Source organism: Heterocephalus glaber, unplaced genomic scaffold (assembly GCF_053883595.1).
Source record: "Heterocephalus glaber isolate CG9 unplaced genomic scaffold, H.glaber_assembly_v1.0 deba00001577, whole genome shotgun sequence".
Lineage (NCBI taxonomy): Eukaryota > Metazoa > Chordata > Mammalia > Rodentia > Bathyergidae > Heterocephalus > Heterocephalus glaber.
Window position 1 is genome coordinate 3,904,918 of NW_028258358.1, and position 72,089 is coordinate 3,977,006.

The window sequence follows — 72,089 nt, forward strand, 5'->3', positions numbered from 1 at the left end:
TGAGTATGAAGTAAGTATTTTGCCCCAGTGACAGGGAAGTGGCTAATACAACTGTAATATATATTTAATTGTGTAAACTTTTTTAGATGGAGGAAATACTAGGGGGTCCTTAGTAAACAATGGCAAAACTGAGAAAGATTTCTGGCCTAAGTGGTCCTTTTTCATTTTCCAACTTTGCACATCATTTCTGGTGCAAACATCTCCTGGTAATTACAGCTTTTCATTTTGTAATAAAAGAGCACTCACTGGACTTTGTGATAAGAAAGGTTTCAAAGAAAATGGAATGGATTAATTTTCTTACCAGTCCACTGAGGATCCTGTGTATTATTCTTTCTTTTCATGTGAAAAGTACTGATTGTAGGGAATACTCAGTCTGTGAAATTTGATCAGCTTTAGAGTTTGAGGGCTCAGGAACTTTCAGGGGTCAAAAGGCTTTTGAAACTATACATACGTTTTCTTCAATAATACAATTTCCCAATTAACATAATTGATTTTTGGTATATTTGCCACTAATCTCTTAGTCATGACTTTGTATATCATTGTATTGTAATTAACTTAATGGAGGCTACCTTTGAGCCTAAATATGACTGTTGGCTTTCCAGGAAGCTTGTACCTTTAATCCTGTTTCTGCAATCTATGAACCTTTTGTATAGCCAATCAAAAGTTTAGTTTCTATTAATAGTGCTGCTTCAAAGCTATTTCTGATGACTAATTTATCAAGAAGAAAAAAATCTGTTTTTATCAGATGTTCCTCAGAAAAGGGCCTGCTATCTAGAATATATAAACAACCAAAAAATAATCAGACCTCCCAAATTTAAAGACCCAAACCAAAAATGGGCATCTGAAATGAACAGACATTTCAAGACAAAGAAATAGAAATAACAAATAAACATAGGAAAAATGTTTGACATCACTGGTCACTTGAGAGATGCAAATAAAAACAACACTTACATTCCACCTCACTCCAGAAAGAATGGCTGCTATCAAGAAATTAATCAATAACAGATGCAGGTGGGGTTTGGGGGGAAAAAGGAGCCCTGCTCCACTCCTGGTGGGAGTGTAGACTTGTGCAACCACTGTGGAAATCAGTGTGGAGACACCGTAAAGAACTGAGATTGGAAGTCCCATTTTACCCAGTTATTCCCCTGCTGGCTATCTTCCCCAAAGAATTAAAAGAATCATACCACAGTGATATATGCATACTCATGTTCATACTGGCACAGTTTGTAATAGGTAAATCTTGGAAATGACCCAATGCCATCAACTTATGGTTGGATAAAGAAGATGTGTTTTATGTTTTGTTTTGCTTTGTTTTGTTTTGTTTTATAAAATGGAGTACTACTCTGCAATAAAAAATGAGAAACTGGAGACATTTATAGCTAAATGGCTGCACATTGAGGACATACACTTAAGTGAAATAAATAGGACACACGTGTAAATACTGAATTGTCTCTCTGGTGTGAGAAACTGAAAGTGTAAATGAAGATCTAAATATATAACAGATAATGCAAAATAGAAAGAAAAGGTCCAAAGTGGAAGGGGAAGTGGGAGAGGTAGGGGAAAGGAAAGAACAGAAAGGAAAAAATATGAGAAAATGAAAAAAATGATAACAAAGTCTTTGTAAATAGGGAGGGGTGGAGGGGTTGAAGGGAGGGCAGGAGAATGGAGGAAAGAATAAGAACCAAGATATATCATGTACAGGTACAAATTTCCAATGATGAACATCATCATATTGTATACCTGAAATAAACTTAATGAATAAAAAAAAATCTCTTGGGAGTTTTTTAAGATTGTAAAACTGAAATTTATAGTATTTTGAATCACTTTAGTTTTCAGACCTCAGGCAGATATTGTCATTGTCTGAAGAAATTTATTTTCTTTTATTGTTATTTTTCCAATGGTTAATTCTCAAGTAAATTTGTCTCTTTTACACAATCCTGCTGAATTCATCAAGAAGTAACAAATGCACATCAATATTCTGAAACTTTTATTATTTTCATTGTTAAAACTTTATTGACTTCCATTTGCTTTGAACACTGAATCAATTTCAGAAAGTCCTCTCTCTACTTAATAAGAATAATTGTCTTTCTTGATTTCCCTACTGAATTATTGTCCCTTAATATTCAACCATTCAGCTAGTACCATTTTGTACACATATAGTCATGCACATATTTTAGGTTTTTGCTATATTCAGACTATTTTTCAGGGTAATTAGTAAATATATTTGGCAGCATAGAATCAAGTACCAGCATATATTACTTTACAAAAAACTCTTTCAAAACTATAAAATTTCTTTACTCGTTAGAATAAATTTTTGTAATTGAAAGTGAAAACAATAATATGAGAAAGTAAAATACAGACCAATTAATTAAAGAACTCAAATACCAAAATGATAAACAAAACATTAACACACACATAACAATCATTTATTGAGTCTTTTAACTTAAAAATATTTCCTCAATATGAAAGAGAATTTTTCTTAATATAAAGTACTATTTTAATAGAGAAAAAATATGTGATTATTTCCATAGATAGAAAAAATTAACAAAATTATAGTAAATATTTAATATGTCTTTAAGTCAACATCTATAAATTAGAGTCCTACTTTGATTAAGCAGTCACATTTTTTTAAATGCAGATAAGTGGAAAAATTAAAAGAAAATCTCTGATGTCATTAAGCTTTCATTTTTTAAAACACATCTCTGAGAAAACAATAATAAAGTAAATTGTTTAATCTAAAAAGAAGTGCCTATCAAAAGAAGGCTAATTGTAATAACCAATGGTGGTATTTTATAAACTTTCTTATCAAAATCATGAAAAAGTACAGCTGTCTCATAAAAAGCTATTTTACACACAATTTGAAAGATCTTGGTAGGCACAAGAAAATAAAATGACTTGGAAGACTAACTTACAAAGAAGATTAGAACTTCTTTTCTTTTTATACAATTGAGACTGAGCCAAGACTGGTGACATGGGCCTATTATCCTGAACTTTGGGAGTCTGAAACAAAAGAATTGAAAATTCAAGCCCAGCATAGCCAACTTAATGACTTAGTAAGACTCCAAGTCTAAACAAAAACTTGAAAAATGGGGTGTGGAAATAGGTCAGTGTGAATGTCCTGGGTCCAATCTGCAGTAATGAAAAATATTGAGAACAAAGATTTGTGAAAAGACTAAAATAAATTAACCTTTACAAATGTTATTCAGTACAATCTACTATAAATCATGAACCAGTAACTGCATTAAAGAATCTTTTCAAGTTAGAATAAAAAAGCAAGAAAAAGAGACAGTACTTATACAATGGCATAAGATCAAATTTTAATGTGAAAATTCTTTAAATATGTGTCTTATACAAATTAAAATTAATAATCCTAAACACAAAGTTTGTACCTCTGAACCTGGGAATGTTTCTCAGTACCTGAGCATTTGTTGAAAATGCATAAGCCCCTGGGTTTCATCCCAGTACTGGGGGAAAAAATAATCACATCTCTGAAGTGAAGATTACTATATTATGTCCTCAATTAAAAGTTAGAGAAAAATATACCCTCTTAAATTGAGAACTGATTAATTTGAGTGAACTAATCAGAAAACTAATTTAAAATTTTCAGCAAAAAATTAAGCAAAATTAGTGAAATAAGAAGCCTCAGATCAGAACAATTTTTTTACACATACTAATAACAAAAAGGATACCAAAAAAGTCAAAGTATTCAAGATATTAATGAACAAAAAAAGGAATTAAATAATTAACTTAAAAAATAAATATTTATATAGAAAGCATTCAATAAGATAAATACAAAAATACCAATAAAAATCAACTTAAATTATTCACATACTTCAGATTAACTATTTTAAAAATTGTTAATGAATGTAACTGTGAAAGTTATGCATAAGTAGTCCTTATAGAACACAGAATTTGGACCTATTTGTTGGATAGGGGACTGAAAGTTAATAATGTAGAGGAGAATGCTCAATATGTCTAATTCTCTCCAAGCAAAACTCTCTCACATAAATTCTCATTCAGCTTCCCAGACCAATACATATTCCAGTGATCATTGGAGGATCATTGGAGTATTATTTGACACAATGAAAGTTGTGAATAATTTAGTTAGTATTAAAAAATTAGTGAGTAGATATTTTTTACTTAACAATATTCAGAATTTAGGTGATATGCAAAATATTTTATAATAATAAAATATTCTGAAAGAAAAATTGTATTTTTGTAACTTTAAGTATTCTGTAATACAGTATGTTCATGTGAAAATATTAATAAGTAGAAATAGTATAAATGCATGGAAGGAAATGCAAAATATCAAATTGCCTCATGATTAGATAAAGAAAAAGGAGTGTAATGTTTGATTGAATTTATTATCCTGTAATTTTAAAAGCTAGAAAGAGAAATATTGGATATCCTACTTATATTTCTCTTTTGAAGGTTATTTTAATGACGATGATTTCAGCAGAAAACAATAATTACAATTTTAAGAAAGCCAATTAGTTACTATGCATTTGCTGTAATGTAAGTCTCTAACAGCAATAAATGCTTCCAGTTAATTTTAAAGACCCTTGCTTCATTGTTGCTATTTAATTTCCAAAGTAATTTCCATGGTAATTAAAACCTTTAGTACCTACACTGAATGATACGATCAGAAGCAATTTAAATTTTTATGAATCTGGAAAAAATATCTACCCTTTAGAAAATTTTAAATAACATTATCTGATATTGGAGGAAGCATCAGATGCCAGGTGTGTAAGTGGTTCTTTCAATAACCCACTTTCTCATTCTAACCTTTCTTTAGGGTGAAATTAACTTCCAAGAATTCATTAAACAAATAAATGAATTTAGAAGAGTAAATATTTGAAAAAATGTTTCCATTCTCTTTCCTTGCTTTCCCCTGGAAAAAAAAAATTGAATCCTTTTTCATAGGAGGTATTTATGATTGGTCACAATTTCTACTTTTCAAATGTCTAAATAAGTTTATCTAAAATATATTCATTAAATAGTTTTGCACATCTAATAAATGTATACATTGTAGTAGATTTGAAGGTAAAAATGGGCAAAAATGTTGTTGCTTTTGAATTCAGGGATTCAAATAAGTTTAATTTGATTGATGATTTTAGAACATTTAAGGAAATGAATACACTAAAAAATTAATCTCTTACAACTCTAAAAGAACATTGAATATAGCTCAATGTAATACTATGATGAAAATCATCAGATTTGGGTTCTGCCACACACTAGCTATGCTACTTGCAAATTTATTTAACTTCTTTAAGCCTATATAATCTCATTAGTAAATTGAAACTAATACTATATCATAGAATTGTTGGTAGCATGAAATGATATTAATGTATAGAGTAAATCATTTGAAATAATATTACTAATTATTGCTAAAGGTACCAATTTCAAAATTTTATAATGCATGCAAAATTATTTAGTAATTTGATTATTTTTGTGCAATATATGATAGGTTGACTATTGAAATGAAAACTTCATTAAGGAATAAATAATATGAATTATGAGAAAACTCCATTAAAATATGCAGCTCATCCATACAGTGTGAATCTTAAAAATGAATTGCATTTTGCATTAAAAAGTCATCTCTGAAATGTTTTTTAACATATTGCACAATATGTGATGTGAATGAGACTATAGTCAGTCTTGTTGCTTACATTGAAATAAAAGACCAAATATAATAAATACCATAGAGGAATGGTCCTGTAAGGTGTAAAAAAGAATCTAGGTAAATTTTCATGAAAATGATGTTAGCTGTAAGGACAAATAGTTACATATTGATAAACATCTTGTCTTGAGTTGATATTTCTGTGAGTACTTATTTAAATTTACTTATGTAAATGCCTTAATGAAGAAAGAAGTTATGAATCACAGCAAGGCTAGCATGAGTCTCAAAACTGATATAGCCTATTCACTTCAAAGAATGTCATGAATTTTAGAGGGGAAGATGATTAAATTATCTATTACTATATCCCACACATTCCTTTGTCTAGTAATTTTAGCTGCTTTTTCCAGAAAAAAAAAAAAATAGATATGGGGAACATATTAATATTTAGTCATTTTTAATTCAATTAGTATATGTTAAATGTTTACTTTTTGCCTGAAACTGTGAGAGATTATTTAATGTGTTCTTGGATTTTTAAAAATCTTATAATAACCTCCAAATATCTAACTGACATCTAGAAATTACTATTACTGCGCAACAAGTGAATGAAGGTGGTGCATTCTACTAGGTGAAACTAGAAGATTAAAACTATCCAGTCTCTAAGCCGGACCGGCTAGGTGAGAGGAGCATCTTGAAGCTATGCGGCCATCCGGGCCCTGCAAAGCCACGGTGAGGTCTGGGGCCTTCTTGCACCCCAACCCCCATCCAACGCTCTCTAAATTGGACCCGCTAGGTGAGAGGAGCAGCTTAAAGCTTCATGGCCCCGTCCAGGGCCCCGCCTACACCACAGTGAGGTCTGCTTAGCTGCTTGGGTGCCTTTCATTCCCAATCCCCACCCCACCCCCACTCCACCCCACCCCCCTGCCCCTCTGGTCTTCTGGCTTTTCTGCTACCTGGTCCCACACTACAGAGGCACAGGAGATTATAAAGACCCTTGCCCTGAGCGTCACAAGATAGAGCAGAAGTTAGTAACAGAAAGAGGGCTTCTCAGGCTCCTCCATGAAAACTGAAGCTCAGCGGAAAAGTAAGGAGAATCTCTACAATAAAGGCACTGTACTTGGTCTGCTGCTGGCTTGCTGCGACTCATTGACACGTATATGCATGTGAGACCTAAGTGACTCCATTCTAAAATTTGGCTCCATCTTAAGAGAAAGGTGGCATAAATTCCAATTCTAAGAAAAACCACAAGATGTATTTTGACCACCTGCATGTGATAGTGATCAGCCGTCCCCTAGCAACAGCTAATCAGTAGTTAGCAACCATTTGTAGCTTGGGTGAGCAAGGCACAACCAATCAAGTTTAATTGCCAATCTAGGACCTTGCTGTAACCACTATAAAAACCCCTGCTGATTTGGAGTCGGGGCTCTCAGTCTTGACCCGCTGCAGCTGTGATGGCTGGGAGTACCTGCTCGAGCTTGAATAAACGACCCTCGTGTGTTTACATCAGAATCGGCTCCTTGGTAGTCTTTGGTGACCTTGAAATCTGGGCACAACATGCACATGGATTCCTACGTTGCCTACTGTGACAGCAGAGACATACCCTGAAGGAAGCCCGTAATTTCTAGTGCTATTTACAAAAAAGAAAAAAAAAATTTTTTTCTCTTATTTTCAATTCTTAATTTTTACTTTCTCTCTACTCTTCAAAGTTTTACTTTTCTTTCTTTTCTTCTTTTATCTTTTTTTCCCCTCTCACACATTCTCTTGCTGTCTCACATTGCTCCTCATCTCCCCATTTGTTCTTTTCTGCACTGAATTCAGATTTCTCCTTTATTGTTTTTTTCTTCTCTTTTTCCTTCTCTTGGTTATCATTAGTTTTAGAGGAAAGTAAATTTGATATCTGGCCTCCCTGTTGTTGTTAGGTGATTCTGTTCACATCTTTGTTCTTTCATTCTGCCATTTTCTCTTGTCTTTAACAACTTCTTAGAGTTTGTGTGATCTTTCTGTGTCTTCAGGCCTCACCGCTAATCTTACCTATTCTTTCTACCTGTCCCTCCCTCCCCAACTCCTTTGAACTCCTCACCCCGAAGGGGAAAGATGCTATATTGAAGAGCTTATTCATTATAAACTTATGTTAGGTTGGTCCTTGGTTTTAATTTAACTCACATAGTTAAAATTGATAGATTAATAACTACCACAAATTGTCATTTTCTAAGCTGTGCTTGATGCTATGGTACTGCTGACTATGTCTTTTGGGCTAACATGTTGTGATTGATCTAATCAGTTTTCCTTCCTGGTATAAGGAAAATAAAATAGCCTCAGAGTCATTTTCTTACCTGGTATAAGGAAAATAAAATAGCCAAACACAAGCTGTATCTAGAAGATACCTCTGAAAAGCAATCATTCCACAAGGGTTCTAAACACAAGCAATAAAGATACCTACATTAAGCAATTTTGAAATATCAACCTAGGAATTAAACCAAGAACAGTACCAAAAACAAAAATGAGAAGACACTTAAGCAAGGCAAAACACAGGCTTCCATGCCACAAAAAGGAAATTCTGGGGGAAATGAGGTGGAAAAGTCTGACAAGCAACCACTTGGATACCCTGAACTGATAGCACAGGAAGTAACAAAGCAGATGCATGAGGCTCTAGAAAAATTCAAAGCAGAAATAATCTCTCAGGTAAATAAAGACATGGTGAACAGAATGAAAGACATGATTAGAAGCTCTAGAGCAGAAACAGATAAGAAAATAGATGAGATCAGAAACATGCTGGAAGCCATGAATGCCCAGCATAAGAAAGAAATGGAAAACATGATCACCCAACATAAGAAAGAAATGAAATCCATGAAAAAGATTCAAACAGATATTCAAGAGATTAAAAACGCCATTGAAAGCATGCAGAGCAGACTAAGAGAATGTGAAGACAGAATCTCAGATGTAGAAGACAGGATCACAGTTAAGGACCATGAAAACAGAGATTTCTTAAAGATAATAAGGGACCATGAGAAATCAATATAAAAGCTGCTAGATGATGCAAAGAAGAATAACATAAGACTCATAGGAGTCCACGAAAAAACAGGAGAAAGTACAATTGACATAAAAAAACTGTTCACAGAAGTAAGAGTAGAAAACTTCCCAGACAGAGGTAGAGAATTGGATGTACAGATAAGTGAGACATATAGAACTCCAACCAGCCATGACCAAAAAAATATCTACACCTAGACATATAATAAAGATCCCAGAAACCCAACAGAAGAACAAAATTTGGCAGGCAGTTAGAGAAAAGAAACAAATCACCTATAAAGGAAAGCTCATCAGAATCATGCCAGATTTCTCATCACAAACCTTCAAATCAAGGACAGACTGGAGTGAAGTATTTCAAGCCCTAAAATAAAATAACTTCCAACCTAGATTGTTGTATCTGGCAAAATTATCTTTCAAAATTGATGGGAAAATTAGATACTATCATGACAAAAAACACCTGAGAAACTTTATGAGCACCAAACCAGCACTCCAAACAATTTTAAGCAATATCCTAGAAGAAGAAAATGGTCACAACTCCATGAGGCCCAGCATAGAGAAGGCACCACGCAAGGTAAGACACTAAAGTGAAAGGGGGGGAAATAAGAAATACAAGAGCCAACAACAGTAAAACATCATGACAAGGATGGGTCAATATCTATCAATTATAACTATCAATGTTAATGGCCTCAATTCACCAATCAAAAGAAATAGACTGGCAGAATGGATTAAGAAGCAAAACCCAGCAATATTCTGTATACAAGAAACACACCTAACTTAAAAAGAAATCCATAGACTGAAAGTAAAAGGATGGAAAACAGTTCTCCACATGACAGGACCCCAGAAAAAAGCAGGCGTAGCAATCTTATTTGCAGACAAAGTAGACTTCAAACCAAAACTAATTAAGAGAGACAAAGATGGTCAGTACATTCTTGTGAAAGGAACAATCCAAGAGGAAGAGAAGACAATCCTAAATAAATATATATGCACCAAATACAAATGCCCCCAACTGTACAAAACAAATATTAATGGACATGAAAAACCAAATAAGCACTAATATAATTGTAGTGGGGACCTCAACACCGCTCTATCACAAATAGACAGATCAACTAGAAAAAAAAATCAACAATGAAATTCTATAACTGAACCAAGCTATTGAACAAATGGACTTAATAGATGTTTACAGAGTGTTGCACACCACAAAATCAGAGTACACATTCTTTTCAGCTGCACATGGGTCATTCTCCAAAATAGATCACATGCTAGCTCATAGGACATATCTAAGTAAATGTAAAAGAATCAAAGTTATCCCCTGTATATTATCAGGCCATAGTGCAATGAAATTGGAGATCAATAACATAAGAAACTTCAAAACACCCACAAACACATGGAAATTGAATAACATTCTCCTGATCAACCAATGGGTCACAGAGGAAATTAGAGAAGAAATTAGACAGTTTCTACAAGTAAATGATAATCCCAGTACAACATACAGGAATCTGTGGGACAGAATGAAAGGAGTTCTGCACAGGAAATTCATAGCAGTGAATGCCCATATTAGAACAACAGAGAGAACTCAGTTAAATAACCTAATGCAGAACCACAAGCTCCTTGAAAAAGAAGAGCATAACAAACCCAAAGCTCATACAAGAAAGGAAATTATAAAGATCTGGGCAGAAATCAATGCAATGGAGACTAAGAGAATGATACCAAAAAATCAATGAATCAAAGAGTTAGTTTTTTGAAAGAATAAATAAAATTGATAAACCTTTAGCCAACCTTATCAAAAAAAAAAAGGAAAGAAAAGTCTCAAATCAATGCAATTAAGAATCAAAAAGGTGAAGCCACAACAAATCTAGCAGAAATTCAGAGAATCATCAATACAGACTTTGAGAACCTGTACTCTAATAAAATGGAAAACACAGAAATGGACAGATGCCTAGATACATATGAATTGCCAAAATTAAATGAAGAAGATATAGAAATTCTAAACACCCCAATTACAATGAGTGAAATTGAAAATGTAATAAAATATTTACCAACAAAGAAAAGCCCAGGTCCTGATGGCTTCACTGCTGAATTCTACAAGACATTTAAAGGAGAACTAATGCCATTACTCTAAACTCATCAAGGAAATTTAAAGGGAAGCAAGGCTTCCAAACTCATTTCTGGAAGCAAGTGTTACTTTGATCCCAAAACCAGGGAAAGACCCAACCCAAAAAGAGAACTAGAGACCAATCTTCCTAATGAACATAGATGCAAAAATCCTCAACAAGATACTGACAAACAGAATACAGATGGTCATCAAGATGATCATACACCATGACCAAGTCAGATTTATCCCAGGGGTGCAAGGATGGTTCAACATCCATAAATTGATAAATGTAATACACTATATTAACAGAGTCAAGGACAAAAACCACAAGATCATCTCAATAGATGCAGAAAAAACATTTGACAAAATCCAACACCCATTCATGATAAAAATGCTACAGAAAATTGGAATAGAAGGGCTTTATCTCAACCTGATTAAGGCTATCTATGAAAAACCAACAGCCAACATCATACTAAATCGTCAAAAACTGAAAACTTTCATGCTAAAATCAGAAACAAGACAAGGAGGCCCACTATCACCACCCCTGTTCAATATAGTTCTGGAAACATTAGCCACAGCAATTAGAAAAGAGAAAGTAATAAAAGGAATAAAGATAGGAAAGGAAGAAGTTAAACTGTCATTATTTGCTGATGATATATGATACTTTACATAGAAGATCCAAAAAACGCAGTCAAAAATCTGCTAGACCTAATTGACAGATTCAGTAGAGTAGCTGGATACAAGGTCAACGCTCAAAAAAAAAAAAAAAATAGCCTTCTTATATGCAAATAGCAGACCCATTGAGAGAGAAATTCAGAAAATAATTCCTTTTACAATAGCATCTAAAAAAATGAAATATCTAGGAATCAACGTAACAAAGGGAACAAAAGACCTCTACACTGAAAACTACAGCTCTCTGAAAAATGAGATCGAAGAGGATATAAGAAAATGGAAAGATTTCCCTTGTTCCTGGGTAGGAAGAACCAATATAGTGAAAATGGTTATACTTCCAAAACTACCATATAGATTCAATGCAATGCCAATTGAAATTCCAACAATATACTTCACAGAACTAGAGAAAACAATCCAAAAATTCATTTGGAAGCAGAAGAAATCTAGAATAGCAAAAGCAATTCTAGGCAACAGAGACATGGATGGGGGTATCACAACCTCCAACTTGAAACTATACTACAACGCTACTGTGATAAAATAAAAAGCATGGTACTGGCAAAGAAACAGACCCGAAGATCAGTGGAATAGATTAGAAGATGCAGAAACAACTACAGACATACTCAGTCACCTCATCTTTGACAAAGGAGGCAACCACCCTCATTGGAGGAAAGATAGACTATTTAATAAATGGTGTTGGAAAAACTGGATTTCAACCTGCCAAAGATTAAAACTAGACCCATACCTATCACCATGCACTAAACTAAGATCAAAGTGGATTAAAGATCTAAATATTAAGCCAGAAACACTAAACTTGCTGGAAGATAATTTAGGTAGAGCTCTTGATGACACTGGCATAAGAAAAGACTTTATGAACAAATCTTCAGTAGCACGGGAGCTAGCACAAAGAATAAACAACTGGGATCTCATCATATTAAAAAGCTTCTGCACTGCAAGAGAAACTACCAACAGAGCTAAGAGACAACCTACAATGTGGGAAGAAATATTTAGCAGCTGTACCTCAGATAAAGGCCTACTATCGAGAATATACAAAGAAATGAAAAAAATCAGACCCCCCCCCCAAATTCAAAGACCCAATTCAAAAATGGGCATCCGAAATGAACAGACATTTCTCAGACAAAGAAATAAAAACAGCAATTAAATATATGAAAAAATGTTCAACATCAGTGGTCATTTGAGAAATGCAGATGAAAACAACACTGAGATTCCACCTCTCCCCACAAAGAATGGCTGCTATCAAGAAATCAACAAATAACAAATGCTAGCAGAGGTGGGGAGGGAAAGGAACCCTTCTCCATTGTTGTTGGGAATGTAGATTGGTGTAACCACTATGGAAATCAGTATGGAGATACCTTAAAGAACTAGGACTACAAGTCCCATTTGACCCAGCTATTCTTCTACTGGGAATCTTCCCCAAAGAATTAAAAGAATCATACCACAGCAATATATGTACACCTATGTTTATAGCAGCACAGTTTGTAATAGCTAAAGCTTGGAAATAGCCCAAGTGCCCATCGACTGTAAACTGGATAAAGAAGATGTGGTTTTTCTATAAAATAGAGTACTACTCAGCCATAAAAAATGAGAAACTAGAGACATATAGCTAAGTGGATGCATATTGAGGCCATACTCTTAAGTGCAATAAATAGGACACACACGTGTAAATACCAAATAGTTTCTCTAATGTGAGAAATTGAAAGTGTAAATAAGAATGAAAATGATTAAAATGAATAATTGATAATTTGAAATAAGAAAAGGTCCAAGGGTTAGAGGATGGTGGGAGGGGAAGGGGAAAGGGAAGAAGAGAAAGGAAAAATTGTGAGAAAGAAAAAAAAATGGAATCAAACTCTGTGTAAATAGGGAAGGGTGGAGGGGGTAAAAGGTGCACAGGTAATGGGAGAAAAAATAAAAACTAAGATACATCGTGTTCTGGTACAAACACCCAATGATAAATGTAAATGTATTTTATACCTAAAATGTACCAATAAATATATATATGTATATATATATATAAAATTTTAAAAAGATTAAAACTATCCAGCAATAAGCCATTAGATAAATTATTAGTAAAAATCAGTTTAGTATTAAAACAAAATAATAAATCTTTGTTACTATTCCAAGCAAAACATAAAGATCTAAACAAATGCATCGAATTTATACATATTAAAAAGAACAAATAGTTGTTTTTATTTCTGTTTATTTTACATAGTGCTTAGTGAATATGTGTGTATAAGTTTGCGTTGACATGTTCATTCTTGTTTGATAGATACTGGAAGTAAAACAGACTAGAAGAGGCAGAAACAACACCAAGGACATTCAGCCACCTTATCCTTGACAAAGGGGACAAGCATGTTCATTGGAGGAAAGGTAGGCTCTTTAATAAGTGATGCTGGAAATAACTTCTTGACTTTGATCTGCACAGATATTTTTTGATAACATCCCAAAAGTTTAAAAATAATAACAAAAACTAGGTGTAGTGATGCATGTCTGTAATCCCAGCACTCAGGGAAGGGGGTAAGGCAAGTTGATTGTAATCTGAGCAAGCCTGGGCAACTTAGTGACATTGGTAGCTCCTTTATCTAAGTTTAAAAGAATATTTTTTTTTAGTACCAGGGATCAAACTCAGGACCTTGTGCTTGTGAGGCAGGCAGCCCCACCACTGAGCTAAATCCCTGGCCCCCAAAAAAACTTTTTTAAGGGGCTGGGGAAGGGGTAGTGTGAAAGCCCTGAGTTTAATCACCAGTAGAACAGAAACAGCACAAATAGCCAAATGATATTGTATCAAACTAAGAAGCTTCCATCTAGCAAAGGCCCAATAAGCAGAATGGACAACCTTAATGACACAGATACTCAAGGTATAGAATCAGTGTAAATGTTCCCTGACAGATGAGTGAATAAAGAAAATTTGGTAAACACACAATAGAATATTATTCCACATTGTAAAAGGATGCAATATTGACATTTTACAAAGTATCCATGAACCATGAACCTAGAGAATTTTATGCTAAATGAAATATCCCAGAGACAGAGAAACGATGCTTAATCTCATTTATAAGTGGCATCTAAATATGTTGAACTCATACAGGCAAACTGTAAAATGTCAGTTGACAAGGACAGGTCTGGCATTGAGGTACAGTGGTGCAGAAAAGAGAAGAATATTGGTTGAAAGGTACAAAGATTCAATTAGAAGGGTAAGTCTGGACATCCATTCCGGACATCTATAGTAGAGAAAACCTAAAAATACCCTATTATGTATTTGAAAATTGCCAAGAAAGATCCTAAATGGTCTCATCACATACAACAATAAATATGTGAGATGATTCTTATGGATATATATATAAACATTTTATACACTCTTAATTTATAATTTTTATCAGTTATAAAGATAAGGGAGGGGAGAGAAATATTGTAGTTGTCAACCCAGGTATTTGGTGGTAGATTTCATAAGGCTTTGAAGAAAAAAGAAAACAAACTTTCATATGTGTTTGCCTTAAGAAAAAGGAAATTACTCAGCTGATAGAGGAGAAAGGGAAAGGAAAGGCCAACAGTTTGAAATGAGCAACTTTAGTAGTATAATGTGATATTGAAAAATATTGTAAATGAATAAGGTAAATTTGTTAAATATATGAAATATAAGAATGAATTTAATAGCATATTGGTTGCAAGTGAAATCAAATAAAAACTAATGAATTAAAATGGGTAAATAGATGTACTTCTCTATGCAGGAAAAAAATGGAAAATTAGAAAAAATAATGAGGCAGTAAAAAGATAATGGATAATTGAAGCTGGACATGGTGGCTCACCCCTATTATCCCAGCATTTGGGAAGTTGAGGCAGGAAATTTGTAGCAAGTTCCAGGTCAGTTTAGGCTATATAGTGAGCTCAAGACCAGTCTGAACTAGATGAGTCCTTACCCACAAAAATCAAAACCAAACAGAAAGATGAATATAATTGAATTACAGAAGATTTTTTAATTAAAAATGTTTATAATGTGTTTTAACTTCTCAAAACAGTAAACGAGGCATGTTTAATGATAATTTTGTTACCTTGTTTTGCCTCACAATCTTTTGTCAAAATCCCAGTCATTTAATAATCCAGTATTTAATACTATGCATCTACAAGAGAATGCTGACATTCCCCATGTCCCAGAGCTGTCTTCATACATCACTGGAAAATTCTTATAGGTTTCTGTACATAATTGTAAGTAATTTAATTTGATTCAGTATGAAATGAACATTCAATGAAGAAGGTAATTTTTTCCATCTAGAATTTCAAATTTCAAGCTTTTAAAAGTTGACAAATCTTTTTTATTATAATTTGTGGCTTTCCATCTGAATTTGCTTATGTATAGCCAAATTCATTGGGCTTACAGTTTGTGATTTCTGCTGCTGAAATGTCTTCTATTGTCACATCCTTAAGATATTTTAGGTTGCATTTAAAATATTTCCCTCAGTATCTTAAAATTAATTTTTACAGATCCAATTTCTATATCTCAACTAATTTTTATAATTATATACTATACTATACTATAACTATACTATAACTTTTGTTACAGTGCCCTATGTAATTTTTGCTTCCTGCTACTTCATGGATGCTGAGTCCAATTCCTGCTCTTTGTGTGACTTTGCCTCTTGATTAGATTGCTAGCAACTGTCATTTACACTGCTCACTCACAGTGTATGTCAAAATGAGCCTGCCCACCAATATCTAATCAATCTACGGATGTTGTCAGAGAGAGCATCTTCTCCTGCCACCCTTTGGCCTGCTGATTCCTCTCATTATAAGTGTTGACGCTCCTATCAACTTCTCACAGATTTGGCACTTGTGTTAGAAAGGAAAGAAATTAATCCAGCTTGTTACATTCCAAACCTCCACTGACCAAAAGCTAGATTACTGAAATATTTTTAAACAGAAAGCAATAAAAATATATTTCAAATAGCCAGTTTTTGGCAGCAATGCTATATTCTTTTTCCATTTACAGAATTTTGCCTGAAGAAAATGGAACAGCTACACATTTGGATGGAAAACTTTTACAAGTAATGAGATTATAAAATTTCAATGTGAGAGACTTTTAAGCACTCTTGTTTCTACATTTTCAAGTTAAATGCTTCAAATAGTCATCCCATATATATCTCTACTGAGAACAATCAACTTGCCCCAAGACATTAGAGACTCAGCCAAAGTTTTTAAATTTTGCCTAATAATTCATTTCGCTTACTGGAAATAAAATATCTCACTGTCAATTAACATGAATAAATTACTATATTCTAACTTCATTTGAAAATAAATTAGGTATAATGCAAAACTTTTAGTGATTATTTCCTAAATAAGACTTTATAAATTAGATACTATTTTGAGGATAAATAGTAGTAGATTCAACCTTTGTGGAAATGAGATCCTCACCATTTAAATATGAAGTATAGTCTAAAAGAAATCTTTCCTTCATGTGAAGCAATTTGTTTTCTTCTAGAAGTATTACCACACAGCAGAAAAATGACACATCACTATATAAAATATGAATTTAAATGTAGAATGTAATAAACACAGTTTTAGAGCTTAAATTTTCATTAAGTTTATTGGTACATTTTAGGTATAAAATACAGTTACATTCATTGTTGGTATCTTGTACCTTTACATGATGTATCTTAGTTCTTATTTATTCTCCATTTCTCTGCCTTCCCTTCACTCACTCCATCCTTCCCCATTTACAGAGACTTTGTTTCCAATTTTTCCTTTTCTCATATTTTTTTTTCTTTTCCCTTCTTTCCTTTCCCCCTTTTACATCATTCTGTGTAAGAACAACATATTTTAGAATCACTTTATGAAGAAAAAAACTTCATGAAAATCCAGAAAAGATTTTTAAAATAATAAAAAAGAACAAACTACATTGTATGATGAGATTTCATAGGAGGATACACAGCTAAGAAACAATAGACAAATATTCTGAAATGCTTTCAGAATAATTATTGAGTGATATATTTTTGATTATTTAAAATGCCAGACATTTCTCTATTTTATTGTTGCTTTTGGTTTTTATATACCCAACCTAATATATTAACACTTAAAAAACCAAGATTCTTATCCCAATCTTTTATGCCAGATTAAATGAAACCAACCAATTTGAAGTTATTCTATCCTGAAAAATTTGATGCATATATAAACTAATCCTTGTAGCAGTGGGTCACATTATTACTATCAAGAAAAAAAAAAAAACACTACATAATATTTTACTAGGAGAAGTTATTTTTTTAAGGAAAGAATCAAATTGAATCATTATAGCTGTCCAAACCCCAAGGACTGTTATTAGGTGTTTTATTAGTGCCTAATTCTCATTTCTTTCAGAATAGTATAACTTTATTTAGCTTTGGCCTAACAAAGAAAATACAGATTATTTGGCAAAAATATATGGGAATTTACTGACACATTTACTGTGTTAACTCTGTTTTTATTTACCATTCTTTATATATCATAACATGGGCTCTTCAATACTTCTGTTGCAGTGATCTTATTTCTGAAATAATAATTTAATGTTCCTGCACTTTAAGAAAATTTTAAACCAGAATAGTGAACTTATAATTTAATGATACTTTTGAAATATGTGCACACATGAAAATTTTTATCCAACTTAGTTTCTGCAGTGAAAGACTTTCTAAATTTACCCAGATACCCAAATTACACTAATTGTGGAATAGCATATCATAACATTCCAGCTTATCTAGAACAGATAGATAATGTCAAATAATTTAACATGCTTTTTGATTGCATAGTACCGTATTGAATATTGAGAAATTTGTTGCAGTTCACAAATGTAGCATGGCGCAAAGGATGAGAGATTACTCAGAAACAATGTCCAGCTCAAACTCCAAGAAGGCCCAGAGGGACTGCTTTTATCAAAGCTCCTCAGTGTGAGAGAGTCTCATAAAGACAACTCCAAACTGAAGCTTCTCTGGCTTTTTATTGATAGATCTAGGAAGCAAGGATAAAGGAAAAAAGAAGGACATCTGTGCAGGAATTCATGTAGAGAATAATGGAAGGACAGGGTGATTATGGGATGGTCTGCTACATGATTGACCCATAAGGCTAAGTAATAAATTGGTGCTTGGGGGACCCAAGAATCAGAGGATACATTCCTTAAGACAATGTATTTTGATCTTGTGTCCCTATAGGGCATCTTTTAATCTTTAACCCTGTATTCCAGGAAGTTTTGTGGTTGTGCCCCCCAAAATCCCTTATCTCTGAATATGTATCCTATACATATCACTGACCAAAGCCTCAACAAATTCATTATCAACCTATGGCATTAAGAAACTTCAAATAGATAAATTCATTTAGCCTTCACCATGATCCTATGAGTTGGTAACTGCTTTGGAATCTTTAAAATGAAGAAACTTAAATTGCACATGTTAAGTGACTTCATCAAGTTCACAAACCTACTAAAGAAAAGATTCTGACCACCTCCACCATTCTACCAACTTCTAAGCAAAGAAGTATTTAAGTTTGTCTTATTCTCTAGTGAACTTTTACTGTTTTATATTTAATAGAAATTTTTCAGTTTAATTTTAGGGGTTAAATGAATTAGAAATCTGTTTTCCTATCAATTTAGAAGTAGCTCATAAAATGGGAGAGCTGCTCTTATGGAGGACCTGGAGTTTTACTTCTTTTATTTTTGCATTTTTAAAAAGTCTCCCTGGGTGACACAAAACTAGAATGTAGACTCTTAGTAATGGCAAAGGGCATTAGAGGGTGAGGGGAGGAAAAGGAGAGAGCAGTTATGAGGACGAAAGCAATCAAAATATGTTTTAGGTAGGTGCCAATATACCAAAACAAGTCTCATCATTTTAAGAATTACTAATATACAACAATAACAAAATAACAAATCAAAAAGTAAAGCTGCCTCTCTTTCCCAATAAATATCCAGCCTTATGTTTTATATTTCCTCATCTACAATGCATGCCCTATCTGTGTAGAGTGACATCTTTTTTCCACTGTGTCCTTCAGATGGTAAGAATTGAGGTAAGAAGAAATGCAGAGATATCATTTGCTATGATCAAATAAAACACAAACAAAACAAAAAATAATTCTCTGTTCTGACCTGAAAACTTTTATACATATATTTAAGATATTAATAATATAGAAGAATACATATGAAAACACTTGAACCCATAAGCATAGGCAAAGACTTTCTGAATAAGACTCCAATAGCACAGGAAATAGTAATATGAATCAGCAAATGGGCCAACTTAAAATGAAAAGAAGCTTCTACTCCTGTAAGGGAAACAATTAACAAAGTGAGGAGACAACATACAGAATAGGGGAAAATTTTTGTCAGCTACTCTTTAGATAGAGGATTAATATCTACTACATATAAAGAGCACAAAAAATCTAACACAAGAAAACAACTCAGTCAATAAATTGTTAAATGAGTTGAACAAGCATCTCTCAAAAGAAGATATGCATATGGCTTATGAGTATATAAGAAATGTTCAACATCTCTTGCTATTAGAGAAATGTAAATCAAAACTCCATTGAAATTTCATTGCATCCCAATCTGAATGGCTTTCATCAATAATACAAAAAACAATGAATTCTGGTAAGGATATGGGGAGATGAAACCTCTTTACGCTATCAGTAGGAATGTAAATTAGTAAAATCACTATGAAAATTAGTATTGAGGTTCCCCCCAAAACTAAAAATAGAGCTCTCATTTGATCCAACTATTACACACCCTGATAGATATCCAAAACAATTAAAGCCAGTATATTCTAGATATACTTGTATATCCAATAAGGCACAATTCTCAGTAACCAAGATATGGAATCTTCATAGGTGGCCATCAATGATGAATGGATAAAGAAATTGTTTATATATGAACAATGGGGTATTCAGTCATAAGGAAGAACAAAATTCCGCTATTAGAGAAAATAGATGGGTCTGGATGCAACTATGTTGCATGAAATAAGCCATACTCAGAAAGTCAAATATTGCAAATATTCCTTAATGTGTGTGAAGCCTTGAAAGATGACAACAAAAATAGAAGACAGGTTATTATTTGACAAGGAGTAAAAGAATGGAAAGGAAGGGATGTAAGGGAAATAATAGGGGGATATACAAAACACTTCCAAGTATGTTCAAATATGGGCAAGAGCAGTGCAAGAGATAATCAGAAGGTAAAAATGATGAAAATGTGATATGTAAGAATTTGCCAAAATGAAACCAATAAAAAAGAGTGAAAAATAAGTACAGATAATAAAGAGCTAAGGCTTTACGTGATAGTATTCTCTAGATTGGAAATAATGCTCTTGAAACAAAATTATACTACTCAGAAGTATTGTTATCTTGAAGATTTTTTTGTTTGCTTTTCAAATTCCTTGGAATTACCTTGCTAATATGTAGGTGTTTTGACAATGATATTGTAAGGGCAAAAAGTGTTGATTAAAAAGAAAACTCATAACTTCTAGGGAACTCTACAGAGGAAGGAATGATGATGACAATGCTAAAGAAAAACATAAAAGTGCTTGGTAAATTCTTTTAATGTTGCTAAAATGATTAAAGGTAAAAAATAAAATGTTTAAAGATGGTTTTATTTTTTCTCTTTTCTCCTTTCTTGAAATATACATTTTTGACTGTACCTGTGAAATTGTTAAATTACAACCAATAGAAAGCATGTGCATGAGAAACAAATGGCTTAGTTTGTTCTTTATTACAATTTGCTGAAGAAATGAGAAAAGAAGAGACAATAAATAAAATTATAACTTTTCCTATTATGTACCAGTGAACAGATTTAGGAAATGTCAGTTGCACATGCCTGGTGTTAGAGAAAAGAATCATTTTGAAGGTATGGAACAGATTGATACTATGTGTTCACATCTGAGAAAACTGAACAGTAATATTTGGTTTGGCAGTACGATAATTTCAATTGTGAAGATATATTAAGAAACATTTGTAAATGGGAAGATGTGTAAATATAAAAAAGTGTGCAGAAATTATCCTATTAACATGAACAAATTCCATGATCATGTAGGTTTTGGAGGGATAGATATATTTATTTGATTTTTTTCTGTTATATTTTGCATTTTTCGTGATTTACATTATTTCTTCAGTTTATTTCTACTGTAATTTTCCCATGCTCTAAAATAAAATCATAACTTGGGAAAGTATTCATGCAAAATTAAAGAGAATTCTGTTTATTTAATTTTAAATTCAAATAGTAATGTTTTAAAAATTATACAAATATTTTTAAATATACCACCTGGTCATCTATACAAACTCATATTCATAAGCACAATGAACAGTTCCTTAAAAGTCACTATCATACCCTCACTTGTTTTTCTGATGAGATTAAAAGAAAATGCCTATGAAAAAATTTTCATTTTATTTTATAGGATGAATAAATTATGTTTCTTCAAACAGGACAAACTAGAGACCACAAGACATCAGAAAAATCCAGAAAGCAATTTGTTGAGGGATGTTGGCAGAATGGGAAATCTAGGAGATTGAAGTTCAAATCATATAATATTTCATGTATATTGAGCTCCTTCTTTACATATTATAAATATACATTGCTTAAGAATACAAGTTCAATTCTACATATTGTACATAGAATAAAAGAGATTTAGATTTCTCTTATGAAAACGCTCCAGAAAAAGATTATTTTTTGCCCATGAAACTAAATTTCTACTCACAAAAACATTCTAGGATAATTTCTTTTAAACCTGAAACCTTTCAGATTAATTGGTGAGTTTATTTCCTGCTTAAATCAGCCAAAAATCCTCCTAGAGTACCACCAAGTGTTTACATACAGATGACCAATAGAAAGTCTTTCTTTTCTCTTTATTTCCCTTATTTTGTTTAAACTTCAACATTCTAAAGTGTAGTATCTGGAATTTATCTGGCTGGAAACTTGAAGAGTTTTCTTATTCTTGAAGTTTTATTTCAACATGCATAATAGGATATCATCATAGAAGTATATAAACTACTGACTGTGGTCCAAAGAGATTCAGATATAACCCAGCGGTGCAATACTTTTATTCTAGGAGCAGAAGGTAGGCTAAATTAACTTAATGCAAACTTCATCAGTTTTTAGAGTTTTGTTGTTCTGAAAAGTTTAATGAACTGTTGTGTCACAGGCACATATTTTACACTGAGAAGACTGGCTACACTTGTAGCTAGCTAGGCCAGAAATTTATGCTAATCATCAACCTGTTTGTCCTGTTATTATTCTAGCTGACAGAGTCTAAAGGAAAAACAGCCTAGATAAATCATTAAGGTTTGTCAACACAAAAAAATTTTACCGTACACATGGCACCCATATGCTCAATGCAGTCATGCATTTGGGACAAAATCCTCAGGACCTCACCTGCACGAATGATTATTCTATTGGAATTCATATTCTTGTTTGCCAGATGCTTAATTACTGTTATCAGAGTGGCTTCTTTTGATTCTCAGACTAGAAAGTTATGTCATGCCATAATAAAGATAACTAAATGAGTTATGTGGGTTTGTAATTATGGCTAGATAGAAATAAAAAAGACAACAAAACAAAATAATGTATTGAATGAGTGGTATCATGCCAAATATATATTACTATTTCCAACTTTTAAAAAATTATGTATTTTTCCAGCCATGTCCTGCTTTCCCAGACTTGAACTAGAACAAAAATAGGTGATAATGTTTTATTTTTTCCTTCCCACAATTAACAGAGTAAGCACAGTTCCTTTCTGAACAGTAACTGAACAACTTATGCATTTCATAGAAGTCACTTTACAAAACTTACATGATATAATTCAAAACTACAAGTGAAATCATTTATCATTTTAAGAAACAAATAATATCAATTTTTCTCCAATATGATAAATGGAAATAATTCTGACATCGGATTTTTTAATCTTATTATATATATCAGAATTGAAAGATAATTATATCATATGGGGTATTTAATCATTTTTATATTACAGAAAAAGTATCATTTATTCTGTTTAGTATGTGTAAGAAAAATATTGCTTTTCTTCAGTATTTGGATCTGTACTCTAATCCTCCAAAATTATTTTTAAAACTATTGCTCCTGCTTAGATAAAGGCTTCTAAACCTGGGCAAAGAGTAGAGGTCCCTCAGTTTTCAAAAGAAAGGCCTCATGTTTACAGGGGTTTGTATCCTTCCTACTTCTCCTTGCAGCATTTATCTAAAGGATTTAAGACTTAGAACTGTAGTCTGTGGCCAGTTTACAATCATTCCTCCAGGTTATCAGCAGCATGTCTGATTATATTCCACAGCTCCTTGTGGAATCTTTCAGTAATTGGAAAACCATGTTCGAAGGTGATTATTTACTATACCTTGTTCTGGTTACATCCTATCAACTCTAAGATACAGATAAACTCTTTTACTGAGTGATTAGGGAAAAGGGAAAAAAACCATGAAAACAGAAAGGAGGGGGGAAAGGTTAGGGGTAAAAGAGCAAAATAGAAAATATCTTTTTCTCCAAAGCTGTGCAGTGTATAATTTATTTTTCCCCAAACACACAGCTGCCCATCAGAGTTGGTCAATATTTTTAGTGGAAAGTAAAGTCAGTTATTGATTTAATTAAAGAGAGTTGAGATAAAGTCCTGTTATGCAGAAGAAAAAAATTTTAAAAATTATAGGAGGAATTCAGCTAAAGTGAAAATGTGTGTCAGAGGGACCACAGAAAAGAATCTGGTAAAGGAATAAGTGGAAAACTGTTTAAATTGTGAGGGTGATGGAATAACAAGAGAGAAGTCATATTTATTGCACTGTTGATTGAAATCTTAATTGTTCCACAGCATGGAAAGAAATAGTTTTCATAAATTCAATTTTCAATTATTGATGGTACTTTGCAGGTTCTCATGTTAGCCTCCTTGGAGGAAATTATATGTTTTCTTCAAGGGAACAGAGATCATAGCTACTGCATTTTAAAATTATAAAATATCAATGTCATATTGTAAAATCAGTATATATGGTGGAGATACTATGTTTCCTTTTTCTTTTCCTTTTTTTTTTTTGGCATCAGGGATCGAACTCAGGACCTTGTGCTTGCAAGACAAGCGGCAGAACCACTGAGCTAAATCCCTGGCAATATTATGTTTTCTTAATTCAAAATAATTCAAAGAAGATTTTTTGTGTAATGTAGCATGAATAAAATATATGACAACATCATAAAAAACTTGTCAGTTATGTGTTGATAGAAAAAATTTTAATTCTCTCACTTAGAGGAGGTGACTTCATGTAAAAAATAGCAACAGTAAAACAAAGTTTTTAGTCAGACTGGCAAATATTCAAATCTTATTTATGATGGAATACAAATTACTAGATTTATTTTTATCTTAAAGTGTATACTAAACAGAACCTATACATTAGAATCATAGAAAGATAAGTGAGATGACTATAAACCATTTCTCTGAGGCTCACAGGAAGAAGATACAGCCGGATCAAACCAGTTCTCACATTGTCAACAGAATAGCACTAGACCATGTCCCTGTCATGTTGACTCACACAATGTTAGAACTGGTGTGTTCTTTCCAATTTTTCACAACCACATTTCGCTCACCAAGCAGAAGACAGACAACTTTCTCAAATATGCCTCTGATTGTTTGATGCTACTGTTTAAATCTCTGCATTGTCTTCTAGTTAATGCTAGCATGATCTTCTTGAACATTCATGATGATCAAGACTGATCATCACTAGATGTCTCCCTTTCTCCATTACATCATCTTCTAGGACTGTCTCCTTGGTCACTTGTGCTCCCATCAGAGTAGCCTCTTTTTACTCCTTGTTTCTCAGATGTCACTTTTTTCTTCTTCTCTCAGGTAATACCATTGAATATTTATTATATTCCAAGTGTGCTCAAGAGACTACTCTTGAACATCAAATAATACATTATTTAATTCATTTTATCCTTAGAAGAACTCAACAATGTAGCTACTATTGCCAGAGTCATTTTATATGAAATAAAATTGAGGTAAGGGAAGGTTACAAATTCATCCAATGTCACAAAGTTAGTATATAATAGAGTCTGCTTTCAGAACCTGGGTATTAATTTGCAGAGTCAGGTTTGTTACTTCTATTTTATGCTCCATTCCATTTTGCATTGACTTTTTAGACCCTTGCAATTCTACTCTTTTATTTCTACAGATTGTAGGTATCTATATTTTTTATATATTATAATAAAAGACTTTTTCTTTTTTTTCTTCAAGACTGCCTATACTATTTGGCTCTTTGAATTTTCATATAAATTTGAGAATCAGCTTGTCAAATTCACCTTGACCAAAGCTGCTTGAATTTTGAACAAGCGTGCAGTGCATCCATGACTGAATAACTGAATTATTTAATATATTGAAACTTCCAAAACATGACAATGTCATATTACTGCTTATTTGAATCTTATACTATGAATTTCAAAAATTGGTTATAGTTTTTAGTGCAGAATTCTTTTGTAAGATACATTTCTAAGCACTTAATAATTTTGATGCTAGATTAACATTCAGTTTCCAGATGTTTATTATGCTACATAGAAATATAACTGATATTTCATATTGATCATGTCAAAGATCTTGATATATTCATTTATTCATTCAAATAATGTTATGATTTGCATCTATGGTTACACATGCATATATGTTTTTATGTGAGTATGTATGTAATCCTAAAAGTAAGTTATGAGGCTTCTGGATGAGAGATGTAATTATTCACATCCCAGTTTATGCCTCATTTTCCCCCAGAGGGTGTCCTCATGTGAACTGTGTGGAACTTGCATGTCCAGGGTCTCTCGACTCTACATAACAGTAACACAATGAATATGAATTTTGAACCATGTATGTGGCAGCTCGTACAGATAGGCCTCTTCTCCAATTTTGGTCCTTATCTTTCTAAAGTATTCTGAGGGTAGAAAGAAAACATCCCTTAACCAATTAATCTTTGGGAAGTAAATGAATATCTCCATGGGAGATACACAGTAAATATCTTTTGATTTATTCACTCTCTAATATCCAAGGCTTTCCTTGGAAGCATTTTTTAAAGGAAGTTGCCATGAATTTTTGTTCTGAAAGCTTCAATCTCACCGGGACTTAGAAATTATTGTATTGTATCCAAACACGAAGGTCTGTAGATTTGCTTTTGGTTTTTCTTTGTCTACAACCATTTTATATGCACATAATGAGTTTTACTTCTTCCTCTGCAATAATTATGCTTTTCAAATACTTTTCCTCTTATTACACTGTCTTGGACCTCCAGTACACTGGTCAATAGAAAGGATATCCTCTTTTCATTTATGGTTGAAGGGAAAAGTATTCAATATTCAACCCCTATGCGGAATGATTGCTATAACAATCTGATGTTTATTTTTATATGATTCAGTGAGTTTTCTTATAATTCTCATTTAATGAGAGTTTGCATTTCAAAAATAGATATTAAATTTTATTTAATGCTTTTTCCTTACTTGTTAAAAGCTGTATTGTTATCTCATTATTTTCTTTAAATACCATTGTTATGATTAAGATCTTAAATTTTCCTCAAAAAGGCCTTGAGGCTAAACACTTAGGTGCCAACCTGTGATGCTATTAGGAAAGGGTAGGACCTTTTAGAGGTGAGAGCTAGTGGAAAGAAGGATAGGTCAATGAGATGCTGCCTTCAAGGGGATAATGGCACTCCTTCTCCTTTGCTTGCTGGAATGTTATAAACAACTTTGCTCCAGCCTTTGACATGAGCCAAAATAAACTGTTCCTTTTTATAATTTAAATTTTTAGGTATTTGTCATTTAGATTAAAATGTGATTAATTTTAAAATTTATATTTAAATATTAAACTATTACGGAATTCTCAGAATAAAATCTCAGATGAAGTGAAACATTCTCTTGTTGATTTTCTTTCTAATTTTGGAATATTAGAGGGAGGTAGTTTTTATCTTGGGAATTTCTCAATACAAGATTAATCATGATATTATAATATACATAGCAAAAAGAAAAGCAGATGCTCAGGCATTGCAGGACTGGTCTGGGATGTGAATTCATTTTGAGTCATCAAAGAGTCACAAGCTCTGCTGATGTTAAAACTCATACATCATTCAAATTATTTTATTAGACTGAAAAGTAAGCTTTTCAGATGAAGGAAGATAGGATGAAAAGTGTTTATTTTCCTTAAATTACATAGCATATAAAGTATTTAGGGGATCTTAAGGCTTACTAGCAAAGAGCCACACCCGTGGTTTCCAATCAACCTCACATTAAGATCACTGAAGGTTGCTTAAAGTACTAATACTTAAACCTCATTACAGATCCATAGAAACCAATTATATGGGGTGAGATTTATCCATAGTTTTCAGCTGTTCACAAAGTGATGAAAACCACAACACTAAACAATATATACAAAATTTAAATATTTCTCTACTCAGTAAAAATAAAATCTAATATCCTTAATGTACATGCAACTACAATGCTATTGGAAATGGTGCAAAATAAACAGACAATTGATACAGAGCAGAATTATACACATATATGTAAATATATTTGGAAATTATATGTATATAAATTAGATATGTATATTTGGGTTTGTAGCATATAGAAGTTACATGAAGTTACAAATCAAATGCATAGCCTTTCAAAACTAAAACATATTAACATATTAACATTTCAAGGATATTACCATTAAAATATAGTTATTTATTATATTTTTAAATAAAACAGAACATTTCTGTATGTTTTAGAGCTTTTGTGTATGTTCCATAAAATTCACATGCAGAGGAAAATGCTTCTCACATAGAAAGTTTCTTTTATTCTACTTTGTTTAATGTCAGAGCAAAATACTTAATATTTTTTAGTAAGATTAAATTGTTCTTTGAATTAGATATATGCATGACACAGTATTTTCTAATACAAAAATTCTAAGAGACAAGTTTTTTTTATTCTATGGAGCAGCAACTGCCTAGATAGTTAAAAAATCAAAATGTAAGAAAAACAATTTAAGGAGATAAGCTAGCAAAGTATTTAGATATTTACTGTGATCTCTGAAACCAAGAGTATAAGAGACAATAGGATTTTCTTATAGAAATCCTAAACCAATAGAGAAATCAAGATTGTTGTTACTGTTGTTGTTGTTGTTGTTTTTTCCTGTGAGCTATAATTTAAAACAGCATGGGCTTTTTGATAGATCTTCTTAATCTAAAACTCCCAAAAAAGAATGAGATAAAGATTTTTGTCAGCCCATTGATGCTGTGTGACTTTGCCCCAGCAGTCTTTGAGAGATTTTATAAAGAACTACAGCTTTCTTACCTAGCAGCAGGATTTTCAAAACCTGCATCATTTCCTATTTAGACTTTGGAAAATACTGCTTCTGTGTACTTTGCTAACAGAAAATCTTAGGAGACTATATAGCTTAAATTCTAAAGTACAACCAAAAAATCACCTTTTAAAATTCTTAAAAATACTAATAAAAATCTATATATTAAATGTCTATAAAACAAGGCAATAAAACTGTCATACTTTCATTTGCATTCTGATATATTTTTGAGAAAAAAATATTTATTATGAATATTTCAATCAATAAAGTTTCTCTTAATTCTTTTCTAACTTCATATCCATTGAACTTACATTAAATCAAAAAATAAATTGTAATGATGTTAAATTCATAATTTCACTTTTCTTAAATGTATTAATATTTCCTTTAATTTTCATTTTCTAAAAATGTATTTAGTGCTTTCAAGTATATGTTGAAAGCCTGAGATATAGATATGCCAGAAAAAGCTTTATCTATCTCTATCTTTATCTATGTGCATATATAACACATACATCCATCCATTCTTACATACCTCACAGAGTCACCTGTCTCTATATGTTCCCCATCTGAAAGTATGAGGTTTTAAATTTTGAATTTTAAATACAATTCTCTAAATTAGGCCTTCAATATAGCAAAGTAAGGGACTCAAAATTCTCTCTCTAGAAAAAAAAAATCTATAAACTTTGACAAAAGATTAAGTGACAACCATGTCCTAACCCCAGAAATTAATCAAAGGTTCACAGTAATTGAAACATGTTATTCTTGAAGATCTACTAAACTACTGAACAGGAAGAGCCTTTGATAGTTACCTCTCTCCTTATACAGTAGATCTTTGACTTAGGAACTCCATCAGTTCCCAAGGGCTGGTTGTAGCTCAAGTTGGTTGTAAGTCAATACAGCTGAGATCTGGATATTTACCTGGGTACACATTATCGATAACAAGAGTCAGATGAAGCTTCCATTAACCTAATAAACCCAAGCTGTTTGTATACGAGGCCAGTTGTAACTTGAGGGACTACCATTATTTACTAGGACAGGTCTAAAGAATAAGCAGCTTTGCCAGTAGATGGGGTTTATTTAATTTATAATGAATAAACCAAAACAAAACAAAGCAAAATTTAGCCAGTACAATAATAATCTAACAACAGAAATGATACATCTATTGGACAAATTATCAAAAAAGGGTTAACAAGTAACTCAGCCAGGTTTAAATTTATCCTTGATAGGAAAATTTAGCAGTGAGACCTTTATATGGGAAATTCATATAGGAGATGAGAAAACAATAAAGAACATTGAGAAATTCTCCACTTACCCATGGCTCACTATGAGCCTGAGTAAATAGGTAGCGGAGATATAATGGACCCATGAGGAAAAGGCAGAGGAAGAGTTAAAAAATAAATGAACTGGGCCTGGGATTTAGCTCAGTGTTTCCACCACCTGCCTCACAAGTGCAAGGACCCAAGCTCAATTCCTGGTACAAAAAAAACAAAAAAAAATTGAAAAAAAAAAATAAATGAACTTTGTACTCACAATTGAACACACACACATATTCCTCAAAAGAAGATAGAAACCTTAGTAAGAGTTTGAATAACACTTCAAAGAATGCATTGGCTGACCACAAAACTAAGCAGAAGAAGACTCAGGAAAGCCAGGTCAAAAACAAACAACCAACCAACGAAAATCCAAGTGAAAATATAAGTGGCTACATTTCTAAGCAAAAACAACTTTTCAGATTAAATACAGGTAACTTACAAAGAAATCAGCTAACTCAATGTGGGAAAAACTTTTACCAGCTGTTCCTCAGACAAAGGTCTACAACCTAGAATATATAAAGATCTGAAAAAAAAAAATTAAAGAACCAATACAAATTTAAAGACCCAATACAAAAAATGGGCATCTGAAATGAACAGACATTTCTCAGACAAAGAAATAGAAATAGCAAATAAATATATGAAATAATGGTCAACATCACTGGTCATTCTAGAGATGCAGATGAAAACAAAACTGAGATTCTACCTCACTCCAGAAAGAATGTCTGCTATCATGAAATCAACCAATAAGAAATGCTGGTGGGGTTTGGGGGGGAGAAAGATATCCTTCTCCACTGTTGGTAGGAGTGAAGACTGGTATAACCACTGTGGAAATCAGTGTGGAGATACCTCAAAGAACTAGGATCAGAGGTCTCATTTGACCCAGCTACTCCCCTACTGGGTATATTCTCAAAAGAATTAAAAACATCATCCCACAGTGATATATGTGCACCCATGTTTATACTGGCACAGTTTGTAATAGCTAAAACTTGGAAACAGCCCAGTTGCCACCAACTGGAGACTGGATAAAGAAAATGTGGGTTTTTTTTTAATAAAATGGAGTACTACTCAGCCATAAAGAATAAGAAATTAGAGACGTTTATAGCTAAACAGACACACATTGAAGCCATATTCTTAAGTAAAATAAATAGGACAGACATATGTAAATACCAAATAGTTCCTCTGGTGTGAGAAACTGAAAGTGTAAATAAAGATCAAAAGGCATAACAGATAATGTGAAATAGGAAGAAAAGGTCCAAAGAGGAAGGAGGAGTGAAAAGGGTTGGGGGGAAGGAAAAAAGGGAATGGAATTAATATGAGAAAATGAAAAAAACTCTTTGTAAATAGCCAGGGGTGGAGGGATGGAAGAGAGGGCAGACAAATAGGGAAAAATAAGAACCAAGATACATTATGTAAAGGTACAAATTTCCAATAATAAATGTCATTATATTGTATACCTAAACTGTACCAATAAAATTAATTAAAAATATGAGGAAAGGGCCAGAGAGGTAACTCAATGCAAAGGGCTGGGTTCAATCCCCAGTACTGAAAAAAGAAGGAAAAATAAATCTCATGGGAGAAAATAAGAATTAATGTTTGTTAAAATACATAACCTACTGCCACCTGTCTCACAAGCACAAAGTCCTGAGTTTGATCCCTGGTACAAAAAAAAAATCATTACCTAAAAGATCCCTGGTACAAAAAAAAAATCATTACCTAAAAAAATCCAGCTGCTAAACATAATAAAATTTAGACATACAAAGAAATGGAAGAATGTAACCTATAAACAGGTGGAGAGGGAGGAGAATTAATAGCTTCAGTCTCAGAAGGAGCACTTTTGTGAGACGTGTCAGGAAGACATTATACAGCTATTATAAATATGATTAAAGAAATAAACTAAGCCATCTTCAAAGAATTAAATACAACTATTACAATGACACAACCAATAGTGAATCTCACTGAAGGCAGAGATAAAGGGAAATATAAAAGTGAAATAAAAAATTGATGACAAGTGCTCAACAGATTTGATAAGGCAGAGAAAGGAAAGAGAATTCATAGATAGAAGTTTTCTATAAGCAAGAGGTAATGCCAATGCAGAAACTTCAGAGACATGTGTGAATTGGTTGAGGATGCTAATATGCATGTAAATCAATATTCAGGAGAGGGTAAAGAAAGAAAGACTGAAAAAAGTTGTTAAAAATAATAGTAAACCAGTACCTGCCTCGCAAGCGCAAGATCCCGAGTTCAATCTCCAGTACCAAATAAATAAATAAATAAATAAATAATAATAGTAGAAAATAAGAATTAATCACAGAAAGCTTCCTAGTTGGAATGAAATATGTAAATATTTAACAGAACTCCTAGAAATACAAGTGGAAAAATACAAGTAGAAAAATCCATACCTAGACACTACATAGTGAAACAGTTAAATGCCAATGAGCGAGATAATTTTGATTGCTTCAAGAGAAAAATATTTTTCATATATAGTGTTAACATCAATGTTAATGGTTTGCAAGGCTTTGGAAGCCATTTTAGAAAATATTTTATCAGTTCTTTAACAGTTTATCCATAAATTTAATTTCCAACTTATCAATTCCACTTCTGGGTATCTATTCAAGAAAGTGAAAATATGTGTTCACAGAGAGATTTGTGCATGATCCTGCTGGTCAGAAAAGAGGATTAGAAGAACTCCTGGACTACATGGACTGTACACAAGTGATTTCCAATAAGGCCTCGGACATCAGGATGAATGGAAACTGCCAAAATGAAACTCGCAGAAATGAGATGTCAAATGAGGTGTCTCAAGGAATGCCATCAAATATACCAACATGAACACTACTTAATAAAAATCCTGTACTACTCCACAGAAGTTTATCCACATATATGTAGGTAATACTACCTAGCATTTAGTGGCAGATCTATAGCCTAAAGAGGAAACATTGAATTAACTTAAATGATAGTTTCTTACCATCATTGAAATAAGCACTTAAGCAAAAAATCAGTTGGAAATAAGAAAATTTAAATACTTGATAGACATGATTTTGAGAGAATCTTCTCTATATTAAAATGTTCATAATATCCCTCCAAGGACACAAGGAAGTATAACATGGTCATTATACACTAAAGTTTTTTACTCTCTGTTATCTCAGGATGCATATAAAATTGTTAAATATTATCATCATATTTATTCTCAAGATACATTTGTTAAAATGCTCCTCTTTAAAGAACTGTGTCAAGAATCAAGTGGAAAAAGTTCAACTGATTTTCCAAACATGGTGTTCTAAAAGCACCAAATGGTAAGGTAGAAGAACGAGGTTCCATTTTTTTCCCCTTTCTAAGCCTGCAAAGATAATTTAAACTCTCTAGACCACTGCTTTCTTATTTTCACAAAGAGACATGAAGCAATATAATCTATAAGGTTCTTTCAATAATGGAATTTTATGACCATAATATAAGCTATATACTGCTTCAAATACTTTATGAAGCAAGATTGGGCATATAATTAATTAGTCAATTAATTAAATCAGTCAATATTGTCAAAGAGATAACTGAAGTGACTGACAAATACATAGCTTGACTTAAATGAATCATTATTTATATTCAATTTATTACATGCATTAAAATATTTAAAGATATTAAGAGACAATGACATTTTGTGACATGATTCATAATATTCAGGGAATGAGATTTTAAATACTGAATAAAGAACCTATTTGGTTGAATGTGTGTGCTGTAAGAATCTGCATGGATAATAGTTTTGCCCTTTCTAAAAATATCTGCACTCCATAAGCAATTAAAAATAATATATATTTAGATTGGCATTACCCAGGTAAGTAACTTTGCAAACATACCAGGCTTTTTCAAGCAAGTCTAAATAAGTGTGTTTCAGAATTGCCAATGAAACAAGGAAATTACCGAAAGAGGTTACAAATGTGAGCCGAAGCAATTGAGGCCATAACTACTATACTATGTTCCAAACCAGGAAATACAAATGAAGTAAATCTAATGAGGAGACAATTGGATTACTTGGAGAAAGCTCCTGAAAATGAAGTGATTAAGTCAGGTAAAAAAAAAATAAAGTGCTGCTCTTGTTCTTACTAAGACACAAAAAAGCAATTATGCAAAGAGATACTTAAAACCTGTGCTGCTAAGAATATAGTCCTAATCTTTCTTAATATCCCTTTCTTGCAATCATCACTTTCCCAATATTTTCTTTATTTTTAAATTCTCTGCAGAAATATCCCTCATGTTTACTACCAGGTAGCATTTATTGAATCTATTTTTCTGGTCACTAACTTTACTATATTCCTTTCACTACTTAGAAATTCATACATGTCTATTCATAATTATTTTGATATATACATATCTTTTGTACTATTCTGTTTCATACATATATAGAATATTAGGAACACAGAGAATAAGAATTACTTTTGGAGAGTGACAAACAGGATCCTTTCAGGGTCCCATTTTGTTTCTCATTTATTCCTCATCTCTAATCTCCATCATCTAACATTATGTCTGACAAAAAAATACCTAAAATAGTATTTAGGAAATTCCCAAAATAAAATTAACTAAATGTGCATTAAATAAATGGAACTACAAAGCCAAAAGCCTTGGCTGAAAGAATTAAACAGGTGAGTGCACCTCAAATAAAATGAACTAAAATACATACAGTCCTCTAAGTTAGTGACCAGTCCTATATATGTACTACAATATCAGTGGTGGTGGACCTTTTAGAGCTTTCAGTGATCACAAACAGCCCACTGTGGCATGTGTCCCATAGGCTCACCACACTGTATGTGCCTACTGGAAGAAAACATATGTGAAGAGTCAATATTACATTGAGCTACGGTAACATTTATGATCTTATAGATGATAATGCACCTCATTATTTTTAATCATTAGTTCAAAAACTTGTTATTTGCAATTAAAATTAGAAGAGTAAATAATTTTCATAAAACATGTTTGTTTTTATATAAATTGTTATGTGTATATTATTTATATCAATTTTCATCAATGGATTTTGTTAACTTTGCCCTTAAATCTTGCCTACTTGAGTGATCATTTCATCCTTTTCTGAAGATTTAAATTTCTCTTATTTAGCAAAAGATGTCTTCTTAATTTATTATATTTTAAAATAACTCCAAAATATTAAAAAGATGTCTACCATGCAAAATAAGTTTTAATTAGGAAAAATGATTATTTTTTGTTGAAATGGAACAATGATATTGTTGCCATTAACCCTATTAAAAAACTACTTACTTGGATGTAATTTCTTCTATAAAACATGTCCTATATATTACAGATAATGGCACTTTATTTTAAAAGCTCAATTTAAAAGTCCTGGTATGCAGAATGAAATGTCTGGGTTATGCTATTTCATGTAGTTTCAATTAATGGTGAGAAATACTGAAATATTCCTCTTATAATTTAGCTTGTTACAAAAGGCAGTATAACTGACGAATTGGGACATAGACTGTCTCAGTTGTTTGGTCCTGGCTCAGACAAAATAAGCAACACCCACAAGTTAAAGGAGGAAAGGTTTATTGCCGATCAGAGTTTGTAAAGATTCCAGTCCATAGTCAGTTGGTTCCAGGGCAGGTGGCATGATAGAGGGGCCTCACAGAAAAGAAACAGCTCTTGGTATGAAAGGCAAAAGCCAGCAGCAACAAGTCTCCCTTACTCTTTTATACCATCCAGGCTACAAGCAATTTGGATGTACCAGCCACACCTAGGGTAGGGTGTCTGTTTTCTGTAAATTCATTCAATCACACTCACAGCTGTGCTAATTCCAATCAGTGGACTAATTTATTAGCACACACTCTAACTCTCAGAATTACACACCCTAGATCCAGCCAGGTCTGAAAAGCCCCATCTATGAGTGCATGAGTGTTTGGGAGGACATTTAGATATAAGCCATAGCACAAACTCTAGAGCCAAAACTTATAGTTTCAAATTAGTTATTACTATAGTGATTTAAAAGAACAACTCCATTAACTCAACATTCTCCTATAATTTTTGAAGCAATAATGGTATATATATAACATAGCAAAGTATCTGGCACTAAGTACTCAAAGTGGCTTGCTATTATTATTTTTCTGATGTAAAACATGCTAATGAAAATATATTGATTCAATCTTGTAACATGAAAAACTAAAAATTAGCAATAAATTGAATTTGAAAGTTCTAACAGCACTAAAGTTAAAAGAAAATCAAAATAGGCAAGTTATGGATAATTTGGGTTGCAACATTTATCCTGAGTTTATTTTGACTAAAATAGCCATAATTTATCCCCACAAAAACCATTAGAAATGTATTATGCAGGGCCAGAAATAGTGGCTTGTGGCAGAGAAAGAGAGAGAAAGAGAGAGAGAGAGAGAGAGAGAGAGAGAGAGAGAGAGAGAGAGAGAGAGAGAGAAAAATGCAGCATCATTGCCAGAGCAAATATATTTTCATGTACTTGTTGTTAAACAAACCATATTAACTTACTTAAAGTGGATAGGCAAGTTAATTCTGGAAGTTATGACTGTAAAATTGTGTAGTTTTTGATGGATACTAAGAGTTCATGACTTTTTAAAAAAATTTACCTGCCTATCCGCATCAATCCAAAACTGCTAGAGTTAGATACACAGCAATTCCAATTGCTCCTTCTTTGCTATGCCTGTCTTAAAATAAAAGTCCAGGTCCTAACTATATATTAATACTCTCCAATTTGCCTATTTTTTCTCTGCATTGTTTTTTCTTTTATTCTTCAAGGGTAATCAAATTTAGTTTTGCTTGATCAGCAAGTTTGTTCCTAGTCATTTTGTGAAGTCAACATTTAAAACAAATGTCCTTTCTTAGAAAAAGCAAATTAAGTTTTAGAGAGGATAGATTATATTTCCTATGGTAACATAACAAGTAATCATTTAGTGTTTTTTTTAATTTCACTATTCTTAACTAAACTTCCCTAAGATTCATTTTCTCTGACCAATGAACAGTTATTTTTCTATTACTTTAAGCAAGAAATTCAACTTTATTTTAATGTAAATAGCATTATTATGATAAATGGTTATGTGAGCATGCATAGTTATTGCATTTTTTACTATACTTTTATCATAAGCTCCTATATTATTATGTAATAATTTATTTTAAAAGCCATCAAAACTTCTTACTTTAAAGACATTTGGCAAAGGCATTCTTACCTTCTTCTTTAGCATGAACTAATGGTTACTGATTGTTAGATAAATCAATAACTTTTTTCTTTGATATAAATAGTTTAACGATCTGTATATTTAAATCCTTTCTCATAATATTTTTCATATATCACATGCCTACCAATTTTAAAAAATAATTTTATCATCTCAAAAATTGAGACTGAGAGTTTCAAAAGTTTGTGTAAACTCATTCAGAAAGAAGATGGTAGATGTAGTGCTTGAACCTAAGTCATCATCCTATGTTCAGCTTCCCTTCTTAAGAATTCTTTCTCAAATATTGGATCTTTGCTGTCATTTTTCATCTGTTTTGCCCTGCTGGAGTCCACTGAGTCCATTTTTCCTACAGCAACAACAACTACATTTAATGGCAAATTTGATCACATGATAAAAAATATATTAGTTCTCTTGGTAATATTCACATGCTACTTAAACATTTTAAATCGTTTTGCCTTAGAATAAAATATAAATTCCTAATTTTAATGTTTAAGCCTCTGTATAATCTTATTTCCACTAAATTCTACAAGTTTATATAATATTTTCCACTCTTAAAATAAGCTAGACAGTAACATAAACTTTGAGAGAATTTTCTTTTCTAAATAGTATATTTTTTCACTCCACTTTTGTAGCTACTTTTTCATTTTCTATAAGTGTCCATTCAAATATTAAAAATGACTATTTTATGGTGATTATACCTGTTTACTTCCTTAATTATTTTTTTAAATTTCACTAAATTATTCACAATCTGTAGTAAATAGAGACAAGCCTGTTCTAAAGCATTAAATAATGTGCATGATTATACCATAAAATATAAGAATTTCTGGGTCGAGATTTAGCTCAGTGGTTCTGACACCTGCCTCAAAAGCACAAGGCCTTGAGTTCAATCCCTGGTAATAAAAAATAAAACAAAATAAAAATTTCTATTCACTCTCCCTACAGTTCTTCATTATTGTTGAGTTTGCCAAATTTAACCAAATGATGGGTACCTTTTCAGTTCACTTTCAATTTCTTTTCATACCTAAATATACATATGTTTAGCATGTTTTAAACATAACTCAACTTATGGCAAATGCAATGTAATTAGTTTAATAATATATCACACACTATGAAGTTCTCCACCTTATTACATTTGATGACTGTTTAAAGATTCAAATTGGAATGTGGAGGTATTCCAGATATTTAAAAAATCGCATCATTGTTATAACTAATGATTTTGTGTTGGATGTTAGTGATTTGTTGCTTTATTTTCCATTACCAAAAATTATATTTGGGGTATACTAATAAGAGGGGCACAAACTCACACTTATACAAGAATATAATGTTCTTATAAAAGAGTATTACTGATTTAATACATCCTTAATTATTACATACCAATTAAAATATTCTTAAATTTTGACAAAAAACAAAGAACACATATTAAGATTAAAATTCAAGGCAGAGAGTATTTGTTTTCATTTGTTAATCGGATTTATTTTCTCAACTAAAATTAACATATGACTATGTGATGAAAACAGAAATGTCTCACAATATTCTTTCCATTGGCAATTCAGGAAATAATCAAAACTTTTTGGAAGAAAAACATGAGTGTCCCTACATCTTTCCTATATTCAGCTGTTATTGTAATTAATGTTGACTGATGAAGGAGAATTTATCAAGGTGCTAGGCAGTTTCAGTCTAATTGGTCAATTTCTTGATGCAATATTTTTATTAGTGTGATTTTTATAGATCTAATAAAAAATAAATAATTTTCTACTCTTGTTTTTTGTCCAGATACCTGGAAATTAACAATTTTTATCTTTTGCTCATATTCTATAATTTATTTAGAGATAGTAATATTTTTGTAGTGAAAAGAAAATATTTCTAGTCTCTTGCCTCCATCATTCCCTCATTTTTTTTTTTTTTTTTTTTTTTTTGGTACTGGGGATTGAACTCAGGACCATGTGCTTGCAAGGCAGACATGGTACCACTGAGCTAAATCCCCAGCCCTCGATCTTTTAGTGTTTGTTTTACTTAACTCAAGAATTGGAGAGTAAAATGTTCCTCCACTAAATGAGATATTCATTAGTTTAGATCCTGAATATTGTAATATTTACCATGAAATAACCTAATACAACTATTAGAATGTTACAAGAGATTTATCCCCAAATATTTAAAAAATGTTATAGCTATTGTAGTAAATAGAAATAGATGTAAACATTAAGAGGATAATGGAATAAAAAGTACGTTTAAAGTTTGTAGGCATGCAAACCCCAGTGAGAAGCCTACCTGGACAATAGCAATCCAACTACACAGGCCCCAGCCAGGGACCTGCCCAGACACTAGCCACTTGGGCATGCAGGCCCCAGACAAAGGCCCACCTAAAAAACAGCTGCACAGGCACATAGGCCCCAGCCAAGGGCTGCCAAATACCATTGATAAGTGTGCACAGGGACCAGCCAGAATCTTGCCCAGACAACAGCCAAGCTCAGGGATCCAGAATACCATCATTATGAACCCAGGAATTGGGGTGCAGTAGTGAGCAACAGAGAGAAGGCCTGGCTCTCTGAGGCTTGTTGAGAATTGAAGCCCGCTGAGAGAGCAAAGTGTCATCTCAATACAGGTGGAGCACACTGGATTGGGTGAAAAGAGAAGACACCTAAATAAGTCTCAAAACCAGACTTCCAGATCACCAAACGTAACCCCAAGGGGCAATTAGATGGAACAATCTGAAAGTCAACCAGCTGCTCTCCATGCACTGGAAACAAAAGAGAATATGGAAAAAATAGAATCAAAAAATTAGTTCTCTTATAATAACAGAGATTGTGTCCATAATGAAAGACATGATTAGTAACTCCAGAGCAGACACAGATAACAAAGTAGAGGAGCTGAGGAACATGATTGAATCCCAGCATAGGAAATAAATGGAATCCATAAAACAGATGTAAACAGATATCCAGGACATTAAAAACTCTGTTGAAAGTTTATGCAACACAATAAGCCAAGGTGAGGACAGAGTATCAGATATACATGACAAGATTGCAATTAGTGACAAGGAAAAGAAAAATTTCTTTAAAATAGTAAGGGACCATGAGAAAGCAATCCAAGATCTGCTAGACAATGCAAAGAAGAATAATATAAGACTGATTGGAGTCAATGAAGAAACAGGAGAGGATGCAAATGATAAAATACTGTTCACAGAAGTAATGGCAGAAAACTTCCCAAGCAGGGGAAAAGAATTTGACATACAGATAAGTGGGGCATATAGGACAACAACTAGCTATGATCAAAAGAAAAATCTATACCTAGGCATATAATAGTTAATATTCCAGAAAACCAGCAGAAAAACAAACTAGTATAAGAAGTTAGAGAAAAGAAATATATCACATACAAAAGAAAGCCCATCAGAATCAAAGCAGACCTCTCAACACAAGCCCTTGAGTAAAGAAGAGTGTGGAGTGAAGTATTTCAAGCCCTAAAAGAAAACAATCTCCAACACAGATTGATGTACCCTGCAAATCTATCTTTCAAAATTGATGGAGAAATAAGTTACTTTCATGATACTTGAGGAAATTCATGAATACGAAACCAGCACTGCAAAATTTTTAAACAATATGCAGGAAAAGACAGTGAAGGACACAACATCACAAAGCCCAGCAGAATGTATCCATTGGGATGACAAGAAATTAAATACAAAGGGGGAAAATCCAACAACAGGAAATGGTCATGACAAGGATAAGTTGATATATATCAGTTATAACCTTCAATGTCAAAGGTCTCAGTTAATCAATCAAAAGAAATAGACTGGCAGAATGGGTCAAGAAGCAAGATCCAATAATATGTTGCATACAAGAAACATATTTAATTCAAAAAGAAACTTATAGACTGAAAATTAAAGGATGGAAAACAAAATTCCACAAGAAAGGAACCTGAAAACATGCCAGAGTAGCTATCCTATTTGCAGATCAAATGGATTTTCAACCAACACTTATTAAAAGAGATGAAGAAGGTCACTACATCCTTCTAAAGGGAACAATCCAAGAGGAAGAGATGACAATCATAAATCTATATGCACCAAATTCTAGTGCACCAAACTATATGAAACAAATGCTAATGGACCTAAAAAATCAAATAAACACTAATACAATAGTATTGGGAGACCACAATACCCCACTGTCACAAATAGATAAATCAACTAGACATAAAATAAACAACAAACTAGCAAAACTCAATAAAACTCTTGAACAAATGAACTTAACAGATCTTTACAAAGTGTTCCATCCTACAAAATCAGAATACACATTATTTTCAGCTGCACACAGGTTGTTCTTCAAAATAGACCACATACTTGCTCATAGAACATGTTTAAGTAAGTGCAAAGGAACTGAAGTTTTCCCTGTGTGTTATCAGGCTATAGTGTGATGAAATCAGAGAACGGTAGCAAAAGAAACTGCAAGAATTTCATAAAAATACAGAAAATGAACAACACACTTCTGAATAACTAATAGATCACAGAGCAAATTAAAGAAAAAAATCAGTCTCTACAATTAAATGACAATGTCAACACAATATATCAGAATCTGTGGGACACAATGAAAGCAGTCCTATGAGGGAAATTCATAGCAGTGAAGACTCATATTAGGAAAACAGAATGAGCTCAATTAAACAACCTGATGCTGAACCTCAAGCTTCTAGAAAAAGAAGAGCGGGACAAACTCAAAGCTCATACAAGGGATGAAATTATAAAGATCAGAGGAGAAATCAATGCAATGGAGATTAAAAGAATGACAGAAAAAAAATCAATGAAGCCAAAAGTTGGTTCTTCAAAAGAATAAACAAAATTGACAAACCCTTAGCCAATCTTACCAAAAATGGAAACAAAAGACCCAAATACATGCAATTAGGAATGAAAAAGGTGAAATTGCAACAGACCTAGCAGAAATCCAGATGATCATCTGTATCTACTTTGAGAACCTATACACCAATAAGATGGAAAACACAGAAGAAATGGACAGATTTCTAGATACATATGAATTACTAAAGTTGAATGAAGAGTGAAAAGTTCTAAACAATCCAATATCAATCAATGAAATGGAAAACATAATTAAAAACTTACCAATGAAGAAAAGCCCAGATCTTGATAGCTTCACTTCTGAATTCTACAAATCATTTAGAGACTAACTGTTACCACAACTGTTTAAATTCTTCAGTGAAATTGAAAGGGAAGCAATACTAACATATTCAGTCCTGGAAACAAGTATCACCTTCATCCCCAAAGCAGAGAAAGGCCCATCTGAAAAAGAGAACTGTAGGCCAATCTCACTAATGAACATAAATGCATAAATCCTCAATATGATACAGGCAAACAGAATGTAGAAGATCATCAAAAAGATTTTATACCTTGACCAAGTGGGAGTCAGAGTCACCCACAGAATGCTGGGATGATTCAATATATGCAAAACAATGTGTTATATACTATATTAACAGAGCCAAGGACAAAAACCTTATGATCATCTCAATAGATGCAGAAAAAGAATTTGACAAAATCCAACAAACATTCATGATAAAAACCCTACAGAAAATTGGAATAGATGGTATCTACCTCAATCTGATAAAAGCCATCTATGAAAAACCAACAGCGAATATCATCCTAAATGGTCAAAATCTGAAATCCTTCACACTACAATCAGGAACAAGATGAGGATGTCCACTATCACCACTCCTCTTAAATATAGTTCTGGAAACATTAGTCACAGAAATTAGACAAGATAAAGAAATAAAAGGAATAAAGATAGGAAACAAGGAAGTTAAATTGTCATATTTGTAGATGACATGATACTCTATATGGAAGACCCCAAGTATTCCACCAAAAGCCTTCTGGACATAATAACTAAATTCAGTACAGTATCTGGATACAAGGTCAACACATACAAATCAATAGCCTTTCTGTAAATGAACAACAGATGCACTGAGAAAGGTACTGGAGAAACAACTCCCTTCACAATAGCATCCAAAAATAATGATATACCTAGGAAACAACCCAAGAAAACAAAATCAAAGACCTCTACTCTGAAAATCATAGCACTCCTAAAAAAGAGATCAAGAAAGGAGGATATCAGAGGATATCAGAAAATGGAAAAACATCCCTTGCTCCTGGGTAGCAAAAACCACTATAGTAAAAATGGCCATACTTCCAAAAGTTTTATAGAGATTCATTGCAATCCCAATAGAAATTCCAACAGCATACTTCACAGAATTTGATAAATCATTCCAAAAATTCATTTTAAACCAGAAGAAGCCTACAATGGTAAAAGCAATTCTAGGCAGCAAAGACAAGTTAGGGGGTATCACAATCTCCTACTTGAAACAATACTACAAAGTTACTGTGATAAAAACATGATGGTACTGCAAAGAAACAGACCTGGGGATCAGTGGGACAGCTTGGAAAATGGTGAAACAACTCCAGACACACTCAGCCACCTGATCTTTGACAGAGGAGCCAAATAGCCTCAGTGGAGGGAAGACAGCCTCTTTAATAAACAGTGCTGAAAAAATTGGATTTCAACTTGCCAAAGATTAAAACTCGACTTATATGTCTCACCATGAACTAAACTATTATTGAAAGGGCTCAAAGATCTAAATATAAAAACAGAAGCAGTACACCATCTGGAAGAGAGGCTATGTAGAACTCTTGAAGACATTGGTGTATGAAAAGATTTCATCAACAAAACCTCAGTTGTCAACTAGCACAAAGAGTGAACAACTAGGCTATTATCTTATTAAAAAGCATCTGCAAAGCAAGAGAAACCACCAACAGAGTGAAGAGAAATTCACAATGCAGGAAAAAAATTTTTCAGCTGTTCCTGTGACAAAGGTTTACTATCTAGAATATATAAAGAACTTTAAAAAAAACCTCCCAAATTTAAAGACCCAATCCAAAAATGGGCATCTGAAGTGAACAGACATTTCTCCGACCAAAAATAGAAATAGTAAATAAACATAGGAAAAAATGTTCAACATCACTGGTCATTGGAGAGATGCAAATGAAAACATTGCTGAGATTTCACCTCACTCCAGAAAGAATGGCTGTTATCAAAAAATCAACCAATAACAATTGCTAGCATGGTTGTGGGGAAAAAGGAACACCTCTCCACTCTTGGTGGGAGTGGAGACTCTGGTGCAACCATGTGGAACTCAGTATGGAGATACCACAAAACACTAAGATTAGAGGTCCCATTTGACCTTGCTATTCCCCTGTTGGTATATTCCAAAAAGAATTAAAAGAATCATACCACAGCAATATTTGTGCACCCATGTTCATAGCAGCACAATTTGTAATAGCTAAAACTTGGAAGCAGCCCAATTGCCCATCAACTGGAGACTAGATAAAGAAAACGTGGTTTTTTTTTTTTTTTTTTAATGAAATGGAGTACTACTCACCCATAAAAAATTAGAAGCTAAGGACATTTGTAGCTAAATGGATGCACATTGAGGCCATACTCTTAAGTGAAATAAATAGGACAGATGTGTAAATAATGAATAGTTTCTCGGTTGTATGAAACTGAAAGTGTAAATAAGGATCAAGAGGTAAAATAAATAATGCAAAATAGGAAGAAAAGGTCCTGTCCAGAGGGGAAGGGGAAATGGGAGGGGTAGCATGTAGGGAACAGGAAAAGGGGACGTTACTAGAACCTCTGCAGTAAATCCTAGTCTCCTGTGAGCCATGGCAGCACAAAGCAAATTACAGGAAAGGTAGAAAAATGAGACTTTGAGAAGAAGCTGAGCTTTGCTTCTGATCAGTGCTGCTCTGGGTGGCAAAGACGAAAGCCCCCAGCTTACCGCACGTTTTATTCAGTACATCGGGAGAAACAAATGTAACAAATGACTTGCAGAGAGTTCAGTATATCCACATAAACAAGATGTAACCATTCAAGAATAATGAGGAACTGAGTAGATGTTTGTTCCTCCCAGGATGTCTTCAGCTGGTGTAATCTTGTCCTAGAGAATCACAGCATCACCGGATCATTGAGGTCTCAGTTGTGACCAGAGGCCAAAATGGAATTATGTCTCAGAATTCCATAGCTGGGCTGTAGGCAGTAGAATTAGGCTAACCAAATGATGGTACCCTAAAATTATGTAGCATTGTTCCTGACAGTAGGGGAAAACAAAGAATCAAAGTGAATAAATATGAGAAAAGGAAAAAATGGAAACAAAGTCTTTGTAAATGGGGGGAGGTTTGGAGAGATTGAAGGGAGGGCAGGGGAATGGGAAAATATAACAACCTAGATATATTATCTAAAGGTACAAACACCCAATAATGAATGTCATCATATTGTATACCTTAAATGTACCAATAAACTTAATGAATAAAAAAAAATGAGAAAGTTTGTAAATATATTCAGGCATTAAAAACAAAAAGATATATAACTTGAAAAGTGAAATGAAAATGTAAAAAGAATTCAACAGAAAATTTGAGAGCTAAAATATTTATATATGAAAACCACAGTTAAGTAAATATGATTTAATGTTCATAAGATATTAATAAAAATAAAACTTAAGCACATTTTTAAAAACACTGTAAAAATATGCAGGGACATATTATCAGTTGGTATGAAGGTGGTATTTCATTATGATAGTTGCTGATAAAGAAAAGCAAATATAAGATTTACATAGATATGTTAACCTTTCCAGCATTAAAATTTATTTAAGACAAAAGTATCCTTCACAAAATAAAACTGATCAATTTAATTCTTAACAATGAACTATTTTGTTGTTAAATTTTTCAGTATAAAATACAAGAGGAAAATTATAAACGAGAGTATATTTGAAGTATATTTATATTATAAAAGCCTTCTTCACAAAATATATTGAAAACTTACAATATAGTAAGAAAATTTTTCCAATTTTTTTCCCAATGACAATACCTGTTAAGTTAGTTTACAGAAGAAAATATACAAATGGCCAATTAGTACAAACAAGAACAATCAAAATATTTATCTTTCAAGAAATGGTATATTAAAGCCAGAATGGGGTTCTCATATAATACTAGAAAAGCCAAAATTAAAAATAATTTTATTACTAATTGTTATGAGGGTATTGGAGCAGCTATCACTCTCCTAAGTCACTTGGGGAAATTAAAATGGAACAACATATTATGATAAGTAACTTGGCAGTTTCTTAGAAAATTAACATGCACAGATTATAAAACCTAGAAACTCCACTCTTGGTGTTTCAATGAAAATAAAACATGTCATTACAGAAATTTTACAAAAATATTTGTAGCCGGTCAGTTCCCTCTTCCTCAAAGGACTACTGGAATAGGTTATAGATCATCTGCTGCTTTGGGTCCTTCATCAGAGAAAGAAAAGAAAACATAAGGAAGAACCCAAACTCCAGCGCAGAACTCCTCCACTGTGGCTAGTGGGAAAGCTCTAAGGCTCCTAGGGCAGAGAAGCTCAGCCGGAAGCAGCACCCGGAAGGAAGCGCCTTGCCTCCATACCAGGCTCCTAGGGCAGAGAAGGTGAGCTGGTCCCAGCACCCAGAAAGACACTCCCCCACCGCCGTCCCAAGCTCCTAGGGCAGAGAAGGTGACCTGCATGGGTGCCAGAAGCACCACCCCACCATGGAAAGGTAAAAAAGACACATAAACAAGCCTCAAAAACAGACTTCCAGATCACCTACAGCAACCCCAAAGGGAAACGAGATGGAACAATATGATACTCAACCGCCTGGACTCTCTGAACTGGCAACAAAAGAGGATCTGGGAAAAATGAAATCAGAAATAATTACTCAGATAGCACCAAAGATTTTGCTCATGGTGCAAGACATGATTAATAAATCTAGAGAGGACACAGATAAAAAAATAGAGGATCTGAGGGACATGATGGAATCCCAACATAGGAAACAAATGGAATCCATAAAACAGATACAAACAGATTTCCAAGAGATTAAAAACTCCATCGAAAGTCTGCGCAGAAGAATGAACCAATGAGAGGATAGAATTTCACATATAGAAGATAAGATTGCAATTAGTGACCAGGAAAAGAAAAATTGTTTTAAAATTGTAAGGGAACATGAGAAATCAATCCAGCAGCTGCTAGATGATGCAAAGAAGAATAACATAAGACTGATTGGAGTCAATGAAGAAAGAGGAGAGTGTGCAGATGACATAAAAAAACTCTTCACAGAAGTGATGGCAGAAAACTTCCCAAGCAGGGGAAAAGAACTCGGCATACAGATAAATGAGGTATATAGGACTCCAGCTAGCCTTAATCAAAAAAAATCTATACAGAGGCATATAATATTTAGGATTCCAGAAATCCAACAGAAGAAAAAAATTGTACAAGCAGTGAGAGAAAAGAAACAAATCAGGTACAAAGGAAAGCCCATCAGAATCACAGCAGACTTTTCAATGCAAACCCTCAAGGCAAGAAGAGCTTGGAGTGATGTATTTCAAGCCCTAAAGGAAAACAGACTCCAACGCAGATTGATGTACCGTGCAAAACTATCTTTCAAAATTGATGGAGAAATAAGACACTTTCATGATAAAAAGCACCTCAGGAACTTCATGAATACCAAACCGGCACTCCAAAAAATTTTAGACAATACCCTAGGAAAAGACAATGAGGATAACAACCCCAGGAAACCCAGCAGAGTGAATCCATTGGGCATGACAAATTAAATGCAAAGGGGGAGAATCCAACAAAAAGAAAAAGTTATGAAAAGGCTTTTAAAATTTTTAACTTCATCTCCCTAATGAGTGTATAATTCAATCTTATTATTGTACTGATTAGTATTTTTCTGATTCTAGAGTTGCACACCATTCCTTGTGCTATACTGGCCATTTATCATCTTCTTATGTCTACATTTTAATTGGGTAGTCTATTAATGAGCTCTAAGAATTCTTTATATATTCTGTTCATAGGTTATATGTATTGTAAATATGGTCTGTTTAAGGACTACGTTTCATTTTAATGATGTCATTTAAAGTTCCAAATTTTGATGGAATCTCATTTATCAATTTTTTCTTTTATATATCATGTTTTTAGTATCCTAGGTAGTTCTTGCCTACCCTGAATTCATAAATATTTTCCCTTATAATTTCTTCTTAAAGTTTTATACTTTTAGGCTTTCTTATTTAGGTTTATAGATCCCTTCAAATTATTTTCATGTATGGAAAAAAAGGGTTGAGGTTAATTTTTTATATATGGATACCAGGTGTTCTAGTGCTGTTTGCTGAAAACACTATCTCTTCCTTGGCTCTTGAATCGAGTTTATATTCTATAAAATGCTAATGTTAAACAATCTTTCAAAACTCAGTGGACCATATATGTGTGGTTCTATTTCTAGATTCTCTGTTTTATTCAAATGATGTATATGTCTTTCCTTACACCAACACTGCCTTGATTACTGTAGCTTTAGAAGAAGTCTTAAAATTATGTACTAAACATCTTTCAACACTGTTTTTGTTTTTCTTTTTGTTTTTAACTTTTCTAGGTCCTTTGTACTCCTACATAACTTTTAAATTTCAATATCCAATTCTTCATTTATAGAAAGTATACACAGACCTGAATTTTTATATATACCTTGTGTTTTCTAATCCTGCCAAATTCAAGTACAAGTTCTAGAGGCCCCTAGAGATTTCTTAGTATTTTCTCTGTAGATGATCATTTCATCTACATATAAAGATTTTGCTTCTGCCTTGTCAATCCTATCCTAGTTGTGTCATTTTATTGCCAGACTATTTTGGTGGGGCCTAGGTTTCTTAGTTTAATGGACAGATAAGGAGTAAGCATATCTGCCCTTGTTCCCCACCTTAAGGAGAAAGCATTGTATCTTCTCCATTTATATAAGGCATTCTTGCTGGAAGTATGGAGTGTATGTCTTTAATCTGTTGAGAAGTTTCTGTTCTACTTCTAATCTCCTGATAGCTTTTACCATGAACAGCTGTAGAATTTAGTCCAATACTTTTTCTCCAACTAGTGACAGGATCATATGACTTCTTCCTTTCCTCTGTTAAAATGATGACTTTTGGGGGTGGATCTTCCAATGCTGAACCAACACTGCCATCCCTATAACAAAACCACTTTCTACATCCTGCCGGATCTGACTTCCAATAGTTTGTTTTGTTAAACAGATTTCTATCTATGTTCATACTTTTTTCTTCTATTATCTTTATCCAGTTTTAGGATTAGCACAATGTTGAGTTCCTAAAATGAGGGGAGAAGTGTTCCTTCTTTATTCTGCTTTAATTGTTTGATATAATTTATCAGTTAAAATGTATATGAGCCTGTTGTTGTCATATAGGTAGGTTTTCAAGCTAGGAATATACTTTCTTTAATAGGTGCTATTCAAATTTTATATTTCCTCCAGAGTTAGTTTCATTAATTTGTTTTCCAAGGTACTTAGAAGTTGTCAAATTTATTTCAAAAAAGATTTTTGTAATATGCTTTCTATATCCTTTTAAATTCTGTAAAATCTGTTGTAATGTCTCCTAGATCTTAATATTGTCCTTTAAAAAATGTATAACTGATATTGTGTAACAGGAAGAAAAGGTCTAAAAGACCAGGGGAATTGGGAGGGGTAGAGGAAGAGAAAAAAGGGGAAAGGAAAAAATATGAGAAGAGGAAAAAAAAAAGGAAACAAGGTCTTTGCAAATAGGGAAGGGTGGAGGGGGTGAAGGGAGGGCAAGGGAAGGGGAAAAAAATAAGAACCAAGATACTCATGTAATGGTACAAGATCCCAATGATGAACGCAACTGCATTTTATACCAAAAATGTACCAATAAACTTCATGGGGGAAAAAAAAAAGAAGTAGATGCAGTTAAAAAAAAAAGAAGATGCAATGTGTGTATATCTCTCAATCCCCCAACTTGAATGTAATCACTATGTATGTTGCAAACATATGCTAATAAAAAATTTTAATAAAAATGTTTGTAGCAGCTTTATTCACCATAACAAAGAATTGGAGCCAATATAAATGCCCATCAACAAGTGAATGGTTACAAAAGTTCTGGCATATTCGTGCAATACTACAAAGAAATAAATCAATTATTATAAGCATGAAAGGATCTTAAAATATGCTTAGTAACAGAATCAGTGAATTTTTAAAAAATACCAAATAAAAGACCGAAGTAATCTTAACTTCTTGAATAAGCAGTAATAATCTATGGTAATCAAAGTCAGGGACCATTTGCAGATACAAAGAGTAATGAGATAATTCTTTGGCATGATTGAAATATTTGATGTTTCTTGTTGGGGAGATGTCTATATGTGTATGCTCATTTGTCAAACTTCATCAAACTGTACATGCATAGTGGATATATTTTATAATATATCATATATCAGAAGAAAATTTAAAAGGCAATGCAATTTTTGTTTGCCATGTTGGGTGTAATCTACTCTGCCACCTACAAAAATTAAATGGCACAAAATGATTAACATTATCCTGATTAAGAGCAGGGAGTTCTCTAGTATGCTAGTCAATTGAAATTACCTGAGTAACTTTAAAAAATAATGGCATTGTAGTCCTCCAATTATCCTAATTTAATTTGTCTAGCTAAGAGATTCAAATTTCCTGAAACTATTATAATGACAGACAAGTTTTTAGGTTAACTGGTAACAGTACTAAAAATGGTCATGTTTTGTTATAATTAAAATATATTTAAAATATACTTACATTTAAAATACTTGTTCTTATTAAAAGATTTATTTACTATGACCAGTAATTATGTTAACAAGAATATTATTAAATATTTTAATAAGTGTAAATTGCATTTCTAAATTTTTCTATATTTTCTTTTTACTATCCCAGAAATAAATTCTCAGTTCTTTTCATCTTACATTTGATTTAAAGCTGTAAATGTCTGAAATCATTTTACTTTTGTTTTCTAAAGCAGCATTAATTTCTTTCTTCTAGTTTTCAAAGAGGTGTTAGTATGATTTGTACTGCAGTCACTATCATAGTATGAGCACGGTATCTGAAAAGAAGAAAGGATATAAGTTCTTTTACTTCCTTCAAAGGTGCTGAAAATTTTTCTCTAAGGAACAGAAGAAATATCCTAGATAGACATAGACAGATAAATGGATAGATTTAGATATATCTATTCAATTGATAGAGAATTCAGAGCTTACTTTTTCAAATGTTTTAGCTTAAAATACAATATGCCAAGAGCCCAAGTATCTATTCTAGAAAAGTCATTAAAAATAGGAAATAAATTTTTAAAGAGCTCATTAGAGTAGATCACCACAGGTTCAAACTTCTGATTGTTTAATCGTGTCTTTAAAATAGAGCTTCTTATCACAATATTCTCTTTCTCCATTATTACATACATTTGGCAACCTGCTGTCTCAAAGGCAGGCATCACACACAACTTTAAATATTTTAGATGACCAAGACTAAAAGGGCAGGAAGAAAATAAGGCAAAGCAACATAATGAAAAACACATGCAAAGTGTGATGTAGGAGGTTTAAAGTTGTATGATTAATCTCTAAGTATAAATAAGATATTCTGTAGACTTCTTTTCATACTGTATCATTTCTGATGTAAATAGTTTACCATAATAAATGTCAGATAACATCACATCTGTGTGGGTGGGAGTTACATGTGTGTATAAAATGAGGTATGTCTCTTATAATGAGGGACAGTGAGAAATACCTTATGTTCCTTACTTTTGAATAAGTAGTTCCATCTGTTTAACTACCTGTCAATTTCATCCAAAGATGGATGATTTGTAAAGATTAACCAATGTGATAAATACCTTCTTTTCAATATTTGATAGCTTCTAAGCCACTAAATCCACAAAGTAGTTAATGAAAAGTTACTATAAGGAGATGAGTAGAATACATGTGGGAAACACATAAGTCAAATCCAAATTCTGATATACTAAATCGCACATCAACAATCATACCGAATATTAACTGCAGTCAGAACTAGCTATTATGTTGCAAGGCTCAGCATAAAATGAAAATAAGAGGCCCATTGTTTAGAAATTATGGAGAATTTAAATTTTTGGAAGGTTGAGATAAAGGCCCTCCTTTGCATGGTTCTTGGTATGACTATTCATGCTGTATGCCCATGAACACAGTGCTGACTGAACAGCTTTCTATGGATTACAGTAAATAAAAATTTAAAATAATCAATTTTAATTATGAGATTCCAATAAAAGTCCAATTTAAAATTAATTGAATATAAGGTTTAATATAATTTTATTTCCAAAATATACACATTAAACTTATTTATAGTAAGTAATAATGTACCCTTTTCCCCTTTTTAATTCTAATTTTTTCTGTAAATTTGATAAAGTTCCCACATACATTTGCAGAATTTTACACCTTTACGTATCTTTCAATGTTAAATAGGGTGGGAAATGAGGTAGAATAGAAAAAATAAAGGTAGTTGAAAATAGATAAAGAAAATTATAATTTAACAATTGTACTTTCAAGGAGATGGCAACTTCAGGACATGGAAGTTACTCAAGGTTTCCCATATCTGTGCTCTGTAAGCTCATTTCTGCTTCTTTTTTTGTAGGCATATCATACTCAAAATCCCCCATAGATACTTTAAGTCCATATATTATGTAAAATAAAGTAAAGGGAGAAACCTTGATCTTAAGAAAATGAACAGATTGAGACAGTGCAAAGAATGTTCACAGGTAAAACATGTTAGATCACTCATCTTAAAAAAAAAAAAATAACAGTAACAGCCTTCTGTAAAATGGGCCATCACATTTCTATGGGTCAGTCATTCTATTTTCCCTAAAAAAAGACCAACATTGAACTTTTTTTAGATTCACAAATTATGCAGATTTCCACTGCCCAAAACATAGAAATATAGGGCCGGGGATTTAGCTCAGTGGTTCTGCTGCTTGCTTTGCAAGCGCAAGGTCGCAAGGTCCCAAATTCAAACCCAGGTACCAAAAAAAAAAAAAAAAAAAAAAAAAAAAAAGTAGAAATGTTCCCAGCTCCAAACTATAACATACCTCTCTCAAGAGCTCACAGTTACTTTCTTTGAGTCTGTACTTTAAATTTTACCTTAGTAAACTTATTTATGATGACTTAAATGTAAGTGGTAAACAACTCATTGATAGAGTTTCAAAATCCCAAAGGATTAGCCACTAGATAGTGTTAGTTCAGCACTTATTTTAGCAATGCTCAGACCTTACATTAATTGCTATACCTAACTTTATTCCAAAAAATGGGAGATAAACTTTACAGTTAGAATATTTGGGTGAAATATTTCACATGAAAATTCCTTTATTTTGGTCAAGTTATTTTCTAACTTTTTTCTAGTTGTTCATATAAAACTTAAGTGCTACTTATCAGAATGCTTACTGAGACAAAGATATAAATAATATTATTGCATTTGCCTTATAGGATTATGAAAATTAATTGAAGTAGTATATGTTAAGCTGCAAATATAATTTAATGCAACATAGTGATGTACAATTTTTCTATTATTTTTGTGGTTCTCAGTAGCCATAAAGTATTATTTGTTTTCACTAAATGAAGTAATTATAAAGATCAATAACAAGAGAGACATGAACAATAGAGAATGTGTTAAAACAGGTAAATCAGTATTTTTTAATAAACAAATTAGGTTTGAGGAATTCTCAAAGAAAGACTAAGTACAGCTGTCATGTATCTTGAGTCTTATTTGCAGATATCATACCATATAAGTGAGAATATTAACTGGCTAAAATATGTTTATAAAGGCCAAGATTTTGGATCTTTTATATATTTGTGTCAAAAGTATAATTTAGAGAGATCTATAATAATGAGGTATAACTTAGGAGTTATAAGAGCAACCCATATGAAATATATTACATATTCAGTCCTTTCTACCTATAAGATTGTACATCCAGGGATTCAATCACCCACAGATCAAACTGTTCTAAAAATTCCAGAAAATTTGAAAAAACAAAACAAAATTCATAAAACATATTTGTTGCCTCCAAGTCCTATGCACAATACACATGATAGAAGTTATGTGGAGGTATCCCAAGCTATAGCCTCCTACTATGTCACAGTTGACTGGTCTCTCTCCAGCACTTGCTTTTTAAGCGTTTGCAACTTTAAAGAGATTACAGTTGCAACTGCTTTAGAGGTCCATATTTGAAAACAGTAAAACCCTTTAATATCATGGTAAAAACAATAAAACAAAGTTTAATAAACTGTTAATTAACACATACACGATTACACAGAAGAAAAGAGAAAGTGCAGAAAGAAGGTTACACCACTAAATCAGTAGAGCTTCAACACCTGAAATTACAATTCCAACACCAGAGATTTCTGTCATATGGCTTTCAGTGTTCACACTGGGATGGGTCCAGGCAGAACATCTTCACCACAAATGGGACTCCGAAGTCCCCTGACCAGTGAGAAACCTTAAATAGCAGTTGAGACAAAAGTGGCAGTGTCCCAACTGTGTGTATGACCTGAGGAAGGGAGTTTGTGACCCCTAAGAATTGGCCTAATGCTTGAGAGAACAAACATCTGTGTCATCTAAGTAGGTAAGGAAAAGTCCTGGGGAGCAGGACAGGTTTTGTTCATGTAAGGATGTTCTGACAAAGCACCCCAACATCTAATCTTCACAATGCTGTGACACTGTATTGTATACAAGAAAGAGTTTTCTACATTTAATTTTTACCATTCAACTTTATTCATCTAGTGTCTCATTTGTGCACTCTGTGACTAGGTGTATGATGGTTGTTTATGTACTGAGTATGTGTACACTTTTCTTGTCATTAGTCCCTAAACAGTATAGTATAACAAGCATTTAGCTACCCCTTACACTGTATCAGTGAAATCATCTAGAGATGATTTAAAGTATATAGGAGAATACGTATATAATATATGCAAATACTATGCCATTTTATAGAAGAGACTTGATCAATCTCAGATTTTGGTAACTGCATGAGTTCCTAGAACCAGTTCCTTGTGAATACTGAGAAACAAGTTTACTCTTCTCAGGTGAATTGTATTTATTGTCCACTTTGTGCTTATTTGCATTAAGCAATAACCCATTTGTCCTTGTATTTATACTTAGAATTACATTCTCATCCACGATAAAGGACTTAATAGTTTACATGTCATCAATTTTTACTAGTTCTCCACTAGAAGTAATATTTTCCTATGCATGCATTAATATAAAAATCACAAATTATATCACATTGCCAATTAATGGTATGACTAGGAAAATTTTTATTTACATAAATAGTACATAATATCAATTTTCTCTCCTAGGTATTTTTGGTTTACAAATCTCATGTAAGTATTATGTGTTAGCTTTTCATTGCTACAGTTAATATGGGAGATAAATCAACTTAAAAAGGTTTTTTAGGGTCAGTGTTTCAGTTTTTGGTCCATGGTTGGTCAGCCCTACCTAGCTTTCTTACACTAGGTGTTACCTCCCAAAGTTTTCATCACTTTTAAAAGCATCAAGGGCTAGGCACCAAGCTTTCAATACAAAGGCCTTTAGGAGACATTCAAAAATCCAAACTATAGCACATTATAACCAGAAAGACTTGAAACACTGTCTAGTATTTCAGAAATTACTATATGTAATTAGAAATTGCAGATATAGAAATACATACAAATATAGAAATGTTCATTTCCATAAAATTAGAAATTCTAGATAGAATGAATATTGTTGAAATCTAATAATAGATGTGCTGTTTTGTTTCTTTCCATATGCACTTGTTATTAATAAGTGGTTGAGAGAAGATGTATTTAAATTTGGAAATCTAAGTAACTCCTGTTTTATAGATAAATAGTATAACAAAATACCATTTCCACCATCACATCCCTAATAGCAAATAACATCTATGTCTACGGGAACTAAGAAAATTTTGTGAGAATCACAGCATGACTCTAAGTCACCTTGAGAATATATAAAGCTATGTTAAAAGGAAAGAAGAAGGCTAATAGCACATTTTGTCAATACTAAAATGTTTGTGCCCATGAAAATGGGTGCCAGTATGTTCTGATAGCTCTTCCAGAAATTCTTGTTTTGTTTCATCATTTTTGATTCTTTGATCTCCAGCTATATATAACTCACGCTATTTTCTGATCCATCAGCAAAAATATTCAAATATCAACTGTGGAAATATTAATGCAAGCAGCGAACAAGTTTTAATTTATTTTCTCAAAATTCTGTCATTCAGGATGAAGCTTACAATGTGGTCACAATTCTTCCTCTCATACTGGTTTTCAAAAATTAAAAAAGGTATGTTTTCCTTTGATCTGCAAAAGGAAAAGTAGGAAAAGGGTTTATCTTCTTCAACAGACTTTTTTGTTCCTCTGAGAAATTAACATAGTTGTGGATTTGCCTCAGTCGAATAACCTCCCTTTAATGCACAAAATCAGACAGGAATAATGTTAAGCACTTACATTTAATCAGGAGGAAATGTTTAAGATGTCTTAGATTCCCCTCAAAGAAAATATTTAGGCATATTTATAATTACTATGGATGAATGGATAAACTAAATATTCAGCTACATTTTCACAATTTATCATTATGCATGTGTAATATTTAGTTTTAAGTTGGAAAGTAACATATTAAAAGAATAAAATTCAATGGAAAACTTAAACAAGTAAGACCAGTCCCTATGAAAAAGGCTTTTGAGACTGTTATATAAGGTTAAATTGCAAATTGCTATTTAAATTTAATTGCCATTTTTACCTGTAAATAATTACTTATTTTTAATTTGAATTAATTATATTTATTTAGATTTGAGAATATGCAAACAAATTAGTCGAGGGTATAAGGTTCAAAGAAAACATAGTCATGTTATATAAAACAAGAGAGTTATGACAATAGCTCTGCAGTATTTTCAGCATAGTGAAATTCAGTTTATAATTTTGATTATATAGCTGACTGGATATTGCTCAAAGCTTTGATGATATGATTGTAACATTTCTTTTTCTTTTTGTTTTGTTTTGTTTTTTGGTACCAGTGATCAAACTCAGGACCTTGCACTTGTGAGGCAGATGTGGTGCTACTGAGCTAAATCCCTGGCCCGGATTATAACATTTCTAAGAATAAATATACTATAGTATTTTAGTAGATGGTTACTTATAAACTTAGAAAACATCTGAAATCTTGTTTGTCACAAAATGCATTGATTAAATTGGCAAATTTTTTAAAGTCCTAGTTGTTTATTTCTCTGATCAACTGCACAACTAAAATTGAGATATATGCACTCCAGTATACACCTCATAATTGAATCTTAGAGGTAAGAGAAGACTAGGTAATATGACTCATCTTTCAAAAGCCTTATCATAATAAAAGTCTGAAAGAGGACATATATCTAAAATTAAAGTTAGGTTTACCAAAGTGAGCAAATAAAAATAGAGTCTTCCTTAGTAAAATTTCTATTTTAAATAATGAATAATTTTAATATAAATATGTACCTTTAAGACATATTTTAATATTTAAGACATGTAACACTACAATATTTTTCACTATTTATCTAAAATTCAAATTTCACTGGAAATCCCCTATTTTATCTGACTATAATTGAAGTATTAACCAAAGTATATATTAACATAATATATAATCCAAAAATATATATTAACAAATGTAAGCATTTCATTCAATTTAATAATTTTTTATCTGTGTCTTCTCTAGATTTATTAATCATGTCTTTCACTATGGGCACAATCTCTGTTGTAATCTGATAAATTATTTCTGATTTCATTTTTTCCAGATCCTCTTTCATTGCTAGTTCAGGGAGTCTCCATGGTTGAGTATCAGATTGTTTCATCTTGTTTCCCTTAGGATTGTCTTGGGTGATCTGGAAGTCTGTTTTTGAGACTTGTTTAGGTGTCTTCTCATTTCAACAGATGCACCCTGCTTTGCCTTTGTTGAGTCAACTTTTTGCTCACCAGTGGTCTTCAATTCTCAGCAAGCCACTGAGTGGCCTTTTCTCTGCTACTCACCAGTGCACCAATTCCTGGGTTCAGAGTGGTGAACTTCTGGATCCCTGAGCTGACCTGTTGTCTATGCGTGCTTCTGGCTGCTGCCTGTGCACAATTGGGATGGTACCTAAGCATGCCCCTGACTAGGGCCTGCCCTCCTATGTAGCTGTTGTCTGGTAGGGCCTTTGACTGGGGGCTGTGTACCCCAGTCCCTGGTGTCTGAGCTGGCTTCTGGCTAGGGTCTCCATGAACTTATTGATGGCATCAGGGCAGGCCTCTGACTGTTGCTTGTGTGCCTGTGCAGCTCTGTTTCAGGTGGGCCTTTGGGTTGGGCCTGTGTGCCCAAGCCACTGGGATCAGTGTGGGACCCTGGTTGAATCTGCCTGAAGCTGCACCTCTCTGGTCCACACCACTGGTTGCTGAGATCTGCCTCAATTTAATAATTAAACAAGGCATTTTATTAATATTTTCTTTGAGGAAAATATACTTCCAGAACTTAAACTATTTACTCTTATTAAAGAGACACTTGGTTAGAAAATTTTGAGAATATTTACATACAGGCAAAAATATTAACTGTAAATAGTTAAAAACAGAATTCTTTATTCTTTGACAATTCTGCAAAAATCATAAATCATATCCTAGCAACTTAAAACTGGCCAAGTTTGTCATTGTTTGGAGAAATTAAATGTACTGGAGGTAAAAATGAGTTATAAGTCATTATTTAGCTTAGCTTCTGCCTTCGGTTCAAATGAGCATTTACTCCTGAAGCTATGACATGCCTGAAGTTTAACTATCCCAATGTCTTAATACTGTGAGAAGATCAAACTTCTTGGGAAAGGTCATACAGACATTCCAATCTGCCGTGAATCTCTGCACATTTCTCATCATCTCTGTCCTGATGTCCAATTGTGGGTCAAGAACTTACTGAATACCTCCATTCCACCACTGCTCAGGTATGCCCCAGGAGCTTAAGTGTTTTGGACAGGTACAAACCACTTCCTGTTGCAGTTTGTTTAAATTCTTAACAAAATAAAGTAGTTGATTTATTCTTCTAAGCTTTATATCTATTTGTAACTTAGCAGTGAGTGACTGAAATGAAATATGACTAAAGTTTACAATGCTAACTTTTGCTAATGTAATAGTATTAGTATAACTATTTCAAAAAAAAGATTTTTATATTTTCAGAACTGGAAGCAGAAATACAGCTGAGTAATTTAGTTTGAGCTGCTTAAAATTTAATGTTCCTATTAATCACCTGAATATCTTGTAAAACTGTAAATTTTGTTACAGTCATTCAGAGTTGGGGATGAGATACTGCATTATAATACACTCCACAGGACACTGAAGTTGCTGCTGGGCCATGGACCAACAGTTCAATAGCACTGCTCTCCTTCATTTTCCTCACCCTGACTTTGAGAAATTGAGATCTAAAGTGTTCAAATGACAGATAAGCGCTGGCAACCATGTTGTATTCCTTAGCACAGGTCATGCTTGTAAGGTATGGATGATCTAAAGGTAATTGGAACTTACAAATAAAGCAGATGCTTATTATTTGTGGATAACCCATATGCCAATCATTATGCTATTTCTTTATATGTATAAATCATCTCATTTTCACTTCCTTATAATCCTTCCAGACAGATAATTTCATACTCCAGTTTGACATAAGAAACCTAGGGCAGAGAGGAGATAAGTAAGTTAATGGGGGTGGGTGTGTGAGTCCTGAGCTTTTGTGACTTAGAGCCTTTAATCTTCCCATGGCATAAAACTTCCTTAGGCAGTATAGGATGAGTATCTGATTTTGACCATGATGAGGAAGAAGGAAGCATGGTAGAAAGCCATTGGGAAGAACCATATAATTTCATGTTTTATAACCTTAAGGGAGTGCATGTACTTATCTATAATATTATTGAAAAATCAATCTTATGATTGATGAAAACATTCATGTACAGCAAAAACTCTATACATGCTTTTAAAAAATTACATATATTTACTGCTGACTCCAATAAAAGAAAAAATCAAATTGCTTTTATATAATTTAAGATAAATTATTTATTTTCCCATTAAATATTATAATATAGCATGACACAAAATTATGAGTAATACAGTATGATGAGAATTTTTTTAAATAAATGTTTCAAATCTTTAATTTCAGTATTATTGTCATTACAATTACTAAATAGCCTCATTATTCTTACTGTAAAGAGAAGAACAAATATCCATGTGCTTTTCAAAAGCTAAAGTATAATTTTCAAAAATAAAAAAAACATGATTCATATAAATATGTAATGAATATTTCAAGGAATTTGTTCAATTAATTATTGAAAGAGCAAGTAAGTTGTTAAATTTGGGGTCAGAAAGTTTTTGATATGTTTGGAATTCATAGGAAATTAATGAAATGTTAGGATAAAATTCTTAGGGTAGATACAGAAGTGTTCAGTGTTCTACAAAGTAATGTGGATGAGTGAGTTAAAACAATAAAGATGCACCACCCTCTGTGCCAGATTTGAGACCATTTATAACATAGCTGGTGACTGAGGGGAGCTAGTGCCAGAAAAGTCTCTCAGCAATAGGAAGCAGTTTGATTCCTCCTTTTAAATCATTCTTTCAGTTGGGGAGTGCTCAGGGGAGAGCAAACGGAATCTTACAGAAGCAGAACCATTCTAGGGTAGTGGGCTGCACAAGGAAGTTTCACACACTAGTTGAGCTACACAACATCCTGGAACTGCAGCAAGTTTACTGCCAAGCAGGATGTGGGGGTTTGGGGTGCTTTGTTCAAGTGCAAGTATTTTGTTCAAGCACAGGTACAAAATGGCATTGAGGCCCAAAAAGGAGTCCAGTTGGCTATCACAATGATAAATTCAAATCTTTGAGATACTCATTTCTACCAAAACATTATGTTTATGTTAATCCTTAAATTAATTGCTTCAACATTGTTCTCCATAATTATCATAAAAATCCAACATTGACTCTTCATTGGAAAAAATGCAGGTCACGTTTGTAGAATGTGGGGAACAATAGTTTTCAAAGATCAGCAAGAAACTAGCCACTGAGCCAGATAATTATGATCTGAAAAATGTTATACACAGTATTTTGTGTTAATTTCTCTTGTTTTAAAATGCCCTAAATTTGATTTCATTGGTGGCCTACCAGAACATAACCTTCATCATCAACTGAGAGATTAGTCTTCACAGAAAGTCAGGCATGAGTGAGCCAGGAAAAAATAACAAAACCACACAATCACTAGAGAGAGGAAGAACACACACACACAAATATCACACATACAGAACTGCACACATAAATAAAGTTTGGAAATTATTACTCTGTCACCATTTGGGGCTCACTCTGAATGATTAAAAAGGAATGTGTAGGGTTGGGGATTTAGCTCAGTGGTGCCACTGCCTGACTTCCAAATGCAAGGTACTGAGTTTGATCCCCAATAGCAAAAACAGAAAAGAAAAGAAATGTGTAAATGTTTAAATATCTCAAAAATCTTACAATTTTAAGTCACATCAGACTTCTACAGAATATTAGTGAAACAAACATTATAAAGACTGAAATATAAGTTTTCTTAAATTTAGAAATGAAACAGAAAATTTATATATAGTGAACATGTATAAAAATGTTATCAAATTCATTAAATAATGGAATAGTCATTAAGATTTTCAAAATTGAAGTTAGGCACAGTGGTGCATATTTTTAATTCCAGCACTTGGGAGGTTTAAATAGGAAAGATTGCTAGCTCAAATCCACCCTACCCTACATGGTAAGTTTCTGTTAAATAAAAAAAGTTCACAGTAATTCAAGTACATGTAAGAAACATTAGATGTTTTAAATATGACCCGATAAAGACATTTTAGGATAATTTAATATTAGTTACAAAGCTAGTTAAGATCCAGCTGGATATTTAGACTAAACATTGGAGATATTCCATACCCAGAGATTATATGTACTTCAATTGCAAAATAAGTCTACATTTTCAGGTAATTTTATTCCATCAAGAATAAAAAATCAACAGTTTTGACAGATAATTTTCTGAAAAACAAAGTGAAGATATTTTCTTTGTTTTGAGATTCACAAAAATCAGCTTTTGGAAAAATATGTGATTGATAATAACTCTCAAACTTTGTATGAAAAAAATGTCCTCCATTCTCAGCATTCTAATATATCATCTTTCTCTTTACCCAATACCATTTTAAAATTTGTCTTTATAATTATCATCTACTGTAAATAAAGAATATCTATTGACTCTTTTCTAAATTAGAGGATGAATATTTCATGAGACTTGAATTATTAAAAAAAGTATTAAGTTTATGTTCATTTTTATAGATACAGTAATTTTCTATTCCTATTTTGCCATTTAAAAGTGTAACTTATTTTGGGGTGCATATTTATTTCCATCCTAAACCTACTGAAGTTTCTTGGGTCCTTTAGAATCTCAAGAGAGTAAGGATGTTTAAGAGTGTTCAAAATGAAAGATGTGAGGGCTGGGGATTTAGCCTAGTGGTTCCGCCACCTGTCTCACAAATACAAGGTCCTGAGTTTGATCCCCGGTACCAAAAAAAAAAAAGAAAAGAAAGAAAGAAGAGAGATGTGTCAAAATTCTTGGGGCCAGGGATTTAGCTCAGTGGTTCCAGCACCTGCCTCACAAGCACAAGGATCCGAGTTCAATCCGCGTACCAAAAAAAAAAAAAAAAAGAAAGATGTGACCAGTGCGTTGATAGAAGGCTGTCATGAGGGTTAGGTTCACAGTCATGTTACGAAGACAAGGAAGAGAATTCATAATGTTATAAATCACTATGAAATAATTTAATCCACAAATCACATACAAATCAAAATAATTTGAACAGAAAAGTACACTTGTTTATGAATTTCATCATACAAAAATAAAAATATACCTGCACTCCCCTAAAGTAAGGCTAATCAAATTTCAGATGATAAACTGAAATTATTATCAATAAAATTAGTACAAAATTCTAAATTCATAATAGTGTAATGATTAGACTGAACAAATAAGTATTTTTTGTATAACTGTTTAAAGACACTCCAATCACCTTTTAGAAGCTTGTATTATCAAAATGAATACAAAAATATAATTAACCATTTACAAATGTACTTTGTGCTTTCTGAATTTCTAAAAATGTATTTATTAACATAATGATAGGTTAGAGTCTATAAGAGTGAATAGAAAAAGTAATACACAAGATAATTATTTTAATATAATTCTTAGAATATTTACCAAAATAGTATTTTTGTGTCATCTATATAACAGAACAAAAATAATCCAGGCTCACCCAGATACCACTGGTAAGTGCACACAGATCCCAGTGAGAAGCCCATGTGTACCAGAGCACTGCAGGTGTGCAGATCCCAGCCAGAGCCCCACCCATACAAAAAGGGAAGATGAACAATGTGGGAGACCAAGAGAGTGAGTGTAAGAGAGAAAGGAAAGAGAAAAGAAAGAAGAAAAGAATAAAAAGGAGAGAAAAACATTTGCAAAGAGTAGGAAAAAAATTAAAGATAAGAGGATCAAAAGAAAAGAAAAGAGATAAGAAAACAAACTAATAATACTAATTTTGGGAATAAAAAATAACAATGAAGATGAAGGGCCTCTTTTAGGGTATGTCTCTGCTGTCACAATAGATAACGTGGGTAGCAGTGTGCACATATAAGTCAATGAATCTCAGCAAGCTAGTTGCAGACCCATGAGATTCAGGCAGATTTCTGGCTGCAAGTCCCAAGTTGAACTCCCTGTCCTCCTGTAGGGTTGAACTCTGCAGAGTTGTGTTGCAGGTTCCAGCTTCCCTTCCCCTGAAGATAGTCCCGGTCCTGATGGGAGGTGAAATGACTCCAACTTACCCAGTACAGTGGCCTGGTGGTCCGGTGTCCTCTGTGTCTTTGTAGTGTGGAACCAGGTGGCTGTACAGAGACAAGGCCAGGGGAGTAGGGGCAGGGTCCAGTGCATTGCTGCCATGCATGACTCGCGACTTTGGTACGGCATCCACAGACCTGCCTGTCTGCAGCGGGCTGATTTGGCTTGTTCCAGGCGACTGAGGCCATACTCTTCAGTGAAACAAATAGGACACACATGTGTAAATACTGAATAGTTTCTCTAGTGTGAGAAACTGAAAGTGTAAATAAGGATTAAAATGACTAAAATGAATAATTGATAATTTGAAATTTTAAAAGGTTCAAAGGTGTAGGGTGGTGGGAAGGGAAGGGGAAAGGAAAAAAGGGAAAGGAAAAATTATGAGAAAAGAAAAAAATGGAAATGAAATCTATGTAAATAGGGCAGAGTGGAGAGGCTGAAGGGCGCACAGGTAATGGGGAAAAAAATAAGAACCAAGATTCATCATGTACAGGTACAAGCACCCAATGATAAATGTAAACATATTGTATACCTAAAATGTAGCAAGAAAATAAATTTTTAAAAAAGAAATCAACCAATAACAAATGCTGGTGGGGCTGCAAGGGGAAAAGGAACCCTCTTCCACTGTTGGTGGGAGGGTAGATTGGTGCAACCAGTGTGGAAATCAGTATGGAGATACCTCAAAGAACTAGGATTAGAGGTACCATTTGACCCAGCTTTTGCCCTGCTGAGTATCTTCCCAATAGTATGAAAAGGATCATACCACAGTGATACATGTGCATCCATTTTTATAGCACCACAACAGTCTGTAATAGCTAAAAGTTGGAAACAATCCAATTGCCCATCAACTGGAGACTAGATAAAGAAAATGTGTGGTTTTTTTTTATAAAATGGACTAATATTCAGCCATAAAGAATGAAAAACTAGAAACATTTATAGCTTAATGGATGCACATTGAGTCCATACTCTTAAGTGAAATAAATAGAACACACATGTGTAAATACTGAATAGTTTTTCTGGTGTGAAGAAACTAAAAATGTAAATAAAGATCAAAATGTATAATAGATAAGGTGAAATAGTAAGGAAAGTGCAAAGGGGAAGTGGAAGTGAAAGGGGTACAGGAAAAGAAAGAGGGGGGAAAAAAGAAAGAAGGGAACTGAATAAATACAAGAAAAGGAAAAATTGAAACAAAATATTTGTACATAGGGAGGAGTGGAGGGGTTGAAGGGGGGACAGGGGAATGGGGAAAAAAATAAGAACGAAGATTTATTATGTGAATGTACAAATTCTCAATAATGAATGCCAGCATATTGTATACCTAAAATGTATCAAGAAAATTAATGAAAAAATAATCCATATAGTAAAATTTTTCCTCTATATCCAGTCAGACTTTGTGCTTCATGTATCCTGATAGTGTGTCTTATCCTTGTGCTTCTAACTGAATATTAAGGTACAAAAGAGACTTAACTACATTTTTGATGTTGCAAATAGGATTTATGAAAATTTAGTTAATTAATTTATCCATTCAAAAATACGAAGTTCCTAATGTGTCCTGGGCAATTTTCCAGACCTACTCAAGAAGTCAATAAATTTTCCATAAACTATTCAGTAGGCATGGAAAAGAAGACCAACTCCTTGTTTTAATCATTTAGTTTCTTCAAATGTCAATTTCTCTTTACTGAGAATAGAATTATAATCCTTTGTTTGGATATGATTATACCCCAGATGAGTTTGTGTTTAGTAAATTTCTCAGCTTGTAGGCCACTCTACTTTTCCAGCTGAGAATTTTTAAAGAATATTCTTTACTTTTGGATTCACAGTATTTTTTTGTTTTGATAAGTTATTTGCTTGCTATAGTTGCTTTAAGTAATTTTTTTCCTGCGAGATTAAATTGTTCAGGTATTTCAAAGGGAGAAGTTTATTAAATAACAAGATAGTTGGCTTTGGGTGTATCAACATATATTTTCTGTTTGTTATCATAATTTTTGTTTTGAATCAATTCTGTTAAATGGGCTTTAGTTATCCCATATATGCTTTCTTCACAAGATGTTATACTTCGACTACATTGTCTTATACTTCTTTCATCATAGAATTATCATGAAGAATCACACACTACAAAATCCCAATGGCAGGAGTCTAGATTTATTATTCTATAATAAAGTAATGAAAATATTTAAATTGTTCTCTCACATTGCTTTCAGATGTTTATCCAATTTTTATGAAATATATTCTTTAATGAGCTATTTCGATTGCATAGTATCTTATCTGTTTTTCTCTTTTCTATTTAAATTGTCTTCACAAAACTCTGTCTATATAAATAAGACTAGAATTATAGGAATCTACAAAAGAAATATTTATTATAGTGTGCTATATGATTATATCTCAAAGAAATAATAATATTCTATGTGTGTGTTTATAAAAATATGTTGTAAAGTGCTGTTCTTAGGTTAACTTGTGCCATAGATATTTGAAAATCCATAATTTCTGTATTTCTCAAGCTCAGATTGAGCTGCTCCTACTTATTCTTTATGATTTTAAAATTAATAGCTGAGGAGGGAGGCTTGTTAATTCTTAACTCATATCTAAAGCTGCATCTCTGCTTTAAAGCATATTACCTTTAAAAGACAGTATTTCAGAAATGTCAACTTGAATGGAAGTGTCAAATTAATGCTTAATACTAATTTGTTTATTTGTGCTTGACTGCACTTAGATGGTAAAATGTAGGTATCAAAAAATAAAGAATCTTTATTTTGAGACACTGAACTAGATGTTCCTTTAGTTTCACTGCAATAAATCCCATTAGTGTTAATTGGAGATTTGCATGTGCATTGAGAGAATAATATACCTCATTATTCTTGAGTAACAGCTAGTGACTTTTAAAGGCCATTTAGAAAGTGTGACAGGAAACAAATAAAAGCACAGCACTTAGCTTTTTAGAAGTTTTTTAGAAATATACCAGAATATAGAACAAAAAGCTTCACAAACATTGCTCTGTCATAGATTGAATTTTAGTAATTCAGCAACAAAACCTTTCAAATCTATTTCTGGGGTTTAACCAGTTAGTGAATGTGGGAAGCTACAATCTGCTTCCTGATAGGTCAACTTAGCTATGAAGAACATAGGACTACTCACTTGTTGTCCTTGTTTTAGACATTTGACCCCACTAAAAGTCTGTAAAACAAAATAAAACTTTTAGGTTTAAAAATAGTTAATATATTTTAATTAAAAATTTTGAATATTATGTTACAAGTATCTAATAACTCTAGGTCACTACTTTAAGTGCTCTCAAGTATGAAGTTCTTTAACATTTACCAACTATGAGGTTGGTATCATCATTATTATTCTTATCTTTAGAATGAAATAGAGATATCAGTGTCATTTACCCAAAGTAACACACATATTAAGTGGCAAAGAGTATGAAGTTAGATGGCCTAGCCCCACAATCCAAACTTGATGCAGTTATGTTGGCCCAAAGGAGTCAAGTTGCACTTGAAATATGAACACACTGATCAGCAAATTAAAATCTTCCAGCTAGCCAGGCATAGCGGCACATGTCTGTCATTCGAACACTCTGGGAGAGTGAGACAGGAGGATCTCATGTTCAGCTTTAGCAATTTACAGACTTAGCAAGATCCTATCTTAAAAGACACCCTAATATATATGATATATTGTATATACGGCTGAACATGTGGCAAAGGCCTTCGATTCAATACCAATCACTGCAAAAAAAAACCTTCCAGCTAATTCAACTTAGATGAACCATTACTATAACAAATGAACCCTAGGATTATCTCAGTAATCACCTCATATTGTTCAGCAAAAAATTATTCCAACCACACAAGAAAATCTACCTAAGAAGAGTTGAAAGTGACATTTTAGAGGCCTTTATTATAAGAGGTAATTTACAGTGAGCTGCTACAAGATAGATGGTGTCCTAAGGTTTTTTTTTTTACCACATTAAATATTTTATATCTAACCACAAACTTCGTGATAAACTTTTGGTATACTCTTTTTGAAGATAATGAAACAGAGGCAGGGCAGAGGCAAGCAATATTCAGATTTTAAAATAATTTGAACCTGGACGGCCTATTTACAGACAAAAGACATAAATGATTGAGGGATCAGCACTGACCTCAGTGTACTTGGATTATTTTTTACATAACAATGTCCTAAGGGAGAAAAACAAGATCACTATCTGCAGAGAAGTTAAAAACAGTAAAGCTATGGGCCAGAGATTTAGCTCAGTGGTTCTGCAGCCTGCCTTGCAAGCGCAGGGTACCGAGTTCGATCCCTGATACAAAAACAAAACAAAACAGAACAAAAAAAAAGTCAAGCTAACAAAGATGTGGTCCTGGGCTGTGGGCATAGCTCTGTGGTACATCAGTTGCCTGGCATCCTGGCATGTGTGAGGCTCTGGCTTCCATAGCTAGCAGTGAAAGAGAAACCTCAGTTTGCTTTGTCTTTGTTTTCTGGTTCAGGCTTTAAAAAACAATGTCAGGGAGAAATACTTCTGTCCTATACAGTAAGCCTTTGCCATATCTAACCTTCCTTTTTTCACATGCTACTACCCAGATGAACACTTGCTAGATCCGTAAAGGCTCATTTAACATTGTTGAAGAGAGGGTTAGTAAAGGAGGGCCACCTCGCAGCATTATTAGACCTATGAAAGCAAAAGTGAAATAAGCAATTGGAGGAGAGTCATTCCCAACAAAATATTTGTTTAATTTGAGGCAAAATTTGTAGGCATATTTGGTTTGTGAGCCAATGTTGTTGTGAATGTTTTATTGGTTAGCCAGGGATAGCCCTTCGCAGTGCCTCAAAGCCACTGCTCCAAGTGCCTTACCAAAAGCAGAACATGAACCTGCTTTGCAGGCATTTTAGAAAGTGGCCTGTAATTACAAAACCCAAAATCCTGGTAAGGGAGTCTCTTCAAAACATTTTTTTTTCTTGTTTCAATCAGTTTTTTTTTCAGGAATGGAAATGGAATTTTAAAAATGATGAAGAACTTAATATCACACAGAGTATATAGTATATCTCTCAGATGCCTTATCTATTCGTTTCTTAAACAATATTTCCAAGACCAATCATGTGCCAAGCACTGTACATAATTGGCACTGGAATTATATTGTTTTCTATGACTGTATCTACAGTCGCAACACATTTAGTGGGTTAAAACAGCAGAAGTTTTCTTCCATTTATGTGAGTTAGAACTGTCTCATACATATATCATTAGGCTGAAGTCAAAGAGTTGGCAGAGGTGCACTCCTTTCTAGGTGCTAGAGGAGAATACATTTCCAGCTTCTAGATCTTGCCTATACTCTTCAGCTTGAGACCATTTTAAATTTTTCATTTTCTTTTTTTTTTTTTGGTACCGGGGATTGAACTCAGGACCTTGTGCTTGTGAGGCAGGTTCCAGAACCACTGCGCTAAATCCCTGGCCCTCCATTTTTAATTTTTAAGCTAGCAATTGTTTTTCTAGTCTTTCTCACATTGAATCATTTTAACACTGACTCTCCCATCTTCCACTTTCACTTATAACGACTTTTGTAATTTTATACAACATCATTCCCATCCCACATGCTCTGGTAATTCAGGAAATATCTTATTTTAACCCAGATAAGGTCATAAGAAATGTTTACTACCCTTTAATGGTATGTAAAAGGAGTTTGTATCTCTCAAATCAGCCACAACCTCCAAAAGGTGAAGGTCAAATGATTAGAAAATACAATTCTACCTACAAATTTAATTCCTTTCTACCTAGTAACATGGCATATTAGCCTGTAGGAATTAGTAGCTGTAGAATTGTTGAGGACTATTATCCTGTTTATTTCTATTCACATATTACATAAAGCTTATGGAATAAACATACTGACTAAATGACTAAGTAAATAAATATTTATTTAGAAACTGTGGGATATAATATGAATATTTATTGCATTATAGGTGCATAAATCATGGAGAGCTTATCCAAATCTAGGATTTTTCCTTATCTTGTGGTAGTTGTTATGACATATTAAGAAAGGATGCAGGTTAGTTACTGAATAGATCAAGGGACAGTTTTATCATGGGGAAACTATCTCAATCTGTTAGAGCTGCTGTAACAATGTACATAGACTGGTTGACTTATAAAGAATAGAAATTTAGGGGGCCAGGGATTTAGCTCAATGGTTCCGCTGCCTGGTTCGCAAGTACAAGGTCCTGAGTTTGATCCTCAGTACAAAAAATAAAATAAAAAAGAAATTTATTTTTTATAGTTCTGAAAAGCTAAAATCATTGCACCAGCATGGTTGGGGTCAGATGAGGACCTTTCTGTAGATTGCAGACTGTCTTCTCTTATCCTAGCATAGCAGAAAGGGAGCAAGATGTTTCTCCAGGGTCTCTTTTATAAAATCACTAATCTCATTCATGAGAGCTTCAATTTCATGACCTAATTATCCCCTAAAAACCATAAAAAATGATCTGAAATACTCTATAAATTGAGATGCTAAGAATAAAAAAAGAAAAAAAAAACAGGTTTCCCTTGCTCACCTACCTTCAGGAATGGCTCAGGAATGCTTGAATTATATTTTTGGTTGTTCATGTTGTCAAACCATTAGCTTAAATCTGCACAGAAAATAGTTTTTTCTTTGGCTTAGAATATTTTTAAGTATATGGTGGAAGTAAAATATTTAATAGTTTTGTAGAATTGAAGAATGTTTGTGACCATTTTTCCTTAGTATATTACACATGTTCTATGCACTTCTCCATTGTAGTTTGAGTTTTATGTATATATCAGTGTGGTGATTCTACTCATGTCAATACTAAAAAGTTTATTTTAAAAAATTTATAGAAATAAAAAGAAATTCTACATATTAGAAGTTCACTATGAAAACACTTTCCAAAGTATTTCTGAATACAGTTACTATTTTGACAGTAAATTCTTTGTTTCCTTTATATATTCAGGAAATATCACTTGATCACTGATTTTATCTAGGGTTGGGATATGTACTGAGGTCTTAGTAGTAGATATAATGGAAATAGTTTCCCTCACTGTGTGCACAAATTTATTTTGGAATGCTTCTTTAGTGAATAGATTACCAGTTATACCAGTATTAACTGATGAAAACAATTACGGAACATAAATAGTAGTGTCAGTGTCATACAGCCAGCTGTGATTCTAACATGAAAAAGACCAATAGATACAGGTTATCAGTTTTCTGTGAAAGGCAGCTGGTACAAGATCCAAATCCCTAGAATTAAGTTCCTAGTTGCTAGTATGTGGTAGAATTCTTTTACATAGTCTGAGCACAAAATCCTTTGTTTTAAAACTATTTATCACTTACCTTTCACTTAAGATTAAAGATTTTTAAAGACAAGTATCATGAATTCTTTTCCCCTTTCTCCTAGATATGTCATTGGGCATGAAATAGAGAATACATTGAATATCTTTAACCAAATTAAACAGAAATAAAATATAAATTAGAAGATCAAACCAAAGGCTTGTCATAAGCTTAGGCTGTTATAATTCAGCATCTAGAAGGTGAAGAGATGATATACTGATCATTTAAAGTTAGTATATAGTAGTTTGCAGATTCAAAACTATGCTTTGATAACAATCCAAGTGAAACTAACTTTAATAATGCTAGATATTTTAAGCATAAATAATTATGGCCAAGATCAGGATACAACCTTTAAAGAAAAAAACAATCAGAAATCTCATAGCTCAAAGCCACAGCCTATAACCTCTTATGTCAGTTTCTATGAACCACATCCATCATCAATCTAAAAACTATTGACTAATATTAAATCACATGAATTGCATGGGTCCTATTTGTTAGTTGCCGATGTTGAAATATTTCTACAAAAAATTATAACAACATTAATATTTCCAAATTTAACATTATTTTAAACAGTACAAATTCAGATGAAACTCATAAATGAGACTATTTCCTACTAGTAAATCTGATAAACATGATATAATGTGGAGAATCTAAGAGCTTTCAACTTGAAGATTTATATTGAATAAAGAATATTAGATGTAATTAACCTTTCAGGAATGTAATACTTTATTTTTGTCCCAAAATTTGGCTCATAAAAGGAAAGAAAAATAAAATTACACTTACAGATAGTTTAATAACCACA